Source organism: Notolepis coatsorum (genome assembly GCF_963971535.1).
Source record: "Notolepis coatsorum genome assembly, chromosome: 9".
Lineage (NCBI taxonomy): Eukaryota > Metazoa > Chordata > Actinopteri > Aulopiformes > Paralepididae > Notolepis > Notolepis coatsorum.
Genome location: NC_140173.1, coordinates 45,547,028 through 45,619,116, shown reverse-complemented (window position 1 = coordinate 45,619,116; position 72,089 = coordinate 45,547,028).

The following is a 72,089-nucleotide window of genomic DNA, read 5'->3' as shown; positions in this document are numbered from 1 at the left end:
GGGTAGAATCCAGGTGGTGAGAGCAGGCAACTGCACCTCCTCATCCATCACCCTCAACATAGGGGCCCCCCAGGACTGTGTTCTGAGTCCCCTCCACTACTCGCTGTACACACACAACTCCCAAGACATTTACAACAAGTGTTGCAGGGGTATGGCTAAGAGAATAATCAAAGACTCTAGCCACCCAAACAACTGCCTCTTTGAACTGCTGCGGTCAGGCAAGCGATACCAGAGTCTCATGGCAAGCACAGAGAGACTCAGAAGGAGCTTCTTTCCCCAGGCCATCAGGATGCTCAACAACAATAACACTTTATAATAAACGATCAAATACACTCACAGCACACACATCCATACGTACACACTCACTTTAAATAAACAACTCACAGTAGCACCCACTTTACCCACTTTAGACACTTTAACACACTTTATATTTATTGGTAAAGTGATTTGCACTACAACTCATACCTCATTGCACCTTACCCTAAGTTGTACCTCATCCCATTTCTGCATTGTACTGTATATTGTATTGTAATTGTATTGTATTGTAAGTTACTTTTTTTTCTACTCTGCATTGTATATTGTATATAATGAACACTTTTGTTTACACTTGTTTACGTACAGTACTTTTGACTTTATATTTTATACTTATCTATTTTTATCTAGCACACTCAGGAGCAAAACAGAAAAAAGCATTTCATATATAAGTATTCTGTATTTTTGTATGACAATTAATAAAGAACTTGAACTTGAAGGGCAAAACCTCCTGAAAAATCCATAAAGACATAGATGTTAGGCAGGGACTACAGATGAAAAGGAGCTCATTAGCTAATTCTGGCACATTTACATTGATGTGGAAACTGAAGTTGATTAATGTGCACTGTCCCTGTGTAAGAAAATAAATAAATAAACTTAAACTTAATCTATTCTATCTATTATAGATTAAATAAAGAAATGTTTTTCCCACACTTTTTTTTCATGCAGATAGGAGGTTTTGCTCTCCGGCCATCGCCATGTTCCCGACTGCTGTCTCGTTCCGCCGTGCGCGGCTCACAGCCCATTCTTTCTCCACACAAAAGAGAGAGAGGAGAGGCTGCTACATTATTGAACATGCAGCGGTGGCTGACACGTGCGTGGCCTTCTCCACCTTTGTTTGCTTGTGTTTGCGACAGAGGCACTTAGGCTCAGAGGTCTGCGAGATTAACCCTTTCACTACCACACTACAGAAGGTTAACCCTTTACTATCACACTACAGACGGTTAACAGACGGTTAACGTAAGGTTATGTATATAACCAAGTTCTATGAATTCTGGTAACGCTCAGCGTCAGTCTGCACTGACTTCACTTCGTGCACGAGCACTGAATAAAAATGTACCTTTACATACCAACATTCGTCTGGCCACACCCCTATCCGCTTACCTTCATAAGCAGGTGTGTGGTCATCTACTCGCCTCCTTCCCAAACTTTCACCACAAGGCGAGATCAAGGGCCGCAGCGCCGTCCTGACGCTGAGCGTCACCAGAATTCATAGAACTTGGTTATGTACATAACCTTATGTTCTATTTCATTCTGGCCTCCGCTCAGCGTCAGTCTGCACAAGAGGAGCTGAGCGGAAGCCAGAAGCTCGACAAATGTACCCCGCTGAGGCCCCCCACAACCATCAGACCGGGGAGGACCGAGCCCCCCGACCCTCCCTAATGGAGGGATACCCTCCCTATTGGAGGACAGGAGGGAGACGGATCCGACCGTGCGAAGAGGAACTCAAGCAACTCAACGCACAGGGTGAGCAGATCGTGGCTTGACCCCACGACTACGCACACGCACAACCCGCATGCCACCAGGGAACGAACGGAAGGAATAACCCTCGTTACTGCCCCCAAAATCACGGGGTCAAGAGCAAATTCAACCCCGTGGAAAGGCCGTAGCAGCGGAGCGCGAAGGAAGACCCAGACCCACTGAAGGGACTGGATCCCCTGGAAAAAGGGGGCCCGGAGAGGTCAATGACGCCAGGCATCAAGACCCCACCAGGCGGTCACGTATGCCTCTTTTCCATTGCATGGTACCTACTCGACTCTACCCTACTCTACTCTACTCGCTTTAGGTACCTGGTACTACGTTCCTTTTCCACTGCAGGTACTAAAATAAAGTACTCAGTTTGTCTCCGTGTGGGGAGGCGGGGCTGCTGGTGTACAGCTGAGAGCTCCATAGCTCTGTGAGAGCTCCAGCATAGCGGTGTCCGTGAGCTAGGCGCAAGCCAGAGTAAAACACAGTTTTCAATCAATCAATCAATAACAACATTAACGAGACTCTCGTTGTGTCTATTCTGCTAACGCTAACGTTACCTCTCATTGTGTCTATTCTACAAGCGTTAACGTTCGCTAGGATGTCTATGCTAACGTTAACGTTAGCATTAGGCTAACAACAAAGCTGTAACGTTACCAGTCTCGCGTCTATTTGCTAACGTTAGCATTAGGTAATAACCGGTTTAAAATGGATGGTGATTACCTCACGTTGTGTCTATTCTACTAGCATTAACGTTACTCATACAAACAATCAATAGCGAGTTATATTGATCACGCTATGTACGATAGCCATGCTAAAACGCTAGCACAACATTAGCACCTAACCTAACAACAAGCTTAAGCCTTAACAAGTCAGCGATCTTTTTGCGAGACTAAACTCTCCGCTCGGTGGCAAATTGTGTTGATGTCGGTTTTGTTTAATCAATAAATGAGGCAGAATACACAGTGACTGTATCCTTTGTTTATTGCACTTGTGCCTGCTGCAAACATAATGAAATTGAAATTCTATGCAAGACATTAAAGATGGCGGCTTTCTGTTTTCGTTCAGACTCTCCAACGAGTGACGCGTCTCTCTTCTGACCAATCAGTGGTCTGCAGTGTTTCACGTGACTTTTCTGGTACCAGTTCTACTCGCTTGGCACGCGCTTGGAACCTCGACAGAGCAGGGACTAAAAAAGTACCCAAAAAGTACCCAAAAAGTACCTGGTACCAGGTACTTTGGTAATGGAAAAACGAAAATGCCGAGTAGAGTAGAGTAGAGTCGAGTAGGTACCATGCAGTGGAAAAGGGGCATTAGCGACACCGCTCCCCACATCGCCAGCGTATTCGGACAGGGCCCCTCCAAGAGCGGGCCCTTTCCCCCCATTAGTACACCGCCTGGCACACTGACCCTGCAACACAGGCAGTCAGCATGGCCGTAAAGCATTCAAAAGGTTAACCAACAGAAGCAGGCAGCGCACCGGGGAAACCAGGCAGCAGGCTGTAGACCCGAGCCTGGAGCACTGCGGACGAGACAGGCGCCAAAGGGGTCAACTGAAAACAGCCCCCCCGGCGGAAGGGGCGTATGCTGGCATTGTTGCACACCATGACAAAGCCTCCATCAAAAAAAAAACACCCAGAGGGGTCAAGGCAGAGAAGGCTGACACGATTGGCAGACGTCATGAACGTGCAGGGGCACACTCAACCAGGTAACCCGGGAGTTGACTCTGCTCCAACACACCAGGGAATCAACCACCCTCTTGGTACCACATATGGTGGTTGTTCCTATAACCCCTCAAGAAAAAAGGGTTATCCCAGGCCTACGGTTTCAACGAAACATTACTTCGGACCGGGCCCGGCGGCTCGGGAAGCACACAGGGTTACCAGAGGAGGTCCAGAAGACCACCCCAACAGCCCCCTCTTCGCCATGCGTGAGAGAGGAGCGAAGAAAGGAGAACCAGCCCCTTATAATAGTGCCAGGTACAATGTGTACCCAACAAAGGGTCTCCATAACGCCTAACCCTGTGACACCCGGGCCGACCCGGCATTTTCCCCCCCGAAAAAAAGCACAAGTCCCTCAGGGTACCAGAACAGCAGATCTGCATCCCCGGTGGACAACGGGTTAACTGACCTGGACCAGCGCGACCAGAAACAGTCCCGTGCCCTAACCACGCCGACATGCCCACTCCAGGAGAGGGGGTAGGTATGCGTGTTGATCTAAAACATGAAAAGAGGGCGCCACCCAGACGGTCCTATTTATACCGCGCTCAGTGGCCCACCCCAAGGGTGTGAGACCCCTCTACCTATGTTCTGATCTATTCCGTTAACATCCCCCAGATATAAACGAGAATCCATCGAGACCCAGTAACAGGCTCTCGGAAGAGGAAAAAATCCCCCATCCCAGTTGCCCTATAAAAACGCTGTTTCAATAACGAGCAACCAAGGCGTACTAGCCTCCCGCATGATTCTTAACAGAAACACCCCGAGCCAGCACTATGTATGCGTCGGGACCCAAACATATCAATGGACAGTCTAACCAGACCCCACATTGTTCCTTCAAGTCGCCTGGGAGAATGACAAGAAGTTTGTCGTGCTTCATATTCTCCACTCTTTTTTATTAAAAAAGAAAGAAACACCGACTGACATGAATCCCACGTGACGCAGCCGACAACAACAACAGCCATATGATACCTTCAGTAGCAATGCTAATGAATAGCGCAAGCTAATTCAATGCACGCTAGCCACAGACACATCTGTGAACAGGGTTTATAGCAAGGCCAAGTTGTGTATGTGTGAACCCGACACCCGTATCTATGTTGTAAGACACAAAAAAATCTGATAGAGAGAGAGAGCGGCTGAGCCGTGATACATTTCATACAAGCATTACTGCAAACCAACACAATAGTGTTGCAGCTCAATATCACTGTTTAAGCAACAGAGCACACAACTAACCTCTACCTTTATGTGAAGATTCAGGTCGAGGCAGAAAAAACCCTTTTTCAACCGAGTGTAGGCTGCAGGCCTTGCTTAAGCTCTAACATGAAAGTAACGTCTAGCCCTCCTATCAAACCCATACTAGCGAAAGATTCACACGTTGCATCCCCATCATATGTTTGGTGAATAAACACACAGTTTGTTAACAAAAAATACAGTCCCTCCTTAGGAGGGACTCTTTATTTTTCAACAAATCATAGTAGGGCCGGGAAGGGAACAGGGGGGGACCACAGAGGGAAAAAGTCAATGAACTTAGCGACGCCTGCCACGAGCCGCTCGGGGTTTTCCACCCCGTTGAGCTCCGGAGGGACGGTAAACGATCGGCGGCTGGTCTCGATGATCCCTACCGTCACCTCCGGGCGTAGATGGGCCGGCTGCAGTGGCGGAGGCGCCCTCTCTCCTCCTGGCCTTCTTCGCCGAAGGTCCAGCAGTGGCGGTGGTAGCAGCGGCGGCAACGGCGGAGGAACCTCGACGACGCGGCGGCCGTCTGACTCCACCGGCAACATCGGGCGGGGGGAAATGAGGCTGGAGCACGGAGCGCTCCTCCTGCATCTCCCTGCAGGTTGAGGTCATCAGCTGCAGTGCCGACCCGAATAGTCCAGCCTCGGAGAGGGGTGCCGTCAGAAGTGGAGTCCTCTTCTTCTCCGGCACACGCGCCTGCTCCAGCCAAAGGTGGCGCTGGATCAGAGTGGGCAGGGCACGCACTTTCCCAGCGGCTATAGCCTGCGGCTGAATCAGATGCAGGATGGCTCCTGCCGCCTAGGCGAGCTGATCATGCTGTAAATCAGTCAGCTCCGTGCCGCCCGTCAGTATCCCGGACATGAATCTCGCCAGCTGCGCGATATTGGAAGTGGCAGCCAGAGATTGCGTCGCGGAGATAAATGACTGGTCACTCCAGTAAGCCAACCGCCTCGCCGATTTCCCTTGAGGAACCGGCTTCCGTAACGGCTCCCACACCACCTCAGGACAAAGGAGCGCCGCCATCGGCCTATCAAGCCGAGGCACGCCCTTCTTCATGCCGTCTACCAAACCCACCACCCGCGTGACTTGCACGTAGGCGTAGTAAGGCCCATGATGTGGGAGACCACCTGTCCCTGACGGACGTAGGCCGCCATTGAAGGGAAAAATGGGTAGACAACGTCCACCCCTCTCACCGGGCGACGTTGCCATAGATGACCTATGAGATCATCAGGAACAGGAACAGGCAGTGGCTGCGGCAGCGGCACGCCGTTTGCGATTGCCGCCGCCACCATGAGCTCGGGGAACAAAGCATGCAGTTCCCCCTGCATACTTTCCCCCTCCGAGCCCGCGTCCCTCACATGCAGCATAGTATTTTTACATATCTGTAGCTATATCTGTACAGATCCTACTCTTATGCTACTGGCCAGTATGACTACTACCAAACTGTCTTCACACCTGTATCACTGACTGTACATATTGATACTACACCTCTGTACATACATCTGATTAGCACTATACTCAGTAGTAGGGGTGGACGGTATAAACGGTATGAATTTGCGCTACGGTATGGATTTTGACTATACCCTTGTGACCGGTAGAGCAACACAGTGTGGAGGGAGGGGGCTGCCAGGAGTGGAGCCAACGCCAGCCCGCCGAGACAGGGCTCCACAGTGCGACTATTTCACTCGGATTTCCCCCTAAAAATAGATATGTGCGAACTGGAAAAATTATTTAGGAGCACAGACGCTTTGCGTAGTGGGCGTGTCAACGCGCAATTGTCATTTCATTATAGACACGGAACAGAGCGGACCTTCAATTCCAGAAGCAAACTAGCACTTCAGCCCTGCGTTGCACACAGCTGTGTGTGACAACTTCTCTCGCGAGTCACGCAGTTTCTATGTGTAATGTAAACTCTGCGACGGGTCCAATCGTCTAACATGCTTTGCATCCTCGCCATTCTGGAATGCCCACGTCGCGCTAAAACCTTAAGTAAAGTTAAATATTGATGTAGCCTCAGAAAGCTAACGTTAGCTTTACTAGCAGCCTGTTGATGTAGCTTCAGCAAGCTGACGTTGGCTACTCCTAGCAGTTCTCTCTCTCTCACTCTCTCTCTCTCTCCCCCCTCCCTCCCTCTCTCTCTCTCTCTCTCTCTCTCTCTCTCTCTCTCTCTCTCTCTCTCTCTCTCTCTCTCTCTCTCTCTCTCTCTGCTAACAATCCTGATTCGATTCTTGAACCAATTTCATTCCAAAGGAATATATTGATGGCCATTAGCTATATAGCTCAGCAGCTATAACAGAATACTTTTTTATTTTTATTTTTATTTATGTTTCAACAATGACAAAAAAAGCCAACGGTGGACCGACATAGCAAACGCTGTCACTGTTTACTTGTGTAAGGAGGACATGGTTCCTTTTCAAACTGTCGATCGAAAGGGCTCTAAAAGACATTGTCAAAACACGATCCAAGATATGAGTTAGCTGCCAGTGTTTTACCCCTTCAGAAGCATGTATATAGACATTTTAAGATAAGTTAATATACCGTGATATATACCGTTACCGTCTACGCTTAAAATTATACTGTGATATAAATTTTAGACCATACCGTCCAGCCCTACTCAGTAGTACTAATTTGTATATTTCCCACCCAGTTTAATCACCTGCCCATTGTAAATTGCTGTTGCACTTTACTGCTACTCTGGTTGGATGCCAAACATATTTTCGTTGTACTGTACTTGTGCTGTATAAGGACAATACATTTGAATCTAATCAAATTTCTACTGGACCCACACACACATTTTAACCTAAAACATGCAACGGCCCGTATACTTGAGGACGATTTAACCGCCGGCGTCACACGCCACTTTGGCAACCTATAGCGGCTCGGGTGTGCATCTTTTTTAATACAATATATATATATCGCATTAAAACCCTATTTGTTGCCGTCCGTTCAGTGGTTCTCGAGTTACATGCCGATATGTGAGGCGTGCGCCAAAGTCTTTAGCAGACTTAAAAAAATTTCGAATACCACTCCCGACTCCCGAGGCTCTAACTCCGTCAATCATTTGGCGATCTCGGAAATGATTGGACAGGGTTGTAACCAATGGGTGTGGATTTCCAATGATACCCCACATGGTGATGAGCGAATCAGGGATCTAGGTGAAAAGTCACAAGCGAAAACAGGCAGCAATACAAATTTAAATAGATCAGAGTACTTAAAAAATATTTAAAAGCAAAGGACACAGTAACAAAACGATACAACAACAACACAGTAAGACAATAAGATCATAAAATCAACAAGCTACATGGTGTCGAAAGCCAGAGAGAAAAGGTGGGTCTTAAGAAGGCTTTTGAAACGGGGCAGTGATGAGGCCTGCCTAATCTGCAGTGGCAGCTCGTTCCACATTTTGGGAGCGACAACGGAGAAGGCACGGTCCCCCCTGAGCTTACGCCTAGTTGTAGGCACTACTAGGAGCAGCTGGTCAGCTGACCTGAGAGAGCAAGAAGGTGTATAGACCTGCAACAGCTCAGAGAGGTAGGGTGGGGCAAGGTCATGAAGAGCTTTCAAAGCAAAAACAATTATTTTAAAATGAATCCTGCACGGGGAGCCAGTGGAGTGAGGATAAAATCTGGGTCGATTTTTACACCTAAGTTCTTTACTATTGGTTTGACATGTTGTGCCAGCGAACCCAGATCTAGCAGTGAGGTCACAGAGGGGCCATCAAAAACCATGACCTCCGTCTTTTTGTCATTCAAATTAAAAAAAGTCAATGCCATCCAGGATTTAATGTCATCGAGTCATTTGGTCAGCGGCTCTATGGAAAAGGAGCCAGACTTTTTTAGTGGCATATAGATCTGGCTGTCATCAGCGTAGCAGTGAAAAGGAATGCCGGAATCGCTCCTAATCACTCATTTCTGAACGGATTCTTATGAAATTTGGACATTTATTACACAAGACTTCAGGCTATGGGCCATACACATTTTTTGGGAAATATACTTTTGGATATTGCAACTACTACAGAAAAACATGAGTACACAAGTTCAAGTTCAACTCAAGTTCAGACCTATGTTACTCTATTTCATTAGCACTAAAAGTGAATTGTATTTATTGTATCAGAAACTTCAGAGTGTTATCTTTCAAAAGAGACCAGGCACATGCATGTGCTATACGTATAAAGTATAGTATTTTGGTTTGCAAAGAAAGTATGCAGTCCTCAAGTTCAAGTAAAAAAATTGCCACTTTTGGGGGAGCTCCAGTAGCTCACCGCATATCTCGGCGCTATTTCTGCGTCGGGGAAAACCGTGCTGCGTCACGGATCTGGTGGACTCCGAGTTCGATTCCCGGACCCGCCGTCATTTGCCAGAATGTCTTCCCCTGATCTATATCCCGTTTCACCCTGTATCTGTCGGTCATGCTTGACCAGAAAAGCGATAAACGCTAAAAAAGAAAGTAAAAAAAAAATGCCACTTTTTTTTTTTTTTTTTTTTTTACACATTGGGCGCCAGACCCGAGTAAAGTCGGGTTGTCTCGCCAGCGGTTGAGCGCCATACCCGAGTATAGTCGGGTTTTGGTAGTTTTTTCTTTTATTAGATTCGATTTTATTCGATTTTTTTATTCATTACAGGTTCACGGACCTCTGTGTTACCATAGGAAATCATTCTGAGATCCCTAGAGTGTAATACCGGCCGTGTGTAGTCTTTTACCAACAAACTTGCAGTTCCGCGTTCGCGTTCTGCGATCTGATTGGCCACTGACGTACGCTCTCTCTACACCCAAACAGCGCGTTACGCTAGTTCTGCCTCTAACCTCTAACAGCCTATCCAATTCATATCAATCGAAATAACATATTGTTTTCATCTCTCTATATTAACGTGATTCCGTGATACAATAGAAAATCGATGTTTCTATTGTATTTGCTACTGTCTGGAGACATTCACCAAAACCCGGGACCTGTTTTAACACGCCGACAGGCGAAGAATCAACGGCTCCTCCTCACACCGACGTCGGCCGTCGACAGCATCAACAACATCCATGCAGCTTTCACAACAGCCAGCGGATGCACCAACCGACCAGCAGGCGGCGACATACCCTCACCGAAGCCCCTACAGATGAGGCGAGATGCAAGAGGGAGAGAGCTTGCAACCATGGGACACAGATCGGCGCGGGACGTCGAGATCACCAGGGACCCGCCGGTTGGCTCGGCTAGCCCCGCCAGGCTAGCTAGGCTACCCGGGCCAGGACAAAGGGCAGACCCTAACCTCCAGACACATCTGTGGACAGCGACCAGCCCCCCCACCCCCCCCCCCCACGTCGCGGGCTTTCACACCGAGCAATACAGACGCCAGCAGAGGACAAAGGATCATCCCCACCCCCCCTCCTAACAACAATGGACACAGGACCCCATCCCCCCCTCCCCACCTACCGCCACAAGGACAACCAGACACCACAGTCAATCAACACTTTGAGCTAGACGACATAAACCAAATAACGAACACAAATGGACTTCACACATTTCACCTAAACACAAACAGCCTGAGACCCAAACTGGCTGAAATCAGACATTTGTTTTTAAATGGTAAGTATAATATATTGTGTTTCACAGAAACAAAACTAGACTCATCTGTTCAGGATCCAGAGATTGAAATCGAGAACTATTCAATAGTCAGGAGGGATAGAAACCAGTATGGAGGTGGCGTATGTGTGTATATTCACAAAGATACCAAATTCATCAACCGTACTGACCTTAACCATGATGAGATTGAAAATCTTATTTGAAAGGGCACAATCAGTACTAATAGGCACAATCTATAGACCGCCAAAACACAGTGGCTTCTATGACACACTTGATGGGTGTTTAGCTGGGGTGGACGGGGTAGAAAAAATCCTTATTGGGGACTGGAACACGGACATGCTACGTAAAGCAGCACCCGTCTTCAATGCCTTCAGTAGGTTTTGTGATCTGCCCGGCCTCAGCCAGCTAATCACCCAACCCACAAGGGTATGTGAATCAGCTCAGACTACCATTGACCTCATCCTGACCTCTGACAAGTCCAAGATCTCCAATAAAGGGGTTATAGCATGCGGGTTAAGTGATCATTATATGATATTCTGTACCCGCAAAAAGCTAAAGCAAAAGGCTGGCTGTCACAAAACAGTCACATCTAGAGACCTCAAAACCTACTCTAGCGAGGCCTGTAACCTTGAACTGGAGAGCCTGGACTGGTCAGATGAGCTCAATGGTACACTGGTTGAAGAAACCTGGCTTGGCTTCAAAACCAAATTCTCAACAATACTAAACAACATGGCCCCCGTAAGAACCACCAGGGTATAAAATCGCGTTGAGTCGTGGATGCACACTGAAATACTGACCGCTATGCTAAAAATTCTCTGAGTTTCGTAAAAGTCAGTCAAAGCTTACCAAAAGCACGAGCAGTGAACTCCAAGCCCACATGACTGGACTCAAACTAGAAAGAAACAGACTAAGAAATGACGTAAACTCCATGATAAAAACTGCAAAAAAAAATTCATGAATGACAAAACTGAGGAAAACAAAAATAAACCATGTGAACTTTGGAAATTACTCAATAATCAACTAGGCTGCAATAAAAAACTTAAAACCAGGTTCTCAAACATAAACATAAAGACGGACAACACGCTCATCACAGACAAGCTGGATGTAGCCAATTACTTAAACACTTTCTTCACAAACATAGCCACAACACTGGTAAACAAACTACCCTCCCACTCAGGGCAGTATGGGGTAGAACACATAGTAGCATACTACAAGAACCTAGGCGTCCACAAAGACGACTTCAAACTGGTAATGGTAACTACAGATGAGGTACTGTACTCAAAAAACTGAGTGCCCTCCAACCGAACAAGGCCACTGGCCATGACAACATCCCCTCCAAATTCCTCAGAGACTCAGCAGCCGCCATCACCCCAGTCATCACACACATAATAAACCTCTCCATAAAACAGGGACACGTCCCCAAGGACTTCAAAATTGCGAGAGTAACACCCCTGCACAAAAAGGGCAGCAAATTAGACCCAGGCAACTACCGCCCTGTTTCTATCCTTACATTCATCTCGAAAGTCATGGAAAAAATAGTATACGAACAGGTCGAAAAGTACCTTGCGGAAAAAAATCGAATCTACGAATTCCAATCTGGCTTCAGAACATCCCACTCCACTGACACATGCCTTCTCTATTTGAACGACCACATCAAGCAAGAGGTGGACGCGGGCAAATACTGCGGCATGGTCATGCTGGACCTACAAAAGGCCTTCGACACTGTCAATCACACCATTCTGATTGACAATCTAAAAGCAATTGGTTTTGATAGTGTCGTAAATTAAATGGATCAAAATGACCCGTATAAGCATTACAGGAGGGATCAAAATCATCTAGCTGTTTCTGGCAAAGGCCACAGGAGACCTCAGTCAAAAGCTAACAGTGCAACCCTTCACCCTTCACCTAGCAGCTATAGGAAAAAGCCCAGAGTGCCATAAAAATAAGAACAGACCAAATGGCAAACAGATGACACATCTTCCCCCACACAACAAAACAGGGATGGTGCGCCCAATAACTAACTTTAAGTCAAAAAATTACAGCCTGAAGGCCAGCAGAGAAGAGTTCTGTTTACTTTAGCTAGCAGACCAAACAGGCCATTATTTCAATCTGTATGAGGGTCGCATTCAGGGACACTTGGGTAAATCATTCTAAGAGAAAACTAGTTCATGTCCCCTCTGTAAGGTCACCTTGTAACGCTGTTTCGCAAGACCCAGATGACGTGTCACTTAGAGGGGAGACCTTCTAGCCAATAGAAAAGCATGCTCTCTGGGGTGACGGCACTGGACGGCGCAAGGGCGGGGGGGATTCTGTCTCCTATATAAAACTGCAGGTTGAATGATGGAGGACACACAGACACGCAGAGAGAACGGAGACGCAGAGACTGGAGAATCTACCCCACCAGTTCGAGAATAAGAGACGCCACTAAGAAGCCCTCCGGGAAAAGCTGATTAGAGATAGATATAATTGATGCTGTGAACCAGATAATTTAAGCTGTTGGATATTCAAATAAAGCAACGGTCAGACTGTTTACACCTGCCACGCTGTCTCCGCCTCCACGTGATTTCCAAAGGACCACATTTGAATGAACTGTTACTTTAACGGGTAATACAACGAGCAGAGTAAGCTATTCCACTATACACTAGAGAACGATCATATAGCTATACATAGAATCATTGAGAATTTACGTTAATCTTGGCGCCGTGACTACCGGGCTGTACATCCGAACAAAACCCAGGACCAAGGACACGACTGAACTTCAGAACTCTCAAACAGAGCAACGACGCCTAACTTCACCATCCTCAAGCAAAACAACAACCAGCGGAGTGAGTTGGGGGGATGATGTGTCTAAAATGTGGTGGGTTGTTCGGGCAGCATTCGAACAGGGGTAGAAAATGGTTGCAATGGCGCGATTGGGTTGAACGATAATGTAGTTCAGGTCGCGCACGACCGGGGGACAGGGGTTTGCGCCAGGTTACGTGACAGATACCTTTCTTAGACTCGTAGTGCAAATGCAATAACATGAGAGAGACGTCTACCATGTGTACTGCCAAGGCAAACCGACGTCATACAAATCCACTTAATTTGTATGGAGAAAGATTCTGTAGCATGTAAGGCGATTCCCAGAACCTTGGTATATAAAGCACTTGTGGGAAAAATTAGATGAAGGAACTGCGCTTATGTTCGGACTGAAGACTGCACTTAGAAGCGATTAGACAATATATTTAATGAGGCCTATGTAATAATGTATATATGTTGTTTAAATAATATAGGATGGCACATACATGGAATCAAAGCTATCATCAAGCGTACGTCGTCATAACGTTTACGTCGCGGGTTACTATATTGCTGCGGTGAACGGAATAGAGTGCCGTTTAAACCCGTGAGCTAATGCTATACGGAGCAGGGCTAATACATGCTAAGCTACGCTGCAAGCTAACGGGCAATGCTGGGGGCTAATAATGATTAATGCGACTGTTGTTTTGAATGACGGAGCTTGTAGCTTCATCCCTAGTGGCTAATGGCTAACGATGCTACATGCTACACAAGGCTAACCAGTGCTAAAGATGATTATGTTGCTGGATGAAAGTATGAGAGTAACTGTGGAGATGTGAGATATTGTGTGTGAATGAGTTGAATTAGTGGTTATGGACGGGTGGTGAAGATGGATATTTTTTGTAAACAAAGATGTAAATCCCGTAACGAAGCCTCACGTGAAGCTATTCTGGCTGAAAACGAGACCTCGTGTGTGTAAACATGACGTAAGCCTGTGGCGACGTCTCGCGGGAAGCCATCCTTAATGGCGGACTACGAGGCGGTACAGGGAATTCTGGGAATTGGGGTTCATGTTGTGTGAGCACGTCGGCTGACGTCATGGGAGGAGTGGCTGCGTGATGACGCGCTTGTTATTAGGAGGGTGAGGGCGCCTTCTGCAGAACGTTGGGAGTACTGTGGGGCAATAGAGGTGATGTGCGGATAGACACAGCAGGGGGCGGTGATGTCTTTGAAATTGATACACCTCTGCTGTTGCATGGTCCCCTAGCTTGTGCCGGCTCTCCCTCGCCTCCCTCTCTCCCTAGGTTGCCCCCCTCCCTTCCTCCATCCCTCCCTCCCTTTCTCTCTCTCCCTCGCCCCCCTCCCTCCCTTCCTCCATCCCTCCCTCCCTTTCTCTCTCTCCCTCGCCCCCCTCCCTCCCATACCCCCCTCCCTCACTTCTCTCTCCCTCCCTCGCCCCTCCCTCACTTCTCTCTCCCTCCCTCGCCCCCCCTCCCTCCCATACCCCCTCCCTCACCTCACTCCCTCCCACGCCCCTCCCTCACCTCCTTTTCTTCCTCCATCCCTCCCTCCCATTTCCACTCCCTCCCTCCTTTTTTCCCCTTTTATGGCTAAAGTGGTACAGTATATGAGAGGATACTTTAAGTTTCATCAGGGCCCCCCCCCCCCCTCCCCACTGTAGCCTTCCCTATAGTGTGTGCCCCCTCCTGCACTATTATAATGGGTGCCATCCTGCACTATTATAATGGGTGCCATCCTGCATTATCATAGTGTGTGCCCCCTTCCCCTCCCCCCTTCCATCCATCCTGCACTATCATAGTGGGTGCCACATTCCATTCCATCCTTCCATCTCTTATATGGTGTGTGCTCCCTATGGTACAACTCCTTCCCTCTCTACCATAGTGTACCCCCCCCCCCGCACCATTATAGTCCCTCTCCATCGCCCCTCCCTCACTTCTCGCTCTCTCCCTAAGTGGTAAATACGCAGCAGAAATGTAGTGAGGATGGGAGTTTCATTCGGAACTCCCCCCTCCCCGTTGTGGAATATCCTTCCCTAAATGACCTCCCTCCCCTCCCTTCCTTCCCTAGCTACCTCCCTCCCCTCCCTTCCTAGTCACTCTCTCCCTCCCTACATACCTCCTTTCCCTCCCTTTATAGCTCCTTCCCTAAAATACTTCCTTTCTTTCATAGTCTCTCCCTTCATAGCTTCTATGGTGTGTGCCCCCCCCCCTCCCCACTGTAGGACATCTGCTACGGGGTGTGAACATCTCCCTCTATACCATAGTGTGTGCCCCCCCCCCCCGTACCGGTATAGTACTCATTCCCTCCACATCCCTCTCTATTCACGGTGTATTTTGCCTTTGCTTTCTTTCCAGATTCTAACAAAAAATTATGATAAGGCATAGAGATTAATTGAACTGTTAAGGTTGACTAATGCATGACTAATCTGACCAGTTAAAGATGGTGAAAGGCCAGACGGTGGAACGGCGGTCTGCACCACAGGGCTGGTTCGCAAGGGCGATCGCAAGATTGAGGGGAACCAATGCGCCAACTGCATCATCACCAGTGTCTCGTGGTGCTCAGGTCCGGTCAAAAAGGCTTATGAGGGAGCTTCAGGAGATCAGACGACTGGGAGGCAGTTTTATTATGGTGGAGTTGGTTGAGGACAATCTCTTTAACTGGGAAGTTCGGTTATTTCAAGTAGATGTGGACTCTCTGTTGTGGCAGGACATGAAAGAAACGGGGACGGAGTTCATATTGCTGAGTGTCTCTTTCCCTGAAAATTTCCCATTCTCTCCGCCTTTCATGCGGGTACTCGCCCCGAGTTTAGAGCAGGGGTACGTGAGTAAGGGTGGGGTCATATGTATGGAGCTGTTGACGCCGCGTGGTTGGTCTAGCGCATACACCATTGAGGCTGTCGTGAGGCAGTTTGCCACTAGCCTAGTGATGGGACAGAGTCGCATGGTTAGAGGGGAGGAAGAGGCAAATGGGGTATCTTTCAGCCAGAAGGAAGCGGAGGCTGCCTTTGAGACCCTGGTGGAAAACCATGACAGGTTTGGCTGGCGGTCTCCACCAAAATCGGAGGGTTAGGGGACGCCGCCTACCTCCCTTTAGAGATGAGCTATGTTTTCGTGTTGTATGGATGGTATTGTTGTTTCGGCCCCCCCCCCTCGTCTAAATCTCTTTTCCTCCCTCCCTCCCCTCCCTTCCTGGCTCCTTTCCTGGGAACGTCACTCCCTCCCTAGCTGTTCACTCCCTCTTTAGGCTTTCACTCCCTCCCTAGTCGGTTCTCTTTAGTTCCTCCCTTCTTGTCTAGTCTAGCATATTCTAGTCTTCCCTGGACTCCTCTCCCCTAGGGACTCGTATTTGCTCCCTCCCTCCCAAGCCGCTCCCAGGTATTCCCACCCTCACTGTCACTCCTTGCGTGTGCATCCCCCTCCCCGGCCCGGCAACACCCTCCCACCCCCTCTCGTCCGCTCTCCTGTTAGATAATATTGGAGGGTTGGTTAGGGGTGGGGTGGGACGTGTTTGTGTATTGTATAATGAACGTGTTATTATAAGGGGTGTTGATAATTGTTGTTTGTGGGGCGTTGCAGGGGAAGTAGGAGACGCGCGGCAGGAGGAGGGAAGCAGGGATAACGCAGAGGAGGGCAGGCCGGTCCAAGGATGTTTGGTTTGTCTAGGCATGCGGAGTGCGCTTTAGTGATGTGCACACTGGTAACAGCTTTCATGTTATGTACAGCGGGAGTTTTGCTGTATTTTTGGCCCCAGGCACCGGAACTTATAAATATAGACGTGGACAAGCGGGCGTTGCAAGAGCCTCACGCAAATATGTTTATAAAAATAGCAAGGGAGGTGGCAAAGAGTGCGAATAGGACTGATTGTTATGTGTGCAGCCTAGCACCGGAGTCTGCTGCAGCCGGTTTACCGCTTATGGCCCACCCAGTCACTGAGTGTCATAACTCTGTGTTGAAGGGATTTAATTTGCCTTTCCTATGTAAGGGAGTGAGTGAGGGGAGGATGGAGGCGTATCGTAAGACGGGGCGGTTGCTAGGGGGTGAGACGGGGCAGGCTCCATTGGATGTTGGGCCTATTCCGGTGGCAGTTAGGCCGGAGGGGTTTACAAGATGTGAGGACGGCGAGAATGGTAAGTATGTGGGCACGTTGGGAAATTGTGTAGGTGGGGTGAGCCTAGGGGCTGCAAAGGTGGCTGCACAGGCTCCCCCGGGTACGTATTGGATTTGTGGTGAGAATGCGTATGCAGCGTTGCCAGCGGGTTGGAAAGGAAGATGTGTGTTGGGATATCTGGTGCCGGCGATGAGGGTAACGGATGTCTTGCCGACGCACCCTGGGGCGAGGAAGACGCAGGCTGTGAGTGCGGATAATTTTTTTAGGGTGGCGCTTCCTGCGTATGGGACGTATGCGAATATGAAGGAAGTTGATCATTTGGCCACGATATTTGAGGACATGGCAGCCACAACGGCGAAGGGGTTTAGCCTAGAAAATGAGGAGATGCGGTCATTGAGGCTAATGGAGATGCAGACAAGGGCGGCTATGGATTTTTTGTTGGCAGCTTCGGGGGGTACGTGTGCGTTGATTGGTCAGGAATGCTGCACATATGTGCCCGCCAATGATGAGATAGGGATGCCAGACGTGATAGCACATTTGAGGAACATTACGAGGGATCTCCATGACTGTCGAGAGAGTTCGTGGGAAGATTGGGGTCAGGGGCAAATGGGGTATATAGGTTGGGTGATAATTAAGTACCTTCTCTATGCAGTGGTGATATTTGTAATATTGGTCGTGTGTGTGTCGGTGATTAAAGCATGCTTTGGGTGTCTGATTAGGACTCTCTGCGCAGCCGGCCCGGCGGTGGAGGAGTCACTCCGCTCGGCTGCACCTGTTATGACAAAGATGATGGCGGTAGAGGAGGATGAGGCAGGGAGCCGAGCGGAGGTGGGCGTTCCGTTGGTGCCAAGATACCACGAGTACGCCCTGGCTACCATTTTGTGATCTGGACTGCTGGACAGTCTGGGTCGATGAGTGGTGGATGGGGTGTACAGAGGGGTATGGTATTAGGGGACGTGCCTGGGGATATTGTAAAAGTAATGTTTGTAATGTATGGATGAATTTTGTTTCCATAGTAGGTACACAGGGAAAGAATGAGTTGAGAGTTGTTAGGTCCCTGGGGTCTGGTGCTGAGTCTGTACGGTTATGCATGATCGTTTAGCAGGGCACTGGGTTTCCTGGGGTTAATAGACTGGGAGACAAGGCGGGGTGCCTGGGCATTAACTACCTTGTACCTGTGGTGAGGTTATCCTGTCCTCTGTGAGGAGTCTGTAATGGACGCTTCATAAAACGGAGGGTGGGGCCTCGCGGCGTGCAGGGAGTGGTGTCAGGAGGTGCTGAAGGACGGTGTTAGTGGACATGTGTCTGGATAAGACAAGTGTCCACTGGGGGGAAGTAGTATTGAGAAATGGAAACAGAAGAATGAATGAAATGTGTAATCAGGGTTGAGACACTAATCTAAAATGTTTGTGATTTTCGAGGTGAAATATTGGAGTGGGACCACGGGGGAAACATCAGAAAGCCGAGATTCGACGAAAGAGGAATCAACAAAAAAGCGGAAATAAGGGAGTAGACACCAAAGACGCAAACACCACTGTCAATCACAATATCTCTCAAATTTTTTAACAAATTGTATGAATTAAGTTAAAGGATTATTCATACTGTTGGTAAAAAATCTCTCAAAAATTAGATGTGGTATGAATTTTAGATAGAAAATATATTCATACTGAAAAGACGGAGTAAAGTGAGATTCCAGTTGAAAATTAAAGAGAACTGTTGTATTTTGTGCTCTGTTTTTCAGCAGTTCTGCCAGGCAACAAGGGCACCGCAAGTCAGGTAAGACTACAGATCACCAGTGAAAAGGGAAAGAAGAGAATAGACAGGGCTACAAGTACCGTTAGCGGTTGTTCAAGCAGGAGATAGTCACAAAAGCATAGACACCTACATTTAGACAGGGAATACAAAGACCACTCTTGCCTGCTGCCATTTAAAAAAAAAAGAGAACCCGAGAAAAAGATTTCTTAAAATAGGAAACAGAAAGAGGAATTAAAAACTCTAGTACATAAGAAGAAGAAACGCATATAGGAAAATGAAAACGGAGGCAAATAAAGATGCGACTACCCTAATTGGTTGGAGGGAGGATAACCCGATACAAGTGCTTGGTAAAAATAATCCTTACACAGAGGACAATCCTTATTATGTGGCAAAACTTACTGAGTTATCACTGAAATGGAATAAAAGATGGCCACACATCACCAAACCCTGGCCTATTGAGGGCTCTTTTGATTTAGATATAATATCAGATCTGCATGCTCTAATTAGGACATATAGAACGGAGGATGAAAAAGAGGGTAAAATTACAAAAAGAGGGAAAAAACGCATGCAAGAAATGAACACACTGTCACAATTCGCTCAGGAAGCTGAGAGAAGGAAGAGTGAGGAAAAGGGCAGTTCGACTGTCAATGAGGAGGCCCTGCCGACAGAGGAGATAGCCCCAATCCCGACCACTCCCCTGGCCCCTAATAGGACAATAGTCACCTCCCAAAGAGCAGCTGAGGTAGTCCCGCTCACCCAAGGACCCCTAACGAGAGCAGAACAGGTAAGAACTGAGGTAGCTATAGCACCCCCACCATATGCCAGCAGGAATAGGGAACCAATATACCCTATCCTGCCTATGATAGACATGGATAGCCATTATGAGATAACCAACAATAGCGGCCATAGGACAGAGACGGGACGGGCAGTGACAACAATCACCCTAACGCCTGGAACAGACGAGCCAGAGGAGGAGAGAAGGAGGGAGTGAGGCATTTCCCATTCTCTCCGCCTTTCATGCGGGTACTCGCCCCGAGTTTAGAGCAGGGGTACGTGAGTAAGGGTGGGGTCATATGTATGGAGCTGTTGACGCCGCGTGGTTGGTCTAGCGCATACACCATTGAGGCTGTCGTGAGGCAGTTTGCCACTAGCCTAGTGATGGGACAGAGTCGCATGGTTAGAGGGGAGGAAGAGGCAAATGGGGTATCTTTCAGCCAGAAGGAAGCGGAGGCTGCCTTTGAGACCCTGGTGGAAAACCATGACAGGTTTGGCTGGCGGTCTCCACCAAAATCGGAGGGTTAGGGGACGCCGCCTACCTCCCTTTAGAGATGAGCTATGTTTTCGTGTTGTATGGATGGTATTGTTGTTTCGGCCCCCCCCCCTCGTCTAAATCTCTTTTCCTCCCTCCCTCCCCTCCCTTCCTGGCTCCTTTCCTGGGAACGTCACTCCCTCCCTAGCTGTTCACTCCCTCTTTAGGCTTTCACTCCCTCCCTAGTCGGTTCTCTTTAGTTCCTCCCTTCTTGTCTAGTCTAGCATATTCTAGTCTTCCCTGGACTCCTCTCCCCTAGGGACTCGTATTTGCTCCCTCCCTCCCAAGCCGCTCCCAGGTATTCCCACCCTCACTGTCACTCCTTGCGTGTGCATCCCCCTCCCCGGCCCGGCAACACCCTCCCACCCCCTCTCGTCCGCTCTCCTGTTAGATAATATTGGAGGGTTGGTTAGGGGTGGGGTGGGACGTGTTTGTGTATTGTATAATGAACGTGTTATTATAAGGGGTGTTGATAATTGTTGTTTGTGGGGCGTTGCAGGGGAAGTAGGAGACGCGCGGCAGGAGGAGGGAAGCAGGGATAACGCAGAGGAGGGCAGGCCGGTCCAAGGATGTTTGGTTTGTCTAGGCATGCGGAGTGCGCTTTAGTGATGTGCACACTGGTAACAGCTTTCATGTTATGTACAGCGGGAGTTTTGCTGTATTTTTGGCCCCAGGCACCGGAACTTATAAATATAGACGTGGACAAGCGGGCGTTGCAAGAGCCTCACGCAAATATGTTTATAAAAATAGCAAGGGAGGTGGCAAAGAGTGCGAATAGGACTGATTGTTATGTGTGCAGCCTAGCACCGGAGTCTGCTGCAGCCGGTTTACCGCTTATGGCCCACCCAGTCACTGAGTGTCATAACTCTGTGTTGAAGGGATTTAATTTGCCTTTCCTATGTAAGGGAGTGAGTGAGGGGAGGATGGAGGCGTATCGTAAGACGGGGCGGTTGCTAGGGGGTGAGACGGGGCAGGCTCCATTGGATGTTGGGCCTATTCCGGTGGCAGTTAGGCCGGAGGGGTTTACAAGATGTGAGGACGGCGAGAATGGTAAGTATGTGGGCACGTTGGGAAATTGTGTAGGTGGGGTGAGCCTAGGGGCTGCAAAGGTGGCTGCACAGGCTCCCCCGGGTACGTATTGGATTTGTGGTGAGAATGCGTATGCAGCGTTGCCAGCGGGTTGGAAAGGAAGATGTGTGTTGGGATATCTGGTGCCGGCGATGAGGGTAACGGATGTCTTGCCGACGCACCCTGGGGCGAGGAAGACGCAGGCTGTGAGTGCGGATAATTTTTTTAGGGTGGCGCTTCCTGCGTATGGGACGTATGCGAATATGAAGGAAGTTGATCATTTGGCCACGATATTTGAGGACATGGCAGCCACAACGGCGAAGGGGTTTAGCCTAGAAAATGAGGAGATGCGGTCATTGAGGCTAATGGAGATGCAGACAAGGGCGGCTATGGATTTTTTGTTGGCAGCTTCGGGGGGTACGTGTGCGTTGATTGGTCAGGAATGCTGCACATATGTGCCCGCCAATGATGAGATAGGGATGCCAGACGTGATAGCACATTTGAGGAACATTACGAGGGATCTCCATGACTGTCGAGAGAGTTCGTGGGAAGATTGGGGTCAGGGGCAAATGGGGTATATAGGTTGGGTGATAATTAAGTACCTTCTCTATGCAGTGGTGATATTTGTAATATTGGTCGTGTGTGTGTCGGTGATTAAAGCATGCTTTGGGTGTCTGATTAGGACTCTCTGCGCAGCCGGCCCGGCGGTGGAGGAGTCACTCCGCTCGGCTGCACCTGTTATGACAAAGATGATGGCGGTAGAGGAGGATGAGGCAGGGAGCCGAGCGGAGGTGGGCGTTCCGTTGGTGCCAAGATACCACGAGTACGCCCTGGCTACCATTTTGTGATCTGGACTGCTGGACAGTCTGGGTCGATGAGTGGTGGATGGGGTGTACAGAGGGGTATGGTATTAGGGGACGTGCCTGGGGATATTGTAAAAGTAATGTTTGTAATGTATGGATGAATTTTGTTTCCATAGTAGGTACACAGGGAAAGAATGAGTTGAGAGTTGTTAGGTCCCTGGGGTCTGGTGCTGAGTCTGTACGGTTATGCATGATCGTTTAGCAGGGCACTGGGTTTCCTGGGGTTAATAGACTGGGAGACAAGGCGGGGTGCCTGGGCATTAACTACCTTGTACCTGTGGTGAGGTTATCCTGTCCTCTGTGAGGAGTCTGTAATGGACGCTTCATAAAACGGAGGGTGGGGCCTCGCGGCGTGCAGGGAGTGGTGTCAGGAGGTGCTGAAGGACGGTGTTAGTGGACATGTGTCTGGATAAGACAAGTGTCCACTGGGGGGAAGTAGTATTGAGAAATGGAAACAGAAGAATGAATGAAATGTGTAATCAGGGTTGAGACACTAATCTAAAATGTTTGTGATTTTCGAGGTGAAATATTGGAGTGGGACCACGGGGGAAACATCAGAAAGCCGAGATTCGACGAAAGAGGAATCAACAAAAAAGCGGAAATAAGGGAGTAGACACCAAAGACGCAAACACCACTGTCAATCACAATATCTCTCAAATTTTTTAACAAATTGTATGAATTAAGTTAAAGGATTATTCATACTGTTGGTAAAAAATCTCTCAAAAATTAGATGTGGTATGAATTTTAGATAGAAAATATATTCATACTGAAAAGACGGAGTAAAGTGAGATTCCAGTTGAAAATTAAAGAGAACTGTTGTATTTTGTGCTCTGTTTTTCAGCAGTTCTGCCAGGCAACAAGGGCACCGCAAGTCAGGTAAGACTACAGATCACCAGTGAAAAGGGAAAGAAGAGAATAGACAGGGCTACAAGTACCGTTAGCGGTTGTTCAAGCAGGAGATAGTCACAAAAGCATAGACACCTACATTTAGACAGGGAATACAAAGACCACTCTTGCCTGCTGCCATTTAAAAAAAAAAGAGAACCCGAGAAAAAGATTTCTTAAAATAGGAAACAGAAAGAGGAATTAAAAACTCTAGTACATAAGAAGAAGAAACGCATATAGGAAAATGAAAACGGAGGCAAATAAAGATGCGACTACCCTAATTGGTTGGAGGGAGGATAACCCGATACAAGTGCTTGGTAAAAATAATCCTTACACAGAGGACAATCCTTATTATGTGGCAAAACTTACTGAGTTATCACTGAAATGGAATAAAAGATGGCCACACATCACCAAACCCTGGCCTATTGAGGGCTCTTTTGATTTAGATATAATATCAGATCTGCATGCTCTAATTAGGACATATAGAACGGAGGATGAAAAAGAGGGTAAAATTACAAAAAGAGGGAAAAAACGCATGCAAGAAATGAACACACTGTCACAATTCGCTCAGGAAGCTGAGAGAAGGAAGAGTGAGGAAAAGGGCAGTTCGACTGTCAATGAGGAGGCCCTGCCGACAGAGGAGATAGCCCCAATCCCGACCACTCCCCTGGCCCCTAATAGGACAATAGTCACCTCCCAAAGAGCAGCTGAGGTAGTCCCGCTCACCCAAGGACCCCTAACGAGAGCAGAACAGGTAAGAACTGAGGTAGCTATAGCACCCCCACCATATGCCAGCAGGAATAGGGAACCAATATACCCTATCCTGCCTATGATAGACATGGATAGCCATTATGAGATAACCAACAATAGCGGCCATAGGACAGAGACGGGACGGGCAGTGACAACAATCACCCTAACGCCTGGAACAGACGAGCCAGAGGAGGAGAGAAGGAGGGAGTGAGGCATTCAGCCCCACAATATTCCTCATCCCAGGGCGGCGGAGAGATATCAAGACGAAGAGAGACATCGATGCATACATGTACCGCTCACTGCCGCACAGAAAGACATTCTCTGGGCGGAAGGAGAGGGACGCCGAAGCGACGACATCAGGGCTTGGGATGATCAAATAGAAAGTCTATACGACAGAGATCTCAGCAACAGAAGAGACTATCCCCAGGGAAGGTCAAGACAAGCTCCCATCCGTCGTCGGCTCTCCCCCCCCTCAAGCCGCAGAGACCTGGAAGATTCAGAGGAAAACCTAGAGATGTGGGAAACACTGGACCAGTACCAGGAAAAAGACAGAGAACGAGAGGAAGAGGAGAAAAAGGAGAGTGCCCCCATAGGAGCGACACCAAGCAGAAGAGCTGCTCCACGATTCTCTACCCCACTCTACGCTTCCGCACCTACCGTCGAAGAAAGCGACAAGATGCTGAGACTGACGGATACCATGGAGGAATTAAACCGACGGCACCAGGGAATGACTAAGGAAAACCGCGAGATGGAAGCACAGATACAGTCCTACCACGAGGCCAAAGACACTGTTTCCGAGGGATACAAAGCAAGCGCCGCAAACTGGAGAAGGGTCAACACCGCACGATGAGCATTGGAAGAACAAATAGATAAAGCAAGGGATGAAATCAAAGCGTTGAAAAGGGCGGAAGACAAAAGAGTGACCAGATCCGCTACCAGAGAGCAAACGGTCAGCATGCAACCATTAATGATAAGACATCAGGGATTGGAGTACCAGCCATGGAATGCTTCAGACATGTCTTCAGACAGGTATCTAGCTGGCTATCGGCGATGTCAAGCGATTGCTCTCTCACAAAGTAGGAGTCGCTGGCATGGAAGAACTACTAACCAAGGCTGCTATGGTGCGGTACGTAGTTTCAGGAGCCCACGACCAGGACCTCTTCGCCGCCCACAGAGGAGCACTGTGGCGAGTCCTGCGGGAAACCTATCAAACCATGATGCATCCAGACAAGATCCACATTGGTTCCTTGGAACCTGATACCCCCCCCAGGGAGTATGTGGCAAAGGCCTACGCCACATGGAGAGACATGACTGGCCAAGACCCCGCAGCTAATCCAATGGGGGAGGCGATGCTTAGAGAAAAGATACAGAAGGGCCTCTCCAGCGAAGTGAGACAAAAACTGAATGAAGTGGTATGCCTGGGAAGCCTTCCCTTAGATGCATACATGGAGAACGTGAGCCATCAAGTGGAGCTGCACAGGAAGAAGGAGCAACAGGCCAAAGACAAAGAAACGGCAAGCCAGCGAAAGCTCATGTACCAACAGCCTGTCGAGGCAATCAAGGTGGTGGAATACCTACAAGCCATGGTACAAGCCAAACAGCCCAGAGCCGAGACGGGGAATAGCGGACAACTGAACAACCAGGAAACAGCACAGCCCACAAAACAGGAAGCACCGGCACCCATACAACAACAGAATCAGAGGGGATCGAACTGGCAGCCCCGAGGAGGGAATGGACGTCCAAGAGGAGGATCGTCTGGATGGCCGGCATCGGTTGAGTGCTGGGCTTGTGGAGAACTCGGCCATCTTGCCCGATACTGTGACAAAGGGTGGCGAGCCAGCACCAGGGGTCGAGGAAATAACAGAGGAGGTGGCCGAGGAGGAAACGGCCGACTCCAGGATCAGTGGTACGGACCGAACCAATACCAGACCCAAAACCAATACCAGACCCAAGACCAAGGCCAGACCCAAGACCAGAACCAGCAACAGAACATGGGCCCAGTAAATCCATCCAGGGGGCCGGAACAGATGTTCTGACGAGGCCCAGATAGTTCAATGGGGGGGTGCCAGCTGTCATTGTCACACTTAAGGGAGGAACCAATAGTGCACGTAGCGGTAAATGATAAATCTGTCAGGATGATGGCAGACACCGGGGCGGCGTACACTGTAGTCCAACTTAAAGATGCGACACACCTGCCCATGTCCGGTCGATATGTACGGATTTGGATTTGGATTTGAGGGAATAAAAAAGCTGATTCCAGTGACAGAACCTGTCACCCTGAAGTACAGAGGCAAAGAGGCGACTGTTTCCATCTTGGTCTCCGACACCGCACCCATCGGCTTACTGGGCAGGGACGGCCTTGGTATGCTGGGGATGAGCATTCTATGCACGCCTGATGGTTGTGTGATCGACGTCCCAGAGGACCAATACTATGAAATGATGCAAAGGACAGACCCCCGACCACCGGAAGTATACTGGTTGGGGAACCTAAGCCAAGAATTGCTCGGACCAGCGTTGGAATGGGAGACATTCATCACCGCCAATATGCCAGATGCAAAGAACCCAGAGACACCATACCATTGCACTCTACAGTACTATAGAGATGCGGATCAAAGACAAGCCAAGGAGTGGCTGAGAAATCAACCAGAGGAGGTGCAGCTCAACGCCACCAGCATCATAATGGGTCCCCAAGGAGCAGCAATACGGCTTGCACGGAGCAACTATCTGCAAAAGGAACACGAGATCACAGGCAGCGTTCCCCACGTGACGCTAAACATAACTGACTCGTGCGATCAACAACACATCGGAATGATGATGAAAGAGGCAGAAGAAATGAAGTTCGAACAGACGAAGGAGAACCGACTCATATGGATAAGCCCGGACAAGCGGTTCGTCAAGATAATGATTCAAGGCACAGGGATGGGACGTCCCCAGACGGTGCAGCTGTCACAGGAGACAGTGGAAGACACCCCCAAGAAATTGAGCCTCCAGGAGGAGATGATGGGGGCCATACCAGAAGTGCTGTGGTCAAAACATAGCACCGACATTGGACTGATCAAATCTGCTCAACCAGTGAGGGTGGAGCTTAGACCAGGAGCAACCCTGCCCTGGAAAAGTCAGTACCCACTGAAGGAAAAAGCGGTGGCTGGAATCGAGCCACAAATCAAAGGACTTCTAGAAGCCGGAGTACTACGGAAGACAAAGAGCCCCAAGAGCAACACGCCGTTGCTGCCAGTGGAGAAACCTGACACCTCGTACCGTCTGGTACACGACTTGAGGGCCGTCAATGAGGTTTTAATTGACTATCCCGCCGATGTCCCAGATCCCCACACACTACTGACATTCATCCCGCCGCAAGCCGAGTATTTTACGGTTATAGATTTGTGTAGTGCCTATTTTAGTGTACCCTTGAGCAAAGAGTGCCAGCATTTTTTTGGTTTTACCTATAAGAATGAGCATTAAGAGTACACTAGGCTCCCTCAGGGATTAAAGCATTCCCCACATATCTTTAACAAGATCTTAAGAGAAGATCTGGACGGATTAGACCTGAGATTAAAATCCCGAGTCATTCAGTATATGGACGACATTATCTTGTGTGCCGACGATCAGACAACATGTCATAAGGAATCTATCGAACTATTGCAACTACTAGCAGAGAAGGGACACAAGGTGTCTTTGAAAAAATTGCAATACTGTCGACCTAAGGTAGCATATCTAGGCCAAACGATTTCACAGGGCCATCGAGCTATTACAGAGGAACATTTGGTGGCTATTAAGAAAGCTCCCAAGCCAGTGACTGTACGACAGATGATGATGTTCTTGGGAATCGTGGGGTATAGTTCCACTTGGGTGGAGAATTATACAGAACTAGTAGGGCCCTTAAGAGCCATGATAAAGGTGTGCGGAAACGATAAGTTGAGTGCTAAAGTAACATGGACTGAGGAGGGCCTGCTGGCATTTGAGACCATAAAGACCTGTATGTTAGCCGCCCCGGCCCTGACTTTGCCTGATTATACCAAGCAGTTCATACTGTATGTCTCTTCCTCTTCAGATCAGAGGTATGCATGCGCAGTGCTGGCACAAAACACCAGAGTGGGGAGCCATCCACAACCAATAGGATACTACTCCATCGCCTATTCAGAGGTGGAAATGGGAATGCCGCCGTGCTACCGAGATTGCGCCGGGGTCTTCTTGATGTACGAGAAAGCTGCAAGTATCATGATGGGGTATCCAGTCAATATTATGGTAGGACATGCAATAAAAAATTTGTTGGAATCTGGTAAATCTGCACTAACGATACCCCGTCTGAAAAATTATTACAGGATTTTGGAACAGGAAGATGTTACTTTGACTAGGTGTTCCATAGTGAACCCAGCGCAGACCCTTCCTAAGCCTGAGGATGGAGAACCTCACAACTGCGTGGCGGAAGCTGAGAGGTACTCCAGACTTAGAGCTGACTTGCAGGCTTTCCCGTTTAGCAGTCCTGATTTGGAACTATGGACAGACGGCTCATGTTACAGAGTTGGAGAGGACCTAAAAGCAGGTTACTCTGTAGTAAAATCACAAGGTGATGGGTTTGTCGTAGAAAAGGCCGAAGCCTTGACACAACCCTGTTCAGCTCAGCTGGCAGAACTAGTCGCTCTGACTGAAGCGTGCAAAATGGCAGAAGGCAAGACGGTTAATATCTTTACTGATAGCAGCTACGCACAAAACATAGCTTTTCTCTACGGAGCGGTGTGGAAAGGGCGAGGTTTTAAGAGAGCAGATGGTACCGCCATAAGACACTGTAGTCAGATAACCAATTTGTTGAAAGCAATAATGAAACCCAAACAAATTGCGATTATCAAATGTGCTGCCCATCAGTCTGATGAGTCTAAGGTGACCAGAGGTAACAACATGGCAGATGTCGCTGCCAAGCAAGTGACAGGTGCGGACAGAGCAGGTAAGGTATTGGTTATCACACATGAGGTGGAGTTGGAAGATAAGATTACTTACAAAGATGTTTTGACCTTTCAGGAAGAGGCGAGTCAGGTGGAGAGAAATCTCTGGACAGCAAGAGGGGCTAGTAGGGATGGGGCAGGTTTGTGGCGGAACCATGAAGGACTTGTGGTTGCACCAACGGGCCTGGTCGGACTGCTGATCCAAACTGTGCATGATTTCTGTCATGCACACCGGAGAGAGGTAAGGAGGAAAATAGAGGAGTATGGGTTTTGGGCGCCAAACCTGCTACGGCAGATTGATTGTGTAATAAGTAGATGTGCGATTTGTTTGAAAAATAATGCACGCAGAGGGATCGTTGTGTCCCCGGGACACATCCCCACACCAAATGGCCCAATGAGAGAACTTGTGATTGACTATGTAGACATGATAAAACCGATTAACCAAAAGAGGTACATTCTTGTCGTGGTGTGTCGATTTTCGAAGTGGGTAGAGGCTTGCGCGACTAAACATAAGGATGCTGCCTCAGTGGCTAAGTTCTTATGCCGTGATTTGGTAAGTCGTTACGTAATTCCAGATAAGATCTGCAGCGATAATGGCAAAGAATTTGTGGACAAAACTGTACGTTTAGTACTCCAACAGATGGGGATAAAACAGCGTTTCGGGTTCGTTTACCACCCTCAGAGCCAGGGGGCTGTGGAACGCATGAACGGGGTACTTAAGAACAAATTGGTTAAGATGTGTCAACACACAGGTCTAAATTGGCTGAGCGCGTTACCTTTGGCCCTAATGGCGTGCCGATCGAGCGAGATTCGGGGCCTGCGTTTAACACCGCACAAGATGTTGTTTGGCCGATGTATGGTTGTGCCCGGCTTGCGCGCAGCGGGAAAAGGTCAGAGTTTGGACAGTCTGGACCACGAGATGCGTGAGTACGTGAAGTACATGTCAAAGCTCCATGGGGCGATCTATGATTATGTCTCTAGTAAACGAGAGACAGAGGAGGAGGAGAATAGGCGGAATACTCCCCAGATAATACCAGGAGATTACGTTTATGTCAAAGTGTTCAGACGCAAGTGGTATGGCGCGCGGCGGGAAGGACCGTATGAGGTCGTAAGAGCTACGGAAAGAGCTCTACAGGTTAAAGGATCATCAATGTGGTTTCACCTTTCGCATTGCGTAAAAGCCCTGCAAGATGGGCAAGAATTGGAATCCGAACCCCTGTTCATTGAGCAAGAACAGGAGGAAATGCACGACGAAGGGGAAAATGAAGACGATTATGGGGAACCAGACAGGGGACAAAACGATTGTCCCGCTATGGGAAATGAAGGATTTTTGCAGGAGCCAGACAGAGGAGATCATGAATTGGAATTGAAAAATGATGATTTTTCCTTTGTGGATTTTGGCGGAGTACCAACAGCGGAACAGAGGACGCCGGAGGAGAGAGCGATTAGCGCAAATGCAACGGAAAAGCCACGGCCAAAAAGGGTTATCAATAGACCTCAGAGGTTTCGATGAGGATAACTGGCAGAATTGCAGCTAAGAGTAAATAGACCTCAGACGGTCTTTTGCGAAGGAGAAATTAAATGTTTTATGGTTTATGATTTAAGTCTCCTTCGTTTTGATTAGAACTGTTAGTCTTATATTGGTGTGATGTAATAATCTTTTCTTGCAGAGTCAATTACACAAAATAGACATATTTGGTTAATTACATGGATAATGTATAGTCATAAACGAAATAAGCTGAGAATGGTACGATGTTCTTTTTGTATAAAGAAACGGACCTAGACTGGATGTCGTATTAATAACTGATAATGTGTATACCTGTGCAAGAAGAAAAGGTAAGTGAAATGATGAATTTTGGAATTTTTGGGATTTTTTTAAAATTATAGGAAATATTGTATCATTTTGATTTTGAAATGTACTGGTTACATAATGAGGGTAGACCCCTCAGAGAAGGGATTGTCGTAAATTAAATGGATCAAAATGACCCGTATAAGCATTACAGGAGGGATCAAAATCATCTAGCTGTTTCTGGAAAAGGCCACAGGAGACCTCAGTCAAAAGCTAACAGTGCAACCCTTCACCCTTCACCTAGCAGCTATAGGAAAAAGCCCAGAGTGCCATAAAAATAAGAACAGACCAAATGGCAAACAGATGACACATCTTCCCCCACACAACAAAACAGGGATGGTGCGCCCAATAACTAACTTTAAGTCAAAAAATGACAGCCTGAAGGCCAGCAGAGAAGAGTTCTGTTTACTTTAGCTAGCAGACCAAACAGGCCATTATTTCAATCTGTATGAGGGTCGCATTCAGGGACACTTGGGTAAATCATTCTAAGAGAAAACTAGTTCATGTCCCCTCTGTAAGGTCACCTTGTAACGCTGTTTCGCAAGACCCAGATGACGTGTCACTTAGAGGGGAGACCTTCTAGCCAATAGAAAAGCATGCTCTCTGGGGTGACGGCACTGGACGGCGCAAGGGCGGGGGGGATTCTGTCTCCTATATAAAACTGCAGGTTGAATGATGGAGGACACACAGACACGCAGAGAGAACGGAGACGCAGAGACTGGAGAATCCACCCCACCAGTTCGAGAATAAGAGACGCCACTAAGAAGCCCTCCGGGAAAAGCTGATTAGAGATAGATATAATTGATGCTGTGAACCAGATAATTTAAGCTGTTGGATATTCCAATAAAGCAACGGTCAGACTGTTTACACCTGCCGCGCTGTCTCCGCCTCCACGTGATTTCCAAAGGACCACATTTGAATGAACTGTTACTTTAACGGGTAATACAACGAGCAGAGTAAGCTATTCCACTATACACTAGAGAACGATCATATAGCTATACATAGAATCATTGAGAATTTACGTTAATAGTCTATCAGTGAGCTGGATACAATCCTACCCGGAGGGGAGAGAACAGATGGTGGAGGTAAACGGTACCCTATCCCCCCCCCCTCACAGTGAGCTGTGGTGTTCCACAAGGAAGCACACTAGGACTGCTACTGTTCCTAATTTATGCAAATGACATGTCTTCAGCTTGTGACTGCAACTTGTTCCTGTTTGCGGACGACTCAGCCCTGCTGGTCTCTGACAAGAACAAGTTACAGGTTGAAAAAACCCTCAGCTTGGAACTAGGCAAAATCTGAATTTGGCTTGCCGACAACAAACTATCATTACACATGGGCAAAACAGAGTCCATTCTCTTCGGTTCAAATAACAAACTCAGCAAGACCGACGGCTTCTCAGTTACAGTGGGTGACAATATTGTCACAAGGAAAGATGAAATTACCTACCTGGGTTCCATCCTAGAGGCTAATCTTTCCTGTGACAAAATGGCATCCAATGTAATAAAAAAAGTCAACCAATGAACTCGATTCTTGTACCGGATCTCCTCTCTGGTAAACAAGAATACCCTGAGGACTCTGGCAGGAGCACTCATTCAAGGGTACTACGACTATGCTTGCACCTCATGGTACCAAAGCACCTCAAAGGCACTAAAAACCCAATTACAAACATCTCAAAACAAACTAGTCAGACTACTGCTTGACCTGACTCCTAGAACCCACCTCACCCCTGCCCACTTTGACAACCTAGGATGGCTTAGAGTAGATGACAGAGTACAGCAACTTGCAATGGGCCTGGTCTACAAGATACACTACACGACCAAGGTATCCATGTCAAAATACTTCCCAAAGGTCAAAGGTCATGTTAAACCCAGATTCGGCTCAAACAAGGGACTAAACACGTTTAGCAATTATGCCACATCAATGTGGAACGCCCTACCCAAAGCTGTAAAGGAATGTGAATCACTACCCACTTTCAAAAACACTCTCAAAAAACACCTACGTGAGACTGCAATTCGAAACTGGCCCCTACAAATGTCCTAACCTAGTTGTACAGTAAATGACCAAGTATGGCTTTGTCAGTATTCCAATGTACCGTGTAAAATGTGTGTGTCCCCCCTACCCAACCCCCCCTCCCACCTCCAATGTACAGCCCCCACCCACCCAACCCCACCCCACCCACCCAACCTCCTCCAATGTACAGTTTCTACGTCAAATGTATATACACTCTTTTTCTGGACACTTTTGTATCACAAACAGTACTGTATTTGCAAATCTGGTATGTCATAAATGTATAGATGTAGCAGTACTGTCTATCTGTATGTCATATATGTTATGATGAATTGAAAATGGGGGACCCTGATGTAAACAAGACGAAAGTCTTTCTCTGGTCTGCATCCCCTTAACAATTGTATGTATTGAGCTGTACTGTACTGTACCCATTCTGCAATCTGTTAATAAACTTTTCAATTCAATTCAGTGAATACCACGATCACAACACCAGAGGGAGCTCCACAAATCATGTTAAACCCAGATTCGGCTCAAACAAGGGACTAAACACGTTTAGCAATTATGCCACATCAATGTGGAACGCCCTACCCAAAGCTGTAAAGGAATGTGAATCACTACCCACTTTCAAAAACACTCTCAAAGAACACCTACGGGAGACTGCAATTCGAAACTGGCCCCTACAAATGTCCTAACCCAGTTGTACACTAAATTACCAAGTATGGCTTTGTCAGTATTCCAATGTACAGTGTACAGTGCCCCCCCCCCCTACCTCCAATGTACAACCCCCCCACCCAACCCCACCCCACCTACCCAACCTCCTCCAATGTGCAGTTTCTACGTCAAATGTATATACACTCTTTTTCTGGACAGTTTTTGTATCACAAACAGTACTGTATTTGCAAATCTGGTATGTCATAAATGTATAGATGTAGCAGTACTGTTTGGGTGCGGCTACGTGGCGTAGTGGGCAAGGCGCTCGCCACGAAATGCTGGAGACGCTGGGCTCGTCAGTTCGAGCCCAGCGCTCCACATTTGCTTTCAGTTTAGCTGGTCGTCCGTACTAATACACATTGGCCGTATTAGGGGGTGGGAAACTGATGGGTGGGGATCGGGCGTTGTGGACAGCGACTCCTACAGGTCGGTTGGTGCGCCTGCGCAGTAGAATCAGGAAGTGTCGGGGGCAGCGTGAGCCTCCCACGCGTTACTCCTCGCCACTGAGAGATCGAGCTGCGCAGGTGAAAAGATGCGACTGCTGTTACCTCAAGTACCGGAGGGGACTTGTGCTATGTATGACTTAGTCCACATTGCAGCCGGCTTGTGGGAGGCAAGAAACAGCGTCCGTGACAGGGGAGGGTTGAATTGGATGATACAAAATTGGGATGGGAGAAAATATAGAAAATGGGAGAAAAAGTGGATAAAAAAAAAATATGTAGCAGTACTGTCTATCTGTATGTCGTGTGTGTCATATATGTTATGATGAATTGAAAATGGGGGACCCTGATGTAAACAAGACGAAAGTCTTTCTCTGGTCTGCATCCCCTTAACAATTGTATGTACTGTATTGAGCTGTACTGTACTGTACCCATTCTGCAATCTGTTAATAAACTTTTCAATCAATCAATCAATCAACACAACATAAATGTTCAAAACACAACAAGACAGTTTGCATCACTTCCTGCGGTTCTCGGCACTTATTCTATCGGTAGTGCGGTAGTTGTTGCCACGGTATTGGGTCTTTGGGTGAATACTTCATTGGCGGTGAAGAAAAACACTGATAGCGGTGTGTGGACCGTCCTGCAAGCCCCAGACCACCGTCCCGCGAGCCCCAGACCACCGTCCCACGAGCCCCAGACCACCGTCCCATCAGGTTCCTCAGCAGAGCATGGAAGGTGGGGACATTTGTAGTTACACACAAATGGCTTGCACTAGTCCGTCTTGGGAGCTTAAGGCGAGACACTGCAGGTGAATAGTCAAATATATATAATATATTATATATATAAATATATTTCTTAGTTTATATGTACATAACAAATTGGGAAAGTTTCATAGTGATATCTATTCAAATATTTTTGCCTATTAGGGGGTACTACACTGTACTACACTGTTTGTAGCCTGTGTGTAGTTCTGTTCAGTTCAATAACATCATTATTATTATTATTATTCAGTTATCAGGCATGTGTTTAGGTTGTCTATTACTAATGGTTTGATTAGGTATTGTGTTTGTAAATATTTGTTTAAAAAAAAAGTATGGCATTTTACAATGCAGAACTTTGAAGGCGTTTTCCCAAAAATGAGTTTTAAGAGTTTTTCCTCATACTCTGAGCCAGAAATCTCCACTTCAGTAGCACTCACATACACCAAACCTTCCAGTTCTATTCATATCTATGTTCTGAAGGTATTTACAGAAGGGTTTGTTGATATCGCATTCATACCCTGATTTATATCACATTTGATTCCTAAAAACATGGCGAAATATGGAATTCTACCATAAAAATGGACTGATTTTCTGATTTATGGAGTGATAAAAAGAGATATCCAAAATCCCCTCTGTAATAACCTTTGGCTCTAATATGTCAACAAAATGAAACTATAATTTTGAAAATGGCTTTATCCAATGTTCAGATTTCTGTCCTGGAATTATATGCAAATTAGTGCATATTTAAGTAGATAATGCCTCATTTGCATATTTAAACATACAATTTCAGAAAACTTGTAATACAAAAAAGTCTTGTCTTAATATAAGTAATCAACTGGGGATTATTGTGTTTCATTGTGATATCTATTAGTTAATTTTTGTACCCTATTCACCTGCAGTGTTTCCCCTTAAGGAGGTTCCTAAATGCATCATTATATGCTACCTGCCGTTTTTAAATGTTTGCTGTGCTATAATTACACCATAGGTGTGCAGTATAAAATGGAGTACAATAGGCTCTGAACAGGCTTATTTTTAAATTGTCTGTACACATATAACATTTTCGTGCCAGCATATTGGCCTGTGCATACAGTTTGCAGAACTGGCGCTGCACATCAACATCATCACACATGTCATCAGTGATATTGTGACCCAAATATCGCATACTCTTCACCACATCTAGAGCGCAGTCAGACAGCAAGAAGGAGGGAAACTTTTGCATGGTCCTCCTTAGTTTTCACTATCATAACAACACTCTTTTTAGGGTTGAATTTGATATCATGTTGTGTACCATACACAGAGCAGATTTTAGGCAGTTGCTGTAAACCAGCACTAGAGGGGGACAGTATGACTAAGTCATCAGCATAGATCAGATGGTTGATAAGGCTCTCCCCCACCATACATCCAGTCTTACATTCCCTTAGTTTAGTGGAGAGGTCATCCATATATACGTTGAACAGGAAGCGAGACAAAATCCCGCCCTGTCTTACTCCATTACCCACATTAAAATGAGCTGACATCGAGTTACCCCATTTAACTTGTATCAGCTGATGAGCATACCAAAATGCTAAAATCCTAACTATTACCTTAGGAACCCCTCTTTGGGACAGTTTATGGAACAGTATGTTATGGTTTATTCTATCGAATGCCTTAGAGCAGTGTTTCCCAAACTCTGGGTCGCGGACCCATTTTTATTGGGTCGCCAATAATAAATAAATAAATAATAAAAATATTAATTTTTTTTTTTTATATAATATAAAAAAGCTGTATATGTGTTGATTCAGTTGGGCACCACATACTTATGTGAATCTGGGTTTTCTACTCTAGCATACCTGAAAAACAAATACAGAAACAGACTAAATGCTCATCATGACCTCAGAATAGCACTTTCAAAAACCAAGCCCAGAATAGATCTGCTGGTTGAAAACTTCAACGAGCCACATACCTCTCATTAGATTTAATTGTGCCATAGATTAAATATTATACCCCTTCTAGCATGATGTCAGGTCAGTAGAATTTTTAAATAAGTCAGTACAAATTAATCAGAATGTTGCTCAATGTTGGGGTTTAAGGTTGAGGGACGGAGGGATGGGGTAAGAAATGGAGAGTTGAAAAAGGGGTGAGAAATAGAAAGGATAGTAGAACATGTTTGTTCATTTAAAAGTGTTACAAAATTGTATGTACATATCTTATGAGGTGGTGAGCAACTTAACATTACACTCTGATTATTGCTGTGATGTACTTTTATAAATACATTTCATATACATTTGAAATTCATGGTTTGTTGTGTTCTTTATCAGTAGTTTATAAATGTATGGGTAGCACTTTATAATAACACCCTGTTATAATACATTTATAAGGTATTTGTAGATAATGAACTAATCATGAACAAACCATTTGTATACATTCATAAATGATTATTAAATCATTTATAACTATATTTGTATAACATTTACAGATTAGTTCTACATTATTTATAACTCATTATCAACATTGTTTGTACTTGATTTGTTCATCATTAAATAATGTTGTTTAATGTGTAGTAACACATTTGTAGATGCTTTGAAAAATGGATATGAAAAAACTACTATAGTGTATCTCCATTTATTTTTCATGTTCAACAAATGATTTGTTAAGACATTCATAAAACATTTATAAATCATTTGCAGATGCTATCGTGGGGGCCAATCTAAAGTGAAGCCTATTCATCATTAACAAGTGTCTAATACAGTTAATTATTTGTTTACTTTTTCATCACATGTTACAAATGTTGTAGGCAGCTTTCGGATACACCCTTCTTTGTGACATCAAACAGTGACAGAATTAGGACTAAAGATAAATGCAATTTTATTAACATATAAAATACATGTGCATGACATATAGTGTAACACCGGGGGGCACTAGGACCCAGGAGTACCCTGGCCAGGTATTGAAGAGTATCTAGAGAGGAAGTATCACGCGAGCGAGACTTCACGTCACGTGTGTTGCCGTCTGTTTGAATGGAAGCACAAGTTATCCGTGCTGCGTCTATACTTTCGCTTTTCAGGTATGAGCAGGTTAAACACCTTTTTTTGTTGGTAAATCTATTCCATCATTTCCGACCTACAAACAACTCTTATATGTTGTGTAGACGTTCGTGTAGATGTGGTGGCCGCTAACGTTACATTTGTTCCTAATGTGTGCTCCGTGCTCAGTATGTATGTGATGACGACACGACACACAAGAGTAATACTTATTTGTGTCGTGTCATTATCACTGAGCACACTGAGCACACATTAGGACCAAATGTAACGTTAGCGGCCACCACATCTACACGAACGTCTACACAACATATAAGAGTTGTTTGTTGGTCGGAAATGATGGAATAGATTTACCAACAAAAAAAGGTGTTTAACCTTCTCATACCTTATTAAAAGCGAAAGTATAGACGCAGCACGGATAACTTGTGCTTCCATTCAAACAGACGACAACACACGTGACGTCAAGTCTCGCTCGCGTGATACTTCCTCTCTAGATACTCTTCAATACCTGGCCAGGGTACTCCTGGGTCCTAGTGCCCCCCGATGTTACACTATGTCATGTACATGTATTTTATATGTTAATAAAATTGCATTTATCTTTAGTCCTAATTCTGTCACTGTTTGATGTCACAAAGAAGGGTGTATCCGAAAGCTACCTACAACATTTGTAACATGTGATGAAAAAGTAAACAAATTGTTGTGAAGGATCAGATTAAACCGAATATGTATATTTATTTATATATATATATTTAATTGTATTTGTATATCGTTTGATATCCCCTGTATATTCCTTGTACAATATGCATTGAATATCCCCGTTTCTACTAAACAGCCCATAATAGTTTCATTCTACCATTGGACGAGAACCTGGCGCCAGGTTGCCATACCCCTAGGTCCAAGTTCAATCGTGCCGCCTAACATGTCGAGGCAACCCCCGGTTCCGCGCAGTAATATGTCGGGCGAAATACGAATGGTACTATTTGTTCATAGCGCATATATATATGGCGCCAGTAAAGTAGAACTTTCTTTTTAGTCCAGTTCTTTACCCTCCAACAGAGTGACAGACGCAAAAGCCTCCCCACGACGCACGTGCGGTGTAGTAAGGCCTACTTGGCCCAGAATAAGCATTGAGATATCGTGTAGATTAATAGTTGAATGGTCATAGTGTGGCACCATACCGTCGAGTTGGACGTATTCTATTAAGCTAATAATAGTCTATTTTATGTATGGTGCATCGTTCGGTTAGAGTTCTACAGTTATCAGTACCCCCATCGTTCCTGACGTTATCTGGACGCTTAACCAGGCTGGTCAGACCCCTAGTGGTGATTGCATCCGAGGAGCTCCAGGCCAAGAGCGACTGGACCTGTATATTGGATTACTCTACCCAGACGACGGCGAGCCTTCCACGGCTTGGATTATGCTTTGTGTGCTTTGATTATTCCATGGATAAAGGCCAACACTGCTGAGTGTTGGAATTACCCCCCGGAGAGGACTCCAGGTGAGACGGCGCTCTACACGTGAGGTCGCCTCACGTCTCTCCGTTGTGGACCGGCAGATACCGTTCCACAGAGGGTCCAGCTGTATTCGTCTGCGGTCCGAGGTTCTGTGGGCACCGTGTCCAAGACTTTGGATTCTCCCAAGACACCGTCGGCCAGATGGGATACCGCCCGCGGCTTCTCTAACCCCCCCCCTCCTACTGTCTTACAACCAGCGGGACCCCCCCCCCCTTAGTGTATCCAGCTATAATCATTTAAGTACCATCGCTATCGTTTCCTAAATATTCCAGGTTGTATACTTACTCCCTGCGCAACCAGAGATTGGACATTCAATGTTGATTTACCTACGAATACTCATTTGCCATAAAAGTGCATATTCCATATTTCAAATCATAAATGTAATTAAGTGATCGTTGTATACACCCTTTGCTGTATTAAACCTTCGATTTGGTACATTTGTGTTGGTTCGTTTCATCAGGTGGGAAAGTGTTCATCATACTTATATCTTGTACTGGGTGGCCAGAAGTTAAAGTACATGAGGTAGTGGTATTAAATATCATATCTAACAATACAGTCAGGGAATTGTACCCCTCAGTTACAATTGGTCCTTCGAGCCGGAGGGTAACTAGTGTAATATTAATATAGTGTTATTAATATCGAAATGGCCTATGATGAACACTCCACGAAACGATGCTCCTAACCTAGAACGCCCACGGCGCAGACGACAGACACCTCAGTACTTAGAGGCTTACACTGTCAGTCAACTACCTAGCCTTCGACAAACGGTAAACGCGGTAAAAGTAGAAAGTAAAATTATGTCTGACCTTAACGAGCAGGTTTCCCCGACCACAGAGCCCCTAGTAGGTCCTAATGCAACTGACCAAGCTCACGGTGGGGACCAGGAGGGAATTGACATGCCTTTACCCCCCGCCACTACTCAAGAAGTAGTCCCCGAACAGCCCCGGGAGGAAGACAACCCTACAGAGAGAGAACTCTGCACGGAAGAAGAGGAGGAGAGCGCCGAGGAACTAGAGCTCCAGGACTCCCCAACGAGTACCCCCAGGAGCGGCTCACGCAGGAGCGGCTCACCTCCACAACCGCCTTCCCCCAGCGAAGCGGAGAGGACACTACAACAGGCGTTCCTCGTCAGCCTGACAGCCTCTACCGAACGCGATCGGCTCCAAGCACAGACGCTTAGCGAGCGCGAACGTCTCCAAGCACAGGCGACCAGCGAGCGCGAACACCTCCAAGCACAGCAACGGAGCGAAGAACAGCGCACACATCTGGAGATGAGACGCTTCCAGATGGAAGAGAATATGGCAAGAGACCGGGCCGACGCCCAGCGCGCCGCTGCCGGTGCCCAAAGAGAAGCAGAGCGCGCCGCCGCCGACGCCCAGCGCGCCGCTGCCGGTGCCCAAAGAGACGCAGAGCGCGACAGACTACAAGCGCAACTAATAGAGCAGCTGATCAAAAGGACAACTCCCTCTCCCTCCGCCAGGGGCTCAAGGAACTCGTCGAGACAACAGTCAAGAGCAGCGTCACCACAACGAGCAAGCGACCCTGAACTTGACCAACAGACCGAGTCTAGACCCCCCGCAGACCCCCTTCCCATACCGGTCCAAGCGAGACCCAGCTACAAGGAAGGAGCGGCATACACTGCGGAGAAGCTAAATAAACGATTACAGGATCTGGAAGATTTGATAGAAGAAGAAGAGGGAGAAGAGGAGAACCAAGCCCGACGACAGCACAGTACTCCACCGGACCAGGAGGTCCCATACAGTCCAGGCTATACCCCCGCGGCGCTGCGCTACAGACCCCCGACTCTATTCACGGGTGAGCACGACGCACGACCAGCCCCGAGGAACAGTACCTGGACCAGCGGGCCATGGTACCCTGCCAGTACCAGCCCACAGCGAGGCGCAAGAGGGGACTCGCCCAGGAGGTCTCTCCCCCAACGCTCGCCGATGTATCAGCCATCCACGGCGTCATACAACGCCACGCCGTCATTCCCAGACTTCGCCTATGAGAGTCGAGCACAGTACACGGAGCTCCGGATGTGTTTAGAGACAATGATGGTGGATGTCGCTGATGAACGCCACAAGTATGCAATATTACTGAAGCACCTGAAAGTACCGCGAGCGCACAATATAGCGCTAGCCTATGCTACCTCCTCGACCCCATACACAGCGGCCCTTGCAGCGCTGGATCAGAGATATGGACGTATATGGGATTACGTAATCCAGGAGATAAGGCATATTGACCGCCTACCCCCAGCCACAGACAATCGCTTACTAGACGACCTGTCAATCAAAGTGCAGTCCCTGGTGGGGATGCTGGGAGCTCAATGGGAGAAGGGCCAGCATGAGCTATACGCCAACTCTAACGTTGAGAGGATTTTGGAGAAGCTGCCACCCGCAAGACAGGAGCGCTTTAGGCGGCAGAGGGACTACCGAGATCCCGACGGCCCCGAGCCATCCCTCCTTGATCTGGCCGACTTCCTGGCGAGAGAGGTCAGCAGCTTACGACTGGACACCTTCGGGCGGAGCACGCCAAGCTCCAGAGAGGGACCCAGGAGAATAAATGATGGAAGAAGATCGGTGACTGTCATGCACCAATCAGAGTCAGTACCGAGCAGTAGGAGTCACAGCACCCCCTCGAGAAAAGAGAAGTGGAAGATAGCGTGTCCCTACTGTGAGAAAGAACACTGGCTGTCACAATGCGACTCATTCACAAAGATGAATGCAGAAGAAGTGAGTCAATGGATAAAGTCCAACCGGCGCTGTTATCGATGTGCGCGGCCCCACATGGCAGCCGAATGCCGCCTAAAGAAAAGGTGCAGCCGGTGCGATGGAGCCCATCTAGATATACTACACGATAGTAACGGAAGACGGCCTATACCTGCACCACGGAGCGGCACCAAGGCAAGTGTCATGTACATTGACCCCGCCAGCAGCAACGGAGCTCAAGTGCTCTTAAAGGTAGTCCGTGTGACATTGAGCTACCAAGATAAAGTCATGGACACTTACGCCGTCCTTGATGACGGGTCAGAGAAGACCCTTCTGCTCGCCTCCGCTGCGACCCAGCTGGGACTGCGGGGGAGCAAGAACGAAATGACGATTCGGACAATAAGAAGAGATTTAAAGACGATAAAGGGCGAGAATGTCTCCTTCACTATCGCAGCCAACGGGCAGCCAGAGCGACGGTACAAGATCACAAATGCTTTCACCAGCCAAGAAATAGGACTATCGCAGTACACCTACCCTGTCACCAAGTTGATGGATAAATATGTGCACCTGCGCCAATTACCTATCCCGCTCATAGACGGCGCTACCCCGACCCTGTTGATAGGCTCCGACCATGCAGAACTCATAGTCCCGATTGACCGGGTCCATACAGGCCCCCGAGGCTGTCCTGCCGCAGTCGAGACCCGCCTAGGATGGACATTACAAGGCCCCCTCGCTAAATCTCTCAACCGAACAGCAGCCACTAGCTGCTTCCACTCCAGAACGACAGAAGAAGACACCACTCTCCTGCAGCATGTCGAGAGGCTATGGACCCTAGAGACAATGCCCTTTAAGAACGAAAAGAAAGACATTCGCTCTAAAGAAGACATTTACGCCATCAACCTACTCGAGCAGGGGACAAAGAGAGTCACAGTCGGCGGAGTGATGAGATACGCAACTCCACTCCTGAGGCGAGAGGGAATGCCCACCTTTCACGCAAAGAAAGACGCCACGGAGCGCTATCTACTGAACACAGAGCGGCGCCTAGCCAAAGACCCCGCTCAAGAGAGTGTGTACCGAGCTGAGATTGAGAAGCTAATCACAGCGGGACACGTAACAAAGATTGACATTAAAGAGGCCGATCAGACGACCGAATCATGGTACGTGCCGCATCACAAGGTCCATCACAACGGCAAGGATCGCATTGTGTTTAACTGCAGCTACCAGATCGGATCCCAAAATCTGAATAAAGAGCTCTTGCCCGGCCCCACACTCGGCCCCTCCCTACTAGGCGTGCTACTGCGCTTCCGCCAGGACAAGGTGGCTATAAGCGGGGATATCAAAGGGATGTTCTTGCAGGTGAGACTAGTAGAGGAGGACAAGCCTCTGCTACGGTTCCTATGGAGAGAGAAGATCGGAGATGAGAACCCATCCATCTACCAGTGGGAAGTACTCCCCTTCGGAACCACATGCAGCCCGTGCTGTGCTACCTTTGCACTACAGAAACACGTCACAGAGGACCCAGCAGCAGATGAAGAGGTCCAACACAGTGTGAAGAACAGTTTCTACGTGGACAACTGTTTACAAAGCGTCTCGACTCAAGAAGAAGCCGAGGCTCTCCTAATCAAGTTACGCGCCTCCCTAATCAAAGGCGGCTTTGATCTCAGGCAGTGGGCCAGCAGCGACCCGCACGTATTGCGCAGCCTCTCCTCCGCGGACAAGGCTGCCAGCAGCGAGACCTGGATGGCGACAATCCCAGGAGAAGCCCAAGAAATGACACTAGGATTAGTCTGGCGCTTCAAAACAGACTCGCTCCACTATAGACACAAACCCTTGGCTCCAGAGCAAGGAAGGTCGGCGGCGATACCGACCACCAGACGGAGTGTGTACAGAACACTCGCCAGACAATATGACCCGTTGGGATGTATTCTACCTTACACCACCAGGGCAAAGATGATTGTACGAGCACTATGGGACAAGGACCAGGGCTGGGACGACCCAATACCCGCACACCTTGCCTCAACATGGAGAGAGTGGGAGACGGAACTCCGCTCACTCTCAGGTGTCAATATACGCCGCAGCTACTTCCCATCCACAGTGAGGCCAGAGACATGCGAGATTGAGCTACACGTCTTCAGCGACGCCTCTGAAGTAGCCTACGGATCGGTTGCCTATTTGCGTGCCCAAGAGATGGGAGGAGAGATACACACTGCTTTCATACTGGCCCGCTCAAGAATAGCCCCACGTAAGCAACAATCTATCCCACGTCTAGAGCTCTGCGCAGCCCTCGCAGGAGCGCATCTAGCCACGTTAATCCAACGTGAACTCACCATTCCGGTGCATAGAACAATCTTGTGGTCAGATTCAACGACAGTACTCACATGGATTAAGTCTGATTCATGCAGATACAAAGTCTTCGTGGGAGTCAGAGTCACCGAGATTCAAGAATTAACAGAAGAAGCAAGCTGGAGGTATGTGGATACCAAACACAACCCAGCTGACGTCATCACCCGGGGAATGTCTCTGGATGACCTAACCCGTCGCAACATCTACAGCGACGGACCAGCATTCCTCAAGCTCCCGGAAGGAGATTGGCCTACGCCCACCCCGAGGGAAGCAAGTAACGAGAAGGCTGAGAACAAGAAGCCTATGTTCTGTGGACTGAGCACTGTCGCCTCCACAGACCCCAACATAGATGACTGCATTACCCTAGAGAGTGCGCAACAGAGAACATTCCTGCAGCACCACCCAGAGATTCAGTCCACCACTGACATGTCAGCAGCTGACTACGAAGAAGCAGAACTTCTTCTACTACAACGAGCCCAGAGAGACTCGTTCCCCGATGAGCTAGACTGTCTACAGGGAGGAAACCCCGTCCCATCAGACAGCAGACTGATTCACCTGGCACCAGAGAGTGACGCACATAATCTCATCAGAGTGGGTGGTCGCCTGCGGAGAGCCCCCGATCTACCAGATGACATTAAGCACCCGATCGTCTTGAACAGCCGACACAAGGTCACAGAGCTGATCATAAAGAAATACGACGAGGATGTACACCACGCAGGAGCAGAGAGAGTCTTCGCGGAGATCAGACGTCGTTATTGGATATTGCAAGAGAGAGAAGCAGTACGGCGCTTCCAGCGAACCTGTCTAGACTGCCGTAAGTGGCGCGCGCAGCCCAGCATACCACGGATGGCTGACCTACCCCCCTGTCGCCTCCGAATCGGCGACAAGCCATTCCACTCGACAGGCATGGACTGCTTTGGCCCGTTGTATATAAAGAGAGGAAGAGGCACCGAGAAGCGGTGGGGTATTGTATTCAAATGCATGACCACCAGAGCGATACATATCGAGCTCCTTCCGACCATGAGCACAGACTCATTCCTTATGACCTTCCGGAGATTCACATCACGGAAAGGAAAACCGTCTACATTGTTGTCTGATCACGGGACCAACTTCAAAGGCGGAGAAAGAGAGCTGAGAGAGCTTCCAAGCTATGGGCCCAGAACTTAAGACCCACCTCGCTCCAGCCCAGATTGACTTCCAGTTTAATCCCCCGAACGCACCCCACTTTGGTGGAACCTGGGAACGAGAAGTACGTTCTATAAAGACAGCCCTGTACGCCGTACTTGGAGCCCAGACTGTGGCGGAGGAAGTCCTAATGACAGTCCTCACGGAGATCGAGGGAGTATTGAACTCAAAGCCCCTCGGTTACGTCTCCAGTGATGTAGCAGATGTCGACCCAGTCACCCCCAACACACTTCTCTCGCACTGCACCCCGACTCTGGAACTCCCTCCCCCAGTCCATCAGAGACTCCCCTACACTCTCCACCTTCAAAGCTCGCCTCAAAACCCACCTGTTCTCCCTTGCCTTCAACCCCCCCCACCCCTAAACCCCCCCCTCCCCTCCAACCTGATCGATATGTCTCTAGTCTTTTTTTTTTTTGTGCCATCAGGCTGTCTCCCCCGTTCCCCCCATGGTCTCATGTTCCTTTGTTTTTGTTTCTTTGTTGTTTTGTTTTGTTTCTTTGCTTTCGCCTCTTTGTTTGTACCCCTGCTCCCGACTACTGTCAGCGACTTCGGGTTACTGAGAAGCGCTATATAAATTAAATGAATTATTATTATTATTATTACTCCTAATGGAGCGGCTGGACCCCGCGCTACCCCAGACAATGTACAGGCCCGAAGAAGCGAACGGCCGAAGAATGTGGAGGTACAGCCAAGTACTAGCTGACAAGTTTTGGAGCAGCTTCCTACTTCACTACCTACCGTCTCTACAGACCCGCCAGAAGTGGGTAAAAGAGAGAGACAATTTGACAGAAGGAACAGTCGTCATGATTATTGACCAGTCACTCCCCAGAGCTATGTGGCCGGCTGGCCGCGTAAGCAAAGTGATCACCGGTGCCGATGGCAAGGACCGAGCAGCTGAAGTACTCGTCCAAGGGCGCACTTACACACGTCCCGTGGCGAGGCTCATAGAACTGCCCCGACTCCCAGATACTATCGATGATGACCATGACCCTATGACTTTGTGAGTTGACTGACCCTTACAGCACACCTTGAGTGGTAGACAGTGCGGTTAATCTGTCTCTGCTTAGCTAATTAGGTGGGACTAATTAGGGGGCGGCTGTTGTGAAGGATCAGATTAAACCGAATATGTATATTTATTAATATATATATATTTAATTGTATTTGTATATCGTTTGATATCCCCTGTATATTCCTTGTACAATATGCATTGAATATCCCCGTTTCTACTAAACAGCCCATAATAGTTTCATTCTACCATTGGACGAGAACCTGGCGCCAGGTTGCCATACCCCTAGGTCCAAGTTCAATCGTACCGCCTAACATGTCGAGGCAACCCCCGGTTCCGCGCAGTAATATGTCGGGCGAAATACGAATGGTACTATTTGTTCATAGCGCATATATATATGGCGCCAGTAAAGTAGAACCTTTTAGTCCAGTTCTTTACCCTCCAATAGAGTGACAGACGCAAAAGCCTCCCCACGACGCACGTGCGGTGTAGTAAGGCCTACTTGGCCCAGAATAAGCATTGAGATATCGTGTAGATTAATAGTTGAATGGTCATAGTGTGGCACCATACCGTCGAGTTGGACGTATTCTATTAAGCTAATAATAGTCTATTTTATGTATGGTGCATCGTTCGGTTAGAGTTCTACAGTTATCAGTACCCCCATCGTTCCTGACGTTATCTGGACGCTTAACCAGGCTGGTCAGACCCCTAGTGGTGATTGCATCCGAGGAGCTCCGGGCCAAGAGCGACTGGACCTGTATATTGGATTACTCTACCCAGACGACGGCGAGCCTTCCACGGCTTGGATTATGCTTTGTGTGCTTTGATTATTCCATGGATAAAGGCCAACACTGCTGAGTGTTGGAATTACCTCCCGGAGAGGACTCCAGGTGAGACGGCGCTCTACACGTGAGGTCGCCTCACGTCTCTCCGTTGTGGACCGGCAGATACCGTTCCACAGAGGGTCCAGCTGTATTCGTCTGCGGTCCGAGGTTCTGTGGGCACCGTGTCCAAGACTTTGGATTCTCCCAAGACACCGTCGGCCAGATGGGATACCGCCCGCGGCTTCTCTAACCCCCCCCCCTCCTACTGTCTTACAACCAGCGGGACCCCCCCCCCCCCCCCTTAGTGTATCCAGCTATAATCATTTAAGTACCATCGCTATCGTTTCCTAAATATTCCAGGTTGTATACTTACTCCCTGCGCAACCAGAGATTGGACATTCAATGTTGATTTACCTACGAATACTCATTTGCCATAAAAGTGCATATTCCATATTTCAAATCATAAATGTAATTAAGTGATCGTTGTATACACCCTTTGCTGTATTAAACCTTCGATTTGGTACATTTGTGTTGGTTCGTTTCATCAGGTGGGAAAGTGTTCATCATACTTATATCTTGTACTGGGTGGCCAGAAGTTAAAGTACATGAGGTAGTGGTATTAAATATCATATCTAACAATACAGTCAGGGAATTGTACCCCTCAGTTACACAAATAATTAACTGTATTAGACACTTGTTAATGATGAATAGGCTTCACTTTAGATTGGCCCCCACGATAGCATCTGCAAATGATTTATAAATGTTTTATGAATGTCTTAACAAATCATTTGTTGAACATGAAAAATAAATGGAGATACACTATAGTCGTTTTTTCATATCCATTTTTCAAAGCATCTACAAATGTGTTACTACACATTAAACAACATTATTTAATGATGAACAAATCAAGTACAAACAATGTTGATAATGAGTTATAAATAATGTAGAACTAATCTGTAAATGTTATACAAATATAGGAGTCGCTGTTTACAACGACCAGGATACACACCCCACCGGCTTCCCACCCTCTAACACTGCCAATTGTGTTAGTATGGACGACCGACCAAGCCGCAGGTACCGCTGACAGCTGGATTCGATACCAATGCGGTGGTAGACAGGCGCTTAGTCCGCTGCGCTACCCAGCCGCACATGTTATGGCAATTCATGATGTATTTTTGTAAGTTTGGGTCCCGGGGAAACACCAAATTTCTCTTTTGGGTCTTGAGCTGAAAAAGTTTGGGAACCCCTGCCTTAGAGGCAGTGGTGCAGTGCTGGGCAACCGCGGTCAAACGGCGTTTGGGCTTCGAAGTGCGCGCATCCTATTATTATGCAAAGTCTAGGTGATAAGTGCCTAGACTTTGCATAATAATAGGATACCGTTTGGCCTCCGCCCATATTACGACTGCACCCCTGCTTAGAGGCATCCATAAAGCATAAGAACATTGTAGAGTTCTGTCTTCTATACTTGGCTACTATTTCTTTTATGGCATATATGCACATGTCTGTTCCATGTTTCTGTTTAAAGCCAAATTGATTATCACTTGAGTGAGAATGTACATTTCTAATCTATACAATAATATTCTCTCCAGCACCTTAGATAGTATGCTGGCTAATGCAATTGGTCGATAGTAGTCTTTGCTGTTAATTTGACCTGTCTTGTCTTTGATAACAGGCACTTGAACTGCTATCATGGAGTCAGGTAAAATACCATGTTTTAAAAAGCCAGAAAAGCACAAAGCGAGGAGAGGAATGACCTTACGGCTGGCATGCTTTAGATGTTCAGCAGTGATATGATCAGCACCACAGGGTTTGTTGTTATCTAGCTTTAATAATAATAATAATAATAATAATAATAATAATAATAATAATAATAATAATAATAATAATAATAATAATACATCTATTTTATATAACCGTCACGGTGACCAAATGCGTCCACATTTTTATAGGATTCTATCTTTTTTCATAACAATAATAATAATAATAATAGATTGAATTTTAAGAGAGAAGCGCCTTTCTCAGACTCAAGGACACTGTACAAGGAAAGGATGGAAAAAAAATAAAAGTAAGTAATAAAATTGAAAAAATATATATAATAAAATACATAAAAGATCTGTGTATAGTAACAACAAGAAAAAACAAATAAGATAAGAGATAAAAATAAATAAAAAGGAGGCAAGTTCTGTCCAATTGGATGAAGTGGTTAAAATTAACAAACAAACAACAACTAAACAAAACAAAACAACGGAATCTGTGGCTTAAAAAGAGTCAGGGGTGGGCTACTTGGGAGCGGGGCAGTGTTGCGTGAAGGCAAGTGTGAACAGGTGGGTTTTTAGCTTGGTTTTGAAGAGGTTGATGGTGTCAGAGCCTCGGATGAGGGGGGAGAGGGAGTTCCACAGTCTGGGGGCTGCTGCAGCGAAAGCTCGGTCTCCCAGTGTGGAACGCCTGGTGCGGGGGATGGTGAGGAGGTCGGAGTTGGAGGATCGGAGGCCTCGTGCTGGAGTGTAGGGGTGGAGTAGGTTGGTCAGGTAGGAAGGGGCCAACCCGTGCAGGGATTTGTAGGTGAGGAGGAGGATCTTGTAGGGGATTCGATAGTTGATGGGGAGCCAGTGGAGTTTTTGCAGGGTGGGGGTGATGTGCTGCCAGGGTTTGGTGTGCGTGAGGACCCTCGCAGCAGAGTTTTGGACGTACTGTAAACGATCCAGAACCTTCTTGGAGGCACCAAGAAGGACTCCGTTATAGTAGTCGAGGCGGGAAGTGATGAAGGCGTGAATGAGTGTTTCCGCTGAGGTGTCGGAGAGTGAGGGGCGGAGGCGGGAGATGGTTCTGAGGTGGAAGAAGGCGGATCTGGTGACAGACTTGACGTGAGGGTGAAATGAGAGGGTGGAGTCCAGTATGACGCCCAGGTTCCTTACCTCTGTGGAGGGGCAGATGGAGTAGCCATCCACGGAGAGAACAAGGTGGTCAATCTTTTGGAGGAGGGCTGGGGAGGCTACAACTACAATTATGCCTCCACAATAGCGAATATAACTTACCCTGCGCCGTTTTCATTGAGGTTTCTTACAAATTAACTATGTTTTATTTGTCCTATATATGCGGATAACATTTAAAATCTTAAATTGTACCATTATGTTTCCCTTTAGACAACAAACATAATGCTAATGATGCACTTTTGTTAAGATAATTAGTTGACCATTCTCGGTCACTGTACTGAGGTCACATTAATAGTTTAACGCTCCCGTGTTCAGATTGTGTTTTCCTCACCTTTACTCTGACCTGCTGACCTGTGAACTAGGCGAAAAAAGATCTTGGAATTTGTAGTCATTTTGTTTTAACCTGTTTTCATCCGGAATAGAAGGAGTGGAGTATCTTCCCCGATACTCTGAACTTCCTTAGCTAGGCGTGCCAGTACATCAACCTCCTCCCGATAGGCTTTCTCGTCATTGTTAGAGATCAGCCCCACCACCAGTAAATATTGCAGTGTCAAATTAACACTATTCCCGAGTGTATTTGTTCCCATTTGGCAAGATTTACTGTGTACTATAGCTACTGTCCACCAATATCTTCCTTTTGAATGAAATAGGTTCAGGAGAGATGTAGGGAGAGGGAGAGAGAGCAAGACACACACACACACGCACACACATTTGCAATATTTACTGTGTATATAGCTCAGTAGCTGTAATAGAATAATTGTATTAATTAACTATTATTCAATAGCGTTTAAATTATAATGAATTAAATAATTGTATAAAGAATTTTCCATGTTCTGTCATCTACAGTAATAATATATTCCATTACCTTTCCTATCTGTATCAAAGTCAAAATGTTGGTATTGTGTTGGTATAATATGCTATTTAGCTAGGGCTAGGCCTCCTTCTGGGTCCATTCATTGGAATAACAAAGGAACGACAGACTAGAAACTGGGCCTTTGTTCCAGGTGTGAATTGGTCTAGTGACATTGATCACGTTGAATTTTGGGAGTGTAGTTTTTTCATCAGATAGCTGAATTCACTTGAATCCTTTCAAACACGTGTGCTGGAATGTAGTTAGGATTTTACCAGAATGTTTGATAGGACATTGATTGAAAACTATCGGCTCAAATTTTACAATTGATGGCTTATTTTGAAGGTATGAATCTGTCATTTTATATTATGTAACAAAAACAAAAGGGAAAATTCTGGGGAGGAGGAACTCTTGAGCATAGACTTGAGCCAGACAATGCTGCCATCTACTGTCAACAGGAAGGTACTGTAGTGTATAACGTTGAGTTGATTTGTACACAGGTCATTTTCAGTTCAAAACCCAAATGTATATGTTTATCCAATTAGTTATTTTGTTTAAAATGGAAAATATAAAAAAAATTGTAAATGGTTTTAGCTTCATCACTGCTAACACGGAATTATGTACAACAACAACAGTACTGTCATTTATATTGTCTAACAAACAAATACTAATCACAATCACTTGTCACATTAACATTTGTGAGTACATGTGTTTTTAAAAAATATGACAAATTTAACACAACAGCTTCATAACATTTTATAAACAATATATATATATATATATATATATATATATATATATATATATATATATATATATATATATATATATTATATATATATATTATATATATATATTATATATAACAATATAATAAACATATAACTTAAAACAATATCAACTATACGATATCAACTATTTACAGCACACCATACATATTTATCAATTTTTTCATTCATACACTCAATCATGCATACACTCATTCATCCAAACACCAGTAACACCAGAAACTAGTATCTTCGTCGTCCTCCTCCTCCCACTGTACTCAAAAACATAAATAACGTACCGATGGGTGTCATGCAGGGGCGGGGCTAGGGGGTGGCTACTTGGGCTCAAGCCCTGAATGTTTTCTGAAAAGCCCTGAATCTATTAAAAAAAATATATATATATATATAATTTTTTTTTTTTGACAATTCATCATTGTTACATGAAAATATGTTTGCACCAGATTTAGCAGAAGCTAATTTCCATCTGTGGTCTATCCAGCTGCTAACTGTATTTGAGTGAGTTAAGTCTTGGTGTTATGGTAGACTCAGACCTAAGCTTTAAATCACAATCAACAAGTTGACAAACTTAATTCTTCCACCTTAGAAACATAGCTAAAGTACGGCTATTTATAAATCAAAAGGACGCTGAAAACCAGATCCATGCCTTTATCTCAAGCCAACTCGACTACTGTAATGCACTCCTTACCGGCCTCCCGAAAAAATACGATGATAACTATTTTATTGCAATGCACTATTGCATTATTTTATTCTATTTTACTAACTATTTTATTGCACTGCAGCCATATCAACTGTTCTACCAAATTTATAATCCATAATATTCACCCATGAAAAAGGCGGGGGATCCTGCTTTGAATTCTAACAGCATTTATTTGCATATCATTTTCTAGTAATTGATTTTTATTGCTTCATCAAACCCATTAACCCAGTGCCACATGCTGTCACTCTCACACCGTCTGTGAGACTGTTCTGTTACTATTCCCTGACATCTGACTCCCACTGTGCGTGTGATTGTCCTCTCCACTCTGATCCTATTCAGGGTGGATAAAAGTGCACCATCTTAGAGGCGCCCTAACCGTTTATCGAGGGGCGTGGGATATCCATGGGGATTTGATTACAGAGAATTACATCCATAATTACCCCAAGTGTTTAAATAATGGAGTTGATTATGGAACGTTAGCGAGTGCACAGGGGAATACTGTTGATCATATGATGAGCAAAAGACGATATGGACCCATAAACACTTTGACACTGTATAATATTTATAACATGTTACACACTGTTATTGATTTTATGACACTGTATAATATTTATAACATGTTACACACTGTTATACAATTTAGAAAGATATGTGTTAAAATAACCACATATATATATACGGCTAGTGACGTCACTGGTGCGCCGGCTGTTGTGAAGGGGGGGGGGCATCCGCGGGGGGGCGGGGACTCTCTCTCATTGACGGTACACAGTGTGAGAAGAGCATTTATGCAGGTGAACACCAGAAAGGCGGCTGGCCCAGATGGAATAACAGGACGCATACTTAAGTCCTGTGCTAACCAGCTAGCCCCTGTGTTCACCACCATATTTAATCGATCCCTGAAGGAGTCAGTGGTCCCTGCCTGCTTCAAGATGTCTACCATTATCCCGGTACCAAAGAAACCCTCCCCAGCAGGTCTCAATGACTACAGACCGGTGGCACTCACCTCTGTGGCCATGAAATGTTTCGAGAGGCTGGTCAAGGATCACATTTGTGCCTCCCTCCCCAGTGATATGGACCCTATGCAATTTGCATACAGGCCAAACAGGTCCACTGACGATGCGGTCTCCCAAGTACTGCACAGCACCCTCTCTCACCTGGACCGTCAGAAGGGGGGCTATGTGAGACTGTTGTTTATTGACTACAGCTCAGCGTTCAACACCATAGTCCCCACCAGACTGGTGGACAAGTTGATCGAGCTAGGTCTGAGCTCCTCTCTGAGCGCCTGGATACTGGACTTTCTGAGTGAAAGGCCCCAGGCGGTCAGGGTGGGGGGTCAGACCTCCAACACCATCACCCTGAGCATCGGGTCCCCCCAGGGCTGTGTTCTGAGCCCCCTGCTGTACTCACATGACTGTGTGGCCAAGTTCAGCTCCAACTCCATAGTGAAGTTTGCGGACGACACAGTGGTGGTGGGGCGACGAGAAGGCCTACCGGGAGGAGGTTGAGGTACTGGAACGCTGGTGCCAGGACAACAGCCTGCTCCTGAACATTGGTAAAACCAAGGAGCTGATCGTGGATTATAGGAGAGGACAGCAGGAGACACACACACCACTGAGGATTAACGGCGCTACCGTGGACAGGGTGAGCAGCTTTAAGTACCTGGGGGTCCACATCGCAGAGGATCTGACATGGACAACACACATAGACTCAGTCGTAAAAAAGGCGAAGCAATGCCTCTACCACCTGAGACAGTTAAGGAAGTTCAGAGTATCTGGGAAGATACTCCAGTCCTTCTACTCCGGAGCTGTAGAGAGCATCTTGACTGGAAACATCACTGCCTGGTATGGAAACAGCACGGCACAGGACAAGAAGGCCCTACAGAGAGTGGTGCACTCAGCCGAGCATACCACGGGTATTGCACTACCACCCCTGCAGGTTCTATACAACAAGAGGTGCAAATCCAGAGCCTGCAGAATAATGAAAGACCCACACCACCCCAACAACAGCCTGTTCATGCTGCTCAGGTCAGGCAGACGCCTGCGAACACCAGCTGCTAGGACAGAGAGACTTCGGCTCAGCTTCTTCCCCCAGGCCATCAGAGCCCTGAACACTGAACTCTCCACACACAAGCACACATGAGCACACGCACAACACACTCACTGTACACGCTCACACACTAGCAGCCACTTTAACATGAGCAGGCACACACTCATGCTGCACACGCCCACACTTATGGCCACTAAGGAAGGGTCATTTTAAAAATAGTATAGTATAACCGGAGCTTGTATAAATTAGCATGTACAGAAAGACACTACCAAAGGACCTAGTATGTCCTCCATGCTCTGTAAATAACTTATGTACATATACCGATATGCCCTAACATGTTACTTGTTTATTGCACAATGTTACTTGTTTATTGCACAATGTTGATTCTATTATATGTTATTTGCACATCGTTGCGGGCAAGACCACCCGCATTTCATTGTATACTTGTATGCCGTGACAAATAAATCTCTTGACTTGACTTGACTTGACTTGACTATATATACATATATAGGGGAGAGTGGGGTGAGCAGTGCCACTTTTTACTTAAAGTGCCTTTAAAGCAAGGGGATTACAGTAATGCCCCCAACTAAAATATGTACATATAGTTTAAGATGTTGTGCATCCCTGGGGACAATCACTTTGTATCTTAAATAAACTGTTTCAGAAATATAGCTTTAGGAAAAAAAAGTGGTTTGCCCCCGGTGCGGGGTAAGTTGTGACATTAGAGAGAATACACTGGGGTAAATTGTGCCATTGATTGATTTTACGTTTTACGTTTACAGATCATTTTAATCTCAAAAGCGGTAAAGCATCCTGCAGATCTTCATCTCCTTTCCAACCTGACGTATAGTCTTCCCCTGTTGCACCTCTTTCACTGCTCTTTCCAACTTCTCAAGAGGAGTTGAAACCCTGTCTGTCTTCCGTTTGTATATCTTCGTGGCATGATGGATTTTGGTCTAAAATTAAGAATATCACATAGTTTTAGTGATCAAATGCAAGAATGCAATGTACAATAACAATAAAATACAATAAAGTAATATATATTTAATAATTATAAGTTGGGGCAACTTAACAAAGAGAATATCTGGCACAACTTAAGTTCAAGTTCAAGTTCAAGTTCTTTAATAGTTGTCATACAGAAGTACAGAATACTTTCATACAAAATGCTTCTTACTGTTACGCTCCAGAGACTGTGCTAGACAAGATAGTATCAAATAACATAATAACATAATATAGCATGAATTTAGAAGAAGAAAATGAGGTCACAGTGTTCGGTATAGACATATGTACAATGTTCTGAGTTACCATATAATATACAATACACAATACTATGCAGTGTACTAATGTACAGTACTATCTAGTGCAAAGCAGAAATGGGATGAGGTACAATTTTAGGTACAATTTACAGTAAGGTGTACGAGTTGTAGTGCAATCCTTCATCCATAAATATAAAGTGTGGGGAGTGGGTGCTACAGTGTGTTTGTTTAAAGTGGGTGTGTGCTATAAGTGTGTGGAGTGGGTGCTACAGTGTGTTTGTTTAAAGTGAGTGTGTGCGTGTGGATGTGTGTGCTATGTGCGTTTGGTGGTTGTTGTTGTGTAGTGTTCATTCATTGTTCGTTTAGCAGCCTGATGGCCTGGGGATAGAAGCTTCTTCTGAGTCTTTCTGTGCTCGCCTTGAGACTCCTGTATCGCTTGCCTGACGGCAGCAGTTCAAAGAGGCAGTTGTTCGGGTGACTGGAGTCTTTAATGATTCTCTTAGCCTTGCCCTTGCAACGCTTGTAGTAAATGTTCTGGAGGGTGGGGAGCCCCCCTCCAATTGTGCGTTCGGCTGAACGTGTCACTCTTTGTAGTCTGCTTTGGTCTTGTGCAGTGCTATTCCCAAACCAGGAGGTGATGTTGCCGGTCAAGATGCTCTCTATTGTACATGAGTAGAAGTTCTTAAGGATCTTCTGGCTGACTTGGAACTTCCTTAGGCGCCTGAGGAAGTAGAGGCGTTGTCGTGCCTTCTTCACAACACTGTTAATGTGTGTGGTCCATGTCAAGTCCTCGGATATGTAGGCTCCGAGGTACTTAAAGCTGTTGACTCTCTCAACCGGTGCCCCGTCGATGCTGAGGGGGCTGTAGTCCTTGACCCCCGACCTCCTGAAGTCCACAATCATCTCCTTTGTTTTGCTGACGTTCAGGGAGAGGCTGTTTTCCTGGCACCATCCCGCCAGGACCTTGACCTCTTCCAGGTAGGCCCTCTCGTCGTTGGCAGAGATCAGGCCCACCACCACTGTGTCGTCAGCAAATTTGACGATTGTATTGCTACTCCGCTGAGCCACACAGTCGTGTGTGTACAGGGAGTAGAGGAGGGGACTCAGAACACAGCCCTGGGGGGCCCCTATGTTGAGGGTGATGGATGAGGAGGTGCAGTTGCCTGCTCTCACCACCTGGGGTCTGCCAGTCAGGAAGTCCAAGACCCACTGGCAGAGGTCATAGCCCAAGCCCAGGTCCCTGAGCTTGGCTATGAGTATGGAGGGGACTATGGTATTGAATGCCGAGCTGTAGTCGATGAATAGCATTCTCACATAGTTCCCCTGCCTCTTGTCCAGGTGTGATGCTGCTGTGTGCAGCACATGGGATATGGCGTCCTCCGTGGACCTGTTGGGGCGGTATGCAAATTGCAGGGGGTCCATGTTGATGGGGAGGGAGGAGCAGATGTAGCCCTTTACTAGCTTCTCGAAGCACTTCATGGCTATGGAGGTGAGAGCTACAGGGCGGTAGTCGTTGAGGCAAGCAGGCTTGGATTTTTTTGGGTACAGGGATAATAGTGGACTTCTTCAGGCAGGTGGGGATGACAGCCTGTTATAAGGACAGGTTAAATATGTCAGTGAATACTGGGGCCAGTTGGTCGGCACAGACTTTTAGGACGCGGCCGGGGATGCCGTCTGGACCTGCTGCCTTCCTGATATTCACTTTTTTAAAGGTCCGCCTCACCTCATGCTCTGTTACCCTGAACACTGCGCCTCCATCAGCAGCCGACCCCCCCCCCCCATTGCCGAGGCTTGTGAGCTGGTGTTGTTATTACCAGCATCAAACCTCGCATAGAAGGTATTGAGGTCATTTGCTAAGGAGATGTCACTGTTCAGTTTGAGGGAGGCGCCTTTGTAGTCTGTCATCGTTTTGAGCCCCTGCCACATAGCTCTAGAGTCAGCTTGTTCAAACTGGAGTTCAATTTTATCCCTGTAGCGTCGTTTGGCCTCTGACACAGTCCTCCTTACGTTGTATCGCGCCACCTTGTGGTCATTCATGTTGCCTGCCTCTAGGCCGTCGTTGTATGCTTTGGTGCGCTCTCTCAGAGCTTCACGGACGGATTTGTCTACCCAGGGTTTTTGATTTGGGTAAACTTTCATTTTGGTAGTGGGGATTGTTTCTTTCACCCTAGTACAAACATAGTCCAGCACTGTCTCCGTGTAGGCATTAATGTTATCTGTGTCGCGGAACACATTCCAGTCTGTGTTGTGAAACACTGACCGGATCGTATCCTCTGACGTCACATCCCATTTCTGCACCTCTCGCGAGACTACGGGAGTACTTTTAATTCTCTGTCTGTACTTCGGTGTAAGAAAAATTGATAACCCAGGCCCTTTGGCACAAATCACCCCAAGCCTACCATTTTGAAAAAAATGCATCCCCCAGCTGTTTTGAGCTAGCATCATGCTAACATGTGTGAACTGTTTTCAAACTTGTCTATAATTGTTCAAACACAGCAATCAAAAAACCTTGATCATACAAATTTTACTTTGGAGGGCAAAAAACAGTTTTTTAATTTAAATGTGCTTACCTCTCAAGCCAGGTGTCTCCCTTCTCTGCAGGTTGAGTGAAATGGATGCCTCTTCAAAAATATGTTGTCACATGACCAACTTCTTCTATGGTTTTCTAAATAACAGGGGTGGAACTACATGCCCCGTGGAGTAATTCAGCTGGTGTTTGTTGAACTTTCGAGAGAAGTAACACACAGGATGATCAATCCCATGGACCTCCTGTTGCAAGACAGCACCAGCTCCCATACCACTGGCATCTACATCCAACTTAAATGGTAGTGCAAAATCTGGTGCTGCAAGAACAGGAGCACTACACAAAAGATCCTTCACACTTTCAAAAGCATTCTGGCAGTCTGGGGTCCATTTAAACTCCCTAGCCTAGAGGGACTAAGCAGGTTGGTGAGAGGGATAACCACAGTGGAGAAGTTTCTACAGAAACTCCTGTAGTAACCCGCCATGCCTAGAAACCGCCGCAGCTCCCACCACAACAGTACAAACAACATACAACAGCCCCATGCTGGAACGTAACAGAACCAGTTTCTCAGGAACCATAGCATGTCTTTTTTACCATGCATATCTTGTGTCTTATCTATTTAATTTTTTCTATGCCTATTTTATTATTGTATTTTGCACAATCAATGCGGGCATGACCACCCGCATTTCACTGTATGCCCTGGTATGTATGTGACAAATAAACCTCTTGATTCTTGATTTAATGATACAGTGTTACTAGAGCAAAAGGAATGAGAGGCATTTCTCTGTCTCTCCCTTATGGCGTGTGTGTGTGTGTGTGTGTGTGTGTGTGTGTGTGTGTGTGTGTGTGTGTGTGTGTGTGTGTGTGTGTGTGTGTGTGTGTGTGTGTGTGTGTGTGTGTGTGTGTGTGTGTGTGTGTGTGTGTGTGTGTGTGTGTGTGTGTGTGTGTGTGCGTGCGTGCGTGCGTGCGCGTACGTGCGTGCGTGCGCCTGTCTCTTGTTGGCTGTTGCACAATATGCGTGCAGGGGCAATGGGCTCTTCAAGTCAGAAGGAATATGCATGGCTTCACAGTATGGCAGATAATTTGTAGGCACCGTTCTGTTATGAAGTGTTCAGAAGGTGTGTATGTCAGGTGTGCTCTAATTATTATTATCATCATTATTATTAGTAGTATTATTATTATTACTCAGATGTTCACTGGCTGAGCAGAAGGACATTTTCGGATAGATAACAATTATTGGACTAGTTTTTGCTTCTGAAACCAGAGTGAATACTTTGTGCATTTTCATTATTTTGTGTTGTACAATTCATGACTTCTTCAATGTCAAATAAACATCTTGATCTCTGAAAAGGTGTATTGAATATATTTTGCAATGGGCTAATACACAGAGATCTAATAATACAACTGGAGCAAATGCTGCTATCATCAGTATTTTAAAGGTCCCATCATTTATTGTTTCATAATATCAATATGCATATGCCTGTACTCAGATAGTAAAAAAGGTTCCCAACCCCTGGTGTAACCGAACATACTGGGGTCTGTTGGTTAGGAAGGCAAGTATTCCGTTTGCAGACAGAGGGGTTGATGTTGAGGTTCTTGGTTTCCACAAGATCACCAAGTTTGGAGAAGAGTGGAGGGGATGATGGTGTTGAATGCTGAGCTGAAGTCGATGAACAGCATTGTGTTGCTGTCATCCAGGAGGAAGAGGGCGGAATGTAGCGCTGAGGAGAATGTGTCCTCCGTGCTCTAGTTCTCACGGTAGACGTTTATACAGTGTTTATACAGTGAGGGTGAAAGGCCAGATTTGAGGTGAGCCAGGACTAGATGAGGGCCTCTCAAAGCACTTCATGATTATGGGTCTGAGTGCAACAGGGGAGAAGTCATTAAGGCTCGCTGCAGCAGAGGAGTGTTTTGGCACAGGCACGGCAGAGGTGGTTTTGAAGCACGCTGGGACAACTGCCTGGGCTAGTGACAGGTTGAAGATGTCAGTTAAGACCTCGGTCAGCTGCTCAGCGCAGTTCCTGAACACACGGCCGGGGATGCCCATCAGGGCCAGCTGCCTTACATGCGTTAGTCCTGCTCGTGGGGGAGGAAATGTCTTTTGTGATGTCTTTTGTGGTGTCTGTAATATTATAAGTTGGTTTTTATGTTCTGTATTTATTATTTGTATTATTGCTAATGTCATTATTGTTGTTATTATTATTGTTGTGGTACTGTGTGGTCTTGTTATTATTATTACTATTATTACTGTATTGTGTTGCCTTGTTTTATGTATAAAATGGATTTTCTTTTAAATATTTGATAAAAAAAAAAATTTATTGAGCTCATCAGGGAGAGAGAGGTCAGTTGTTGGTGGGTCTATAGTCTGTGATGGCCTAGATTCTCTGCCACGTGCGTTGGGGGTCTGAGTTGTTGAAGTGCTCTTCAACCCATTTTCGGGTTAGCCCTGGAATCACAAGATCTAAAAACAGTGTTTTTAGAAAGGCAACCATGCAAGGTGCCAACCTGCTCAACGGGAGCAGTTAGGGGTTAAGTCTCTTGCTCAAGGACACTTTGACACGCATGCCGGGAACCTTCTGATTAACAAACGACCGCTTTACCTCCTGAGCCACTGTCGCCCCCGTTAGTTATGGGTTAAAAGGGGTTAAAAGTCAGGAAGTACTATGTGGAAGGAAAGTGGATTCATAAATTATAAATGTTAAACTACCATGCAACTCATATCTATAGACTTAATCAAGGTTTTATTATTTTTATCTGCCGGTACATAATCCTATCTCAAGGATATAACTGCATGCACATTATGCAAATACACACCAACTAGAATCAACTGCTCAAGGCTTTTGGGAACTCTGCCAGACAAAGTTGAGGCATAAAAAGGGAAAAAGGACAATGTTAGAGTTAATAATATATTGAAACTGAGTTAAAGATAAAGAGAGAGTCTGCTAACATGTAACATAACAGCGTATTGCCATATGCTAATACTAAAAGTACCACTGTAAGAGAGGGTCGACATAAACCATATAAACTCTGAACTCCGTTGTACTGTGTAATGATAATACATTTTAATCTAATATAATCTAAAATGTGTTTTTCGTTGTGTGAACTTACATCTATTTTACAGTTTCAGAGAAGGGCTTCACTTCCTTGGACAAACATGGAACAACATAATTTTGACAAGTTTACGTTTAAGTTCAGGTATTGCTTAGAAATGCTTTTTAGGCAAGTACAGCCAGCCGGTCAAACCCATATTTTTTGGCGAAAAACATCAACAGTGGTTTCAATTTCATGTTGATATCCGACGTTTTTTCGTAAAGTGGTACACGTCCTATTGGCCATTGTTTTTCTAGTTACGAGATGTCAAAATAGGATGTTTAAAACGAGAGAATGCTCCGCCATGGAACACTTGAGCCTGTTTCAGAGCCCTAGAGATGCCAACAATAATGTTGGCTGACAGAAGGAGCACGTTCAGTGCTAGACTAAGACTCCCGAGATGTAGCACAGGAAGTCCTTCATTCCGACAGCCATCAGACTTTACAATGCATCACTGTGCCTCACTGCATCACTGAGCACAGGGTGACAGTTACCATCTCCCTGGGCTTTAACTTTTAAAACAACATTGTTCAATATTACACTTACTGTAGATTTCTGTATATTTTACATTTTATATTAGAATGTATATACATAACATATGAAATGTATAGCCCCGGACCATATTTTATTCTTTGGCTTATTTTGTTCTTTATTCGTAGGCTTATTTGTATTGTTATTCGTGACTTGTTTTGTCTACCTAAATGTTTATTGTTTACTGTGAGCGATTTGTAGTGCCAAATCTTCCTCGGGATGAATAAAGTATTTCTATTCTATTCTATTCTATTCTAATAATCATCCCACACATACGGTACATACAGTGTGCAACAGACAGCCTCAGTGCAGTGTACATGCAGCGTGGGTTAGTGTGGGTGTGGGCCGCAGGTTTTAAAGGAAAACTCCAACATTTTGGGAAATTTGCTTATTTGCCATCTACCCTGGAGTTAGACAAGAAGATACATACCTTTTTCTTCTCTGTGCATGCAGTAGGAGTAGGAAGCCGTTGGGAACTAGGCTAATGGAGGAACCTACTTCCAGTGACTGGAGCTAAGCTAGGCTAACGGTGTGCGTCTTCCTACTCCTACTGCATGCACAAAGAAGAAAAAGGTATGTATCTTAACACTCCAACATTTTGGGAACCCTGGAGTTAGACAAGAAGATACATACCTTTTTCTTCTCTGTGCATGCAGTAGGAGTAGGAAGATGTTTGGAACTAGGCTAATGGAGGAACCTACTTCCAGTGACTGACGCTAAGCTAGGCTAACGGTGCGTGTCTTCCTACTAGTCCTAATGCATGCACAGAGAAGAAAAAGGGTGTGTATCTTCTTGTCTAACTCCAGGGTAGATGCCTAATAAGCTAATTTCCCAAAATGTTGGAGTTTTCCTTTAAAGTCAAAAGCCAAGCCTGTGCAACAGCTGCCCCAAAGCTGTGGAATCTCTTCCCCTTGCTACCAGATCTAGTAAAAAAAATGGTTTACTCATTAGCTAGTCTCACATTGCCACATATCTCCCCACTGTGTTTCAGATGGTGTGCCAGCGCGGGAGAGATGTCTGGCAGAATAATCCACTATCACTGCACACGAGGGAGACAACTTTCTTCTTGGGTTGTTCGTATTTCTCAAATCAATCACAGTCGTCTAGAGCGGTGCTGAGTTTTCAATCCAAAGAGTGTAGTTCTCTCTCTCTCTCTCTCTCTCTCTCTCTCTCTCTCTCTCTCTCTCTCTCTCTCTCTCTCTCTCTCTCTCTCTTTCTCTCTGATTGCAGGCATGGAGTCAGGTGTGTGGGAGTGAGGCAGCCAGCCGTCATCTTCTCACCAATTAGCCATTAGCCCTAGTCTAGACTTCACCATACTTCGCCACGTTGTGATTATAGCTCTATATTGTTGATTGCTGTACTGTCATAATTTTGCCTGTGATTGTGTTGTTCCTGTACCTGCAGTTCTCCGCCTGACTCCTGCCACTATCTCTGTGATCCTACCTCAGTCTGCTCTGCTCTGCCCTCAGCTATCCAGCTCTTGTCAGTAAGCCTCAGCCGTCCCCTCACCTGGTCCTCTCTTGGTTGGCTCTCTCAGTTCTCTCCAGGCCATCACTGACCCCCCTCTCGGTTCTCTCCAGACGATCACTGACCCCCCTCTCGGTTCTCTCCAGGCCATCACTGACCCCCCTCTCGGTTCTCTCCAGGCCATCACTGACCCCCCTCTCGGTTCTCTCCAGACGATCACTGACCCCCCTCTCGGTTCTCTCCAGGCCATCACTGACCCCCCTCTCGGTTCTCTCCAGGCCATCACTGACCCCCCTCTCGGTTCTCTCCAGGCCATCACTGACCCCCCTCTCGGTTCTCTCCAGGCCATCACTGACCCCCCTCTCGGGTCTCTCCAGGCCATCACTGACCCCCCTCTCAGTTCTCTCCAGGCCATCACTGACCCCGCTCTCGGTTTCTCTCACCCCATTATCTCCTTTCTCTGGACAATAAAAATACACCCATTATTTGTGTTTCACCTTTTATCTGTCTGCCTATTGTGTGTTCTGCTTTTGGGCTCCTGCCTGTGTTAGCTGTGACATGTTGTTTTTGATGTTGTTGTTGTTGTTGTTGATCCTAGTGACAGGGAGTTTTAAAACAGCGAGCAGAATGGGAGGAAAATGCAGATTGTGATTGTGTTGTTCCTGTGCCTGCAATTCTCCGCCTGACTCCTGCCACTGTCTCTGTGATCCTACCTCAGTCCGCTCTGCTCTGCCCTCAGTCTGCTCTGCTCTGCCCTCAGTCTGCTCTGCTCTGCCCTCAGTCTGCTCTGCCCTCAGTCTGCTCTGCTCTGCCCTCAGTCTGCTCTGCTCTGCCCTCAGTCTGCTCTGCTCTGCCCTCAGTCTGCTCTGCTCTGCCCTCAGTCTGCTCTGCTCTGCCCTCAGTCTGCTCTGCTCTGCCCTCAGTCTGCTCTGCTCTGACCTCAGTCTGCTCTGCCGCCCAAGCTAACCAGCTCTTGTCAGTAAGCCTCGGCCGTACCCTCACCTGGTCCTCTCCTCGTTGGCTCTCTCAGTTCTCTCCAGGCCATCACTGACCCTGAGTCACACCGCTCATAAAAAAACCAACCATGAACCCCACCGTCATAGACAACTACCATCCTGTCTCTCTTCTCTCCTTCCTTTCTAAAGCACTTGAACGTGCTGTATCCAACCAACTTACTGATTATCTCTTACAGAATGACCTCCTAGACCAGTGGTCACCAACCTTTTTAAGCCCAAGATCACTTTTTTTTTTTTTGGTGAAGGCAAGATCTACCTATTGAAGCGTTGAGAGAAAAAGACAGCCAAGATTGTACTTTAAACTAAATGACTTTTATTTGCCTGTATTCTAATTACATGCAATGCTTTGGTCCAACATTAAAATGTCAAAGTAGAACTATTATGTACTTTCTCAGTCAGTGCTAAGTGCAGTCATCTTATGCAGCATCACTTTTTACATCAAAACAAAAGTAGAACTGTAATGTGGACTTTCTCATATTATTAACATTGACAAACATATTTACAATTAGCATTTTATAAAGTAGAACTGTAATGTGTACTTTCTCAGTCAGTGCTAAGTGCAGCATTACTTTTCACATCAAAACAAAAGTAGAATTGTAATGTGTACTTTCTCAGTCAGTGCTAAGTGCAGCATTACTTTTCACATCAAAACAAAAGTAGAATTGTAATGTGTACTTTCTCAGTCAGTGCTAAGTGTAGTCAGTGCTAATATAAGTGCAGCATCATTTTCACATCAAAACAAAAGTAGAACTGTATGTGTACTTTCTCAGTCAGTGCTAAGTGCAGCATCACTTTTCACATCAAAACAAAGGTAGAACTGTAATGTGGACTCTCAGGGTAAGATCTAAAAAAAAATCTTTTTTAATTTTCATGGAAAGATCTACAGGGACAGTCTCAAAGATCGACCAGTCGATCAAGATCGACGGGTTGGTGACCACTGTCCTAGACCCTAATCAGTCAGGCTTCCGGACTGGTCACTCCACAGAGACGACGGTCACAGAGGCACTTCACTTAGCAAAAGCGAAAGGCCTCTCCTCTGTCCTGATTCTCCTAGACCTGTCTGCAGCATTCGACACAGTCAACCATCAGATCCTCCTCGCGTCCCTCGCAGGAATGGGAGTGGCTTTTGATTTGATTGATTGAAAACCTTATTAACAGATTGCAGAATGGGTACAATACAGTATGGCTCAATACACACAATTGTTAAGGGGATGCAGACCAGAGAAAGACTTTCGTCTTGTTTACATCAGGGTCCCCCCATTTTCAATTGAAAATGACATTAATGACAGATGCACCATACAGATATATATCTTGACATTTCTGACATACATGACATACAGTACGGTTACATTTGTGACATTCAAGATATGCAAATATACAGTACTGTTATCCTAACAGAAAATCCTAACAGAAAATAATCAAAATATATACATACGAGGGGGAGGAAACTGTACATTAGGAGGGGGTGGGTGGGTGGGAGCTGGGGTTAGGACATTTACGGGGGCCATACAGATATACAGATATATATCATGACATTTATGACAATACATGACATACAGGTATACAGTACTGTTACATTTGTGACATACAAGATATGCAAATATACAGTACTGTTAAACAGAGATCCTAACATATAATATATACATACGAGGGGGAGGAAACTGTACATTAGGGGGGGGGGGGGGGGGGTAGGTGGGAGGGGGGGTTTGGACATTTACGGGGGCCAGTTTAGAATTGCAGCCTCTCGTAGGTGCTCTTTGAAAGTGGTTTTGAAGGTGGGTAGGGATTCAAATATTTTTACGGCTGTGGGTAGGGCGTTCCACATTGATAGCAGAATGATATAATGATGATGGCATAATTGCGAAACGTGTTAAGACCCTTGTTTGTGCCGAATCTGGGTTGAACATGATTTGTGGAACTCCCTCTGGTGTTTTGGTCGTGGTATTCACTGACCTTTGGGAAGTATTTTGACATGTACATGGGTACCTTAGTGGTGTAGTGTATCTTGTAGACCAGGCCCATTGCAAGTTGCTGTACTCTGTCGTCTACTCTAAGCCATCCTAGGTTGTCAAAATGGGCAGAGGTGAGGTGGGTTTTAGGAGTAAGGTCAAGCAGTAGTCTGACCAGTTTGTTTTGTGATGTTTGTAATCTTGTTTTTAGTGCCTTTGAGGTGCTTTGGTACCATGAGGTGCAAGCATAGTCGTAGTACCATTGAATGAGTGCTCCTGCTAGAGTCTTCAGGGTATTCTTGTTTACCAGAGAGGAGATCCGGTACAAGAATCTAGTTAGTTGGGGCGGCTGGGTGGCGCAATGGGCAAGGCGCTCGCCACTAACGCAGGAGATACTGGTTTCGAGCCCAGCTCTCTGCGTTGCTTCCGGCTTGGCCGGCCGTCATACTAACACAATTGGCAGTGTTAGAGGGTGGGAAAGCCGGTGGGTGGGGATTGGATGTTGTGGACAGCGACTCCTACAGGTCGGTTGGGTGACGCCTGTACAGCAGAAACAGGAAGTATCGGGGGCAGCGTGAGCCTCCCACGCGTTACTCCTCGCCACTGAGAGTTCGAGCTGTCTGGTGAAAAGATGCGACAGGCTGCCTCCTCGTGTACCGGAGGGGACACGTGATGCAAGGCTTCTATCCTCACTACAGCCGACCAGTGGGAGGCATAGTCTAGCAACGTTCAAGACAGGGGAGGGGAGAATTACGAAATTGGGATGGGAGAAAAATAGAAAAATAAGGAGAAAAAGTGGATACAAAAAAAATCTAGTTCGTTGGTTGACTTTATTTCATTGGATGCCATTTTGTCACAGGAAAGATTTGCCTCTAGGATGGAACCCAGGTATGTAATTTCATCTTTCCTTGTGACAATATTGTCACCCACTGTAACTGAGAAGCCGTTGGTTTTGCTGAGTTTGTTATTTGATCCGAAGAGAATGGACTCTGTTTTACCCAGGTGTAATGATAGTTTGTTATCAGCGAGCCAGGTGCAGATTCTGCTGAGTTCTGAGCTGAGGGTTTTTTCAACCTGCAACTTGTTCTTGTCAGAGACCAGCAGGGCTGAGTCGTCCGCGAACAGGAACAAGTTGCAGTCACAAGCTGACGACATGGCTGGTTCTGCGCTGACATTGCTGACATCCTACCTCAATGACCGCTCCTACCAAGTATCATGGAGAGGGTCCTGTGAGCTAAGATACATTTATCCACGTCCTATACATTTATTCATGTATTTCATTATCATGTCTTTCATGTAAATCTCAGCCTGTGTCTGTAGCTAGTGGTCAATATCTATTTGTGACCGGAAGGCCAGTGACATCTGTTGCTAAGAGTCACAGACCGAGGACTCATGAGAGGGCAGTTTTGGCTGACCAAAGGAAACTAGTGACAGGATCTGCAAATGCATAATATCTATGAATCAATCCATTTATCTATTGTAAGAATGCATAGACAAATATCTACAAATGTGTCTACCATTAAAATGGGCTATTATACTGTATTAAAACAAGCACAGACCTATGTGTCACCATAACCCCAGTCTGTCCTTCAGAACCACCAGGAGACAGACTGTAATTCTAGATCCTTGTTTAGTCGGTTGGAGCCACCTCATTCACTCCAACACACCAACCAGAAATGTATAAAAGTCAATGTGTAAGGGTTCTTCATTTCCTGGCCAGGCTTCACCTGTTGCTCCCTCCTTCCCACCTCCACCCATGAACAATATCCCTCCACCCATGAACAATCTTCCTCCACTCAGGAACTTGGTGAACAGTCATGTCAATCTACTGCCACCCTGTGGCCAGATTCTGTTGGTGCTGCACTGTGTGCATCTCTGTCTTTCTTTATGTTTTGATCTCCTGAATACCATCATTAATCTGCTATCTGTTTTCTGTGTTGTGTAGTTATGATCAGTCTGGTGTTCTCTCAGTAATTGTATTTTTGATTCTAGTCTAGTTTATTCCCCAGTGTGTGTTTGGCTTTTTGTTTTCCTGTACCCCTGTGTGTTAGGCCATGTCCCCACGTATCTGGATCTTTTGCCAAACGGATATTCTCAGGCTCCGTTTAAAAAGAAATCCTCGTCCACACGACAGTGTTAAAAAAAGAAAACCTGATCCAGACGCAAACACATAAACGCATATAAATTGCTCCAACAAGCATGCGGGCCAGTAGGTGGCGATAAGCGATATCATTTCCTTTGGCTATATTGACATACATAGATGATAGATAGATAGATATAGCGGAGGATTATGCAGTCCAGAGGAAACAACCAATCTAGATATGTCACGATTCAATGCTTTACTTCTGCGCACTGGGCGACGGAGAGATAAAATGTCAATGTTGAGATCACAATCTCCTAGCCCCTTTCGTGACTGTGATGCACCGAGTGAATCCACAGTCACTTGCTCAATAGGAAACCAACCTAGATTTACCATGAAGGACTGGTTCTAACCGAACCGTTCGTTATACAAGTATCACAGAGACGTTTCAAAGATACTCACAGTTGCACGAGGGTTTCGGACAGACATACGGGATGGTTTGAAATCTCGGCGTTGCTAATAAACATTTTAAATATTCTTTATAAACTGCTCAAAACGGCATTATTTCCGGCGTTGGGTGCATGATGCGCATGCGCTGTGATCACACCAGGCAGCCAACGCCGGAAATAATGCCGTTTTGAGCAGTTTATAAAAGATATTTAAAATGTTTATTAGCAACGCCGAGCTTTCAAACCATCCCGTATCTCTGTTCGAAACCCTCGTGCAACTGTGAGTACCTTTGACATTTCTCTGTGATACTTGTATAACGAACGGTTCGGTTAGAACCAGTCCTTCAGGGTAAATCTAGGTTGGTTTCCTATTGATGTAGCAGGGTGGATTATCCCTGCTTCGTGGGAACTGTGGGGTGCGGTCAATAGGTAGCGAGACACAGTAGCACCCTGGCCAGCTGCACCTCCGTCTTTGGGGTCCGGAGCGTCAACTGGAGGCTGGTAGTGGGGGTGAATGAGGCCCAGGGTTTACAAACCTGGTCCGGTACTCTGGTCTTCCTCCCTCTCTCTGGAGTAGTCCGCAGTACTCCCCAACACACCCTCACCCTCCACAGTTGCCCCTTTTCCCTCCCACACCTACTGACCGGATGGTAGAGAAATAACTGGGTTCCCCCCGCAAGCAGTACCCTCCCTTATGTGAGACGACCAGAACCCTTACAATGGAAATGGAAAAGGTAGAATAGCAAGGGGTTACGATTACATATATTACCCGTAGCAAAGGGTTAGGGTTAGGGTTAGAAATAATGAAAGACACACACACAAGACTCCCATCTACATCCTTTACTGTTATTTAAAGACTGGTCATCTACAAATATTTAATAGCAATGGGTCCACGGAAGGTAGTTCTACTATTACTCAAGTTGTAATTCAATACCTTGCAAACACTTATATTGTACACCCACACAGTATAGACTCAGGTATTGCAGACCCAAAGTTAATAGACCCAGATATTGTAGACTTCAATATACTTGACTCCTTACCCACGTCTGGGCTAGTACCAATAATAATACCTCTTCTTAGGCTTTACTTATATGGCAGCGTTACGTTTACCCCCAAGAGGGGAAGGGTTAAATAGATGGGAAAGTAATATTACACACACATGGTATCACGCTCAAAGAAAAGGAAATAAAACCAAAGTGTGGGCCCACAATTACCAAAACAAAAGCCCTATGCTAATGCCGGCATGTAATGTTTATGGGGTACCCCTATGCACTGTGGTTAGCAAACACCAGCTTCGCCCGTAGGCTGCGACACACTGTGTAATGTACGATAGGATCCTGGGCGCCGAAGCCCTAATGTTTACTCTACCAAAATGGCGGCCGCGCCGCTCCACCACCGTCCTGGTGGCAAGATGGCGTCGAACTCTCGCGCCGCAGGTGCTAGCAGGCGGAGCTATAGCAGAGAGGCAGTGCTGGCTGAGCTGGTGCTGGGCGAACTCTGCTGGTGGTAAAGAACTCCCCGTGTCCTGCAGGCAGCCTGGAGCAGGTGTGCTGCTGTTCTCCGGTGCAGACAGCTGTTGACGCCCGGGCAGACTGCTTGGATGTCCCGTACGTCTCTGGCACGCAGACTATACCGTCACTGTAACTAGGTATAACACGAGCAATGCTACTGTGATCCTTAGCCGCACGCTACTTATACCGCTCACTGTAACTAGGTATAACTCGACTCTTAGTGCCCGACTCTGCACTTAATGTTCATAATATCATAACACTGGTACTGCTAGGAGATCGTCTCCACTAGCCAGTACTTCCTATCACCCGTTGTCCTTTCCCGGGGCACTCCGGCATAAACGTCAGCAACGGGGCTGTCTAGAGCTCCCGTTAGCTGTGTCCTCTCGTGTTCAAGTTCACAGCCGAAGAGAACGACTTCCGCGGCACTTCTCCCTTTATCATCTCTCAGCTCTCTCCGCCACTCTCTGCCTGCTACTGCCCCCTGCTGGTCCCGCCTGCCAGTCACACGGGGAGACGCACTGTAAAATATGAATCAATACTGTCATTTATGATCCGTATTCACATGCTCTTGGGACGGGGACGTTTGTGTCATTGTTCGTGTGAATCAATGACACTAGTTAGAATGTCTTTGTGTACAAAAAGGGATATAAACACAGTCAGCAGTTCTGAATAATATACCATATTTTCCAGACTGCTACATTTCCCCCCACTTTGAACTTGCTAAGTCCTCTGCAAGTTAACAACAAAACAACAAAAACAAACGCATGCATGAAAACGGTCCTGAGACCAACAGTTTCACACATCGGTTGACAATTACACATTATGCCAACAGTTTTACACACTCCCTCAGGAGTTGGACACACTGTTCCGCGAACACGCTCTTGAGCACGTAGTCCTGGCGATACCGAGCGGGTAGCCGACCTCTGGTGCTCCTCTGGGGCCGAGCGGCCTCCACTCTGGGGGGTTCCACCTCCCCCGCCTCCGATTCCGTGTCGGATTCCTCAGTGTCTGTCGGCGGGTCCTGGACCACGGCCTCACCCTCCGGGGCCATCGATGGACCGCCCGCGGCCTCCTCTTCGACTCCGTCTCCGCCGCCTTCCCCCTCCTCTCCTGAAGGGGTCGACTCCACCTCTGACTCGGCGCTTACGGCCTCCTCAGGGGCGTCCCGCAGGGGACCGGGGTGGTTACACGCCCTAGGATGCGGTTCCCGCCGGTGCCCGAAAGCACCTCCGATGTCTGATTCGGACGAGCTCCGCGGTGCCACCGGGATCTGTCGAGGGGCCCTCCCCCGCACTTCCGGGTCAGAAGCCGGGAAGGGACAGGTCTTGAGCTGGTCTCGATGCACGGTCCTTTCTGGACCCCCTGCTTCGGGCCTGACCGTGAACACGGGCGTCCCTTCGTGGCTCTGCTTAACCACCACATATGACGTAGGCTCCCACTTGTCTTGTATCTTATTACGGCCCCGGATTCGGTGGTCGCGTATCAGGACCCGGTCTCCGGCCCGCAGGAGTGCACCTCTGCTCTTCCTGTCGTAAATTCTCTTGCGTCGATGGGATGCCTGCTTCGCCGTGGCCTCAGCGGCCTCCGCGGCGGCCTTTAGTCGCTCGTGGTGACTCTGCACCCACTCATCTAGGTCTGCCGCCCCCTCCTCAATGACGTCTCTGCCCCCTAGGACATCTCGGGGCATCCTAGCGTCCCTCCCGAAGAGCAGGTAGAAGGGAGAGTATCCAGTGGAGGAGTGCTCGTGGCAATTGTA